Genomic DNA, 70,167 nt, shown 5'->3' with positions numbered 1-70,167 from the left:
CTCATTTTAAGACACAATGGCCTGGTTAGAAAAAAAAAATCCACATGAGGAAACAAAAGTCAGAGCGCTGGGTGCCGGGCTGGAAGCTGGTCCAGGGTCCAGCGGGACACGAGACAAGCAAGGTCAGCTGAACCTGAGAGTCTTCGCGGAGCAGGTGACACTGGCACTGGGCAGGACTTTCCAAGGTGAACCTGAAGAGCAGTTTGCCCCCATAAAGGGTTCCGTTTTCTCCACACCCCCTCCAGCATTTCACATACAAGTTTTTTGTTTGTTTCTTTTTTGTTTGTTTGTTTGTTTTGCGGTACACGGGCCTCTCACTGTTGTGGCCTCTCCCGTTGCGGAGCACAGGCTCCGGACGCGCAGGCTCAGCGGCCATGGCTCACGGGCCCAGCCGCTCCGCGGCATGTGGGATCTTCCCGGACCGGGGCACGAACCCGTGTCCCCTGCATCGGCAGGTGGACTCTCAACCACTGCGCCACCAGGGAAGCCCACACATACAAGTTTTAAGAGTGTCATAGAGACAGGGGCTGGTGGTACCCACACCACACTCTGCACTGGTTACCCTAGAATGTGAGATTCGAGTGGGGCAAAAAGAGCCTTCACTTTCTATTATTTGAAACCTCTTTTAAACAACAAGCATGCATTCTGTTATAATTAAGAGATAAGAAACAATAAAAATAGATAAGTTAGTTGGGGGATGAGGGTGGGGGAAGCTCCATATGGACTACAGTGGAGGAGAAAGGAGCTGCGTGCACGTGACCGTGCTTCAGAACTCGCGCCCATAAAGCAAGAAGACAGGACCCAAAGCAGCTGCAGCACATCCCACTGCTAAATCTGTCCACCTTCCTCCCTCCTGCAAGACACAGGTGACCAGACTCAGGAATTACATCCAGGATGTTCAAATTTGTGACCACAAACCCCAATCACTCAGGGTACCAGGAAATTCGGCCAGTGCCACTGTTTATCAAGCATCTCAGACAGAGGAGTGTCAGGAAAGGGAGGAGACGTGAGGACTGCAGCCCTGGCCTCCAGGCCCAGAAGTGGGTTCACCCAGCAGGGTCTGAACCACTGATCTCCATGGAAGGATGTTGGGGGAAGCGGTATTTCTCCAAGTACATTTGCAAAGGACTTTGGTTAACCGAGGGCTTTGAAACCATCCTCTGTGAGATCCTCTCTGCAGCCCCCAATGAAGACCCTCAGTGGACAGACCAAGAAATGGGCTCTTGGAAAAGAAGGAAAAGACTCGCCAAGGTCACAGCTGGAAAGTAGAAGAGTCTGCATTCAAATTCCAGTCTGTCCACCCCAAAGCCATGCCATTGACACCACATAGAAGCAGAGATGGGATCCACCAGACCACGGAGAACCCATTCATTTATTCAGCACAAACGGAACCAGTTATTTTGCACCTGCGACGTGCCAGGCCCTGACTCCAAGAGCACGAAGATTCCTTCGCTATTTAACATAATTTACTTAATGCCCAGTCTGCTCCAGGAACTGGGCAAGGTGCTGGGGCTACAAAGGAAGACAAACAGGCATGGTCCCTGCTCTCAGGACCTCTGCAAGGGGAGACAGTTGCTTATCCAATCATGAAAGCAATGACTAGTCTAGGAAGGAGGGATCCTCAGAGCTGATAATGAGAATTTGACCTAATCCCTGGAGAAGTGAAGCTTGTGCTGAAATCTGAAGGATGAGTGGGCATGATCAAGGGAGGAGGGAAAGGAAGGGCAACCATTCAGAGAGAATGGCATGTGTCAAGGCCCTGTGGTAGGAAGCATAAAGGACCCGGAGGTGACCCTTGTGGCTGGAACAGAGGGAAAGGGCCGTGCGAGGTCATACAGAAGAGGGGGACAATGCAAACCCACGCAGGGATCTGAGGTCAGAGTAAGGATTTGATCTTCAAAGAGTTGGGAAGCGATGGGAAGTCTTCACAGAGTTCTGAGCAGGAACTGACGTGATCAGTTTGTACCCTCAAGGTGGTGGGACATGCCAATGAGAGTAAGAGACATGTAACAGGCAATCACAACCAAATAGAGATATGGATGGGAGGGTAATCCAGGTAGCTGGGCAGTCGCCTGATGTAATCTGAGGGGTCAGAGGCTACTGGAGGAGGTGATGCCCTGAATGGGATATTTCTTAAATCTATCACAGAATCCCAGTTTTGAAAGTTTCAAACCAACTCCTTCTAACAGGGATACAGGCCCATTTCAGAGACGAGGCCCAAGTACTCCAGGTGACTTTGGCAAAGCCACAGAGCTCCATGGTGGCAGACCACAGACCAAAAGCCCTCGGGGGCTCCCAGGCTCTCCTGGCTGGATTAACTTCCTAATTTGTCCGTAAGCCTCGGCAAAATCCATGATGTCACTGAGACCTGATGCAGGCAGAATTCTGGGCTGACCCCAGGGTCTGAGTCTCTAACCCACAAGGTGGGAGGTGAGACAGGAGCTGTACACCCACACTCCTCCCCAGAGAACCCCTTCCTCTTAGCTGGAGAGCTCCCCACAAAGCTGGCTGAGCAGTGCCCCAGGGAGGCATTTAGGTGAGAGGACCCCAAGGAACCTTCACAGTAAATTTCAATGAAGGCTGAGGCTGATGGGAGAAGGGATTATAGGCTCTGCTCTCTGGAGGGAAGTTGATGGAGATTAGTGAGCGAGTGGGCAGCTCAAGGAAAGGGACATTTCTACCCCTTTCCTATTAAGCAGAGGACACTCCTGCTGCCTGTGGATCCAGGCAGAGCCCTACTGGGAGCAGTGATAATAGCTCCATAAAAATAAATCTATATAGGGCTTCCCTGGTGGTGCAGTGGTTGAGAATCCACCTGCCAATGCAGGGGACACGGGTTCGAGCTCTGGTCCGGGAAGATCCCACATGCCGCAGAGCAACTAAGCCTGTGTGCCACAACTACTGAGCCTGTGCTCTAGAGCCCTCGAGCCACAACTACTGAGCCCGCATGCCACAACTACTGAAGCCTGTATGCCCTAGAGCCCTTGCTCCACAATGAGAAGCCACCGCAATGAGAAGCCCACGCACTGCAGCAAAGAGTAGCCCCCGTTCGCCACAACTAGAGAAAGCCTGCATGCAGCAACGAAGACCCAACGCAGCCAAAAAAACAAACAAAACCTATATAAAGAACTCCTACAATTCAACCACTAAAAGACAAACAACCCAATTTTTTAAAAATGAGCAAAGGAGCTGAACAGAGATTTTTCCAAAGAAGATATGCAAGTGACCCAAAGCACATGAAATGGTGCTCAGCATCAGCAGTCATCAGGGCAACGCAAATCAAAGGCGCAGGAAGATCCCACTTTGCACCCACATGGATGGCTAGAATCAAAAATATGGATAATAATAAGTGTTGACAAGGATGTGGAGAAACTGGAACACTCATACACTGCTGGTGGGGATGTAAAATGGTGTAGCCACTGTGGAAAGCAGTCTGGCACAAGTTAAACATACAGTAATCGTATGACCCAACAATTCAACTGCTATTTGTATAGGTGTATACCCAAAAGAACTGAAATCAGGTGTTCTGAAAGACACTTGTAAACCAATGTTCATAACAGCATTATTCATTATTCACGATGGCCAAAAGGTAGAAACAACCCAAATATCCATCAATGGATGAATGGATAAGCAAAATGTGGTATGTCCATACAGTGGAATATTATTCAGCCGTAAAAAAGGAATGAAAGTCATGATGCATGCTATGACGTGGATGAACGTTATGCTGAATGAAAAAATCCAGATACATATTACATGATTCCATTTATATGAGATACCCAGGATAGGTAAATTCACAGAGACAGAAAGCTGATTAGTTGGTTGCCAAGGGCTGGGAGGAGGAGAGAATGGGGAGTGTTTGCTAATGGGTAATGGGTAGTGGGTACAGGATTTCTTTTGGGGACGATGAAAATGTTCTGGAGCTAGATAATGGTCATGGTTTCACAACACTGAGAATGTACTAAATGCCACTGAATTGCACCCTTTAAAATGGTAAGTTTTATGTGATGTGTATTCTACTGCATTTTCTTAATTTAGGAAAAAATTAAGTTAATAAATCGGATCTTAGTATTCCCCTGACCAAAACTCTCCAGTGACTCCTTGTCACATTCAGAATAAAATCCAAAAGCCTTGCTCTGACCTGCCAGACCCACGTGATTTGACCCCCTCCCCACAACGCTTTCAACCTCTTTTCTCACCCTCCTTTCTTGCTGTTCTTTAAACCCACCAAGCAGGGTCCTGCCTCAGGGCCTTTGCTCTTGCCGTTTCCCTCTGGCAGACCAGATCTCCACTTGGTTGGCTCCATCCACTTCATATAAGCTGTGGCAGACAGATGCTAAGGTGACCCCCAATTATCCCCACCTCCCAGTGCTTACCCCCACATATAATCTCCTCCCCTTGCATGTGGTCAGTACTTGTGACTTCCTTCTAACCAATAAAGAGGATGGGAAATGTCCCCAGCATGTTCATAATAACATTATATAGGACTGTAATGCCCATCTTTACAGCAGAGTCTCCCTGCTGGCTTCCATGAAGCAAACAGCCATGCTGGGGAGGCCCATGGGACAAGGAATTGACGGTGGCCAACAGCCAACAACCAGCTAAGGCACTGGGGGCACCTTCCATCTGACAACCAGCAAGAAACTGAGGCCCTCTGTCCTACAGCCCGCAAGGCCCTGTATTCTGCCAACAACCACGTGTGCTTGGACGCGGGTCCTTCAGCTTCAACATTAGCAATCCGACTAGATTGTCTTCACTTTCGGCTGTGATCATGTATTGCTTTTCCATGTGTACCTGTAAGAGTTTTCTGTCATGTCTGAAAAGTAAAGGCTTTAAGGAAGAAAAAAATAAAAGAGAGAGACCACAATGAGACCTCAAATGAGACCACAGCCCCAGCAAACACCTTGATGGTAGCTTTCAGAAGAGATCCTGGAGCAGGGCACCCAGCAAAGCTGTGCCTGGACCCCTGACCAACAGAAACTGTGCAATAATAAATGTATGTTATTTTAAGTTTGTAGTGATTTGTTACACAGCTTTGATAACTAATACTCAGGCTTCTGTTTAAATGTCTCCTCCTCAGAGAGGCCATCCTTGACTGTCCCTTCGGTGATGGTTAATTTATGTGTCAACTTGAGTGGGTCACGGGGTTGCTCACTTATTTGGTTAAACATTATTTATTTCTCTGTGTGTGTGTGTGTGTGTGTGTGTGTGTGTGTGTGTGTGTGTGTGAAGGTGTTTCCAGGTGAAATTAGCATTTGAATCAGTAGGCTGAGTAATGCAGAGCACCCTCCCCAATGCAGGTAGGCATCATCTAATTCATTGAGGGCCTGCATAGAACAAAAAGGGCAGAGGAAGGGAGAATTTTCTCCCACTGTACGACTGTTGAACTGGGACCCTAGTCTTCTCCTGCCCCCCAGAAGACTTATACCATCTCCTGTAAGTCCTGGACTTATATCATCATTGCCCCTGGTTCTCAGATCTTCAGACTCAGACTGGAATTTATGCCATGGGCTCTCCAGTTCTCAGGCCTTTGGACTTGGACTAGAACTTATAGCACCAGTTCTGGTTCTCAAGCTGGAACTATACCATCCACTTTCCTGGGTCTCCGACTTGCAGATAGCACATCATGGGACTTCACGTGAGCCAATTCCTTATAATAATCTTATAGATCCTATTGGTTCTATTTCTCCAGAGAACCCTGATCAATACACCTTCTAAAATAGAACCTGCCCCACCATTAATTTCCAGTCTGTTCCCCTGATTATTTTTCTTCTGTGATTTTATGTTTTTGTTTTTTGGCCACACTGCATGGCTTACAGGATCTTAGCTCCCCGATCAGGGACCAAGCTTGGGCCCCGGCAGTGAAAGTGCTGAGTCCTAACCACTGGACTACCAGGGAATTCCCTGATTTTTTTTTTCCTCTGTAGCCCTTACCACAACCTGACTCATTATTTGTTTATGAAAATACAATATACTCCATGGGAGAAAGGACCTAGTCTGTCCTGGTCACCTCTGCATCCCCAGTGCCTCTCATGGAACCTGGCACATAGCAGACATCCAATAAATAAGGAATGAGTGATTATCCATCTTTTTACAGTGTTTACTAAGTGCATGTGCCTTGGTTGCCCTCACAATGACTCAGCAAGCTGGTATCATTCCCATTTTGCAGATGAGGAAACTGAGGCTCAATCGTAAAGAATGACATGTCCAAGATCACAGAATTGGTAAGTGGCAGAAATAAGACTTAAATTCAGGCAGCCCGACCCCAAAGCCATGTACTTAAGCACCATGCAGGGAGCCTAAGGGGGTCAGTAGCAACCTTCCTCCCATTTTCTTCCTTCTGGAAAAGGGGATGCTCTTATCCATCCTAGAGCACTAAGATGAGGGACTCTCCTAGTCCCTTCCCCTGGCCCTGCTGTTTATGGGCAGGAGCAGGTACAGATCTTCAGAAGCCCTAAGCTCAGAAAAGATTACGGATCCCCATGTGATCCCCTATGCAAATCAAAATTAAAACAATGTAAACCATAAAACACAAAATGTGTGCACATGCGGAGGGTAAATGAACTCCTTTCTAGATTTCCTGGTTCCATTGGCTGAAGTTATTTTTAATCCCTTTTGTGTCCTGATCTTTCTGACACCCTAAGCCCATGCTTAGGTCTCCATGGACCAGCTGTGCCCCTCAACTAGAGGTCCAGCTTCTGCTAGGTAGCCCTCCCCCACAGCCGTCCCTCTCTCCCAGCTCTATAACCACCCCCTTTTCTCATCTATTCATGACTAAGGATGGTCAGCAAGTCCCTCCATGACTAGCCCCAGGGAACCCACAAAGCCTGGTAGTTTCTGATCTCCTGCCTCTTGGTGGCAGAATACAAAGGTGCCCCCCGTGATTCCTGCTTCCTGGTGAACACACCCTATATAATCCCCTCCCCTTGAGTGGGGACTGGACTTGTGAATAGGATGAGATTTCACACTGTAACTCAGTGACTAGTCCATTGACTTTGAGTTCATCAAAAGAAAGATTATCCCAGGTGGGCCTGGCCTAATCAGGTGATCCTTTAAAAAACTCAAAGAGATTGGAAGTCTGAGACAGTGTCTCCTGCTGGCCTCAAAGGAGCAAACATCCATGCCATGAGCTGCCTATGGAGAGGGACACATGACAAGGGTCTGAGAGTGGTCTCTAGGAGCCAAGAGCAGTCCCTTGGCAAGCAGCTAGCAAGAAAATAGGGACTTCAGTCCTACAACTACAAGGAACTGAATTCTGCTGACACCCTGAATGAACTTGAAAGAGATCCCTGAGCCTCAGATGAGACCACAGCCCCAACGACACCTTGATTTCAACTTTGGGAGACCCTGAGCAGAAAATCTAAGTACACAATGTCTGAACTAGTGACTTACAGAACTGTGAGCTAACAGACGGATAAAATTTAAAGCCACGATGTTTGGGGCTATTTTTTAATGCAGCGATAGAAAACGAATACACTACCCTGACCTCTGTAAACGGTACCTTTATTAAACTAGGCTAATTTGAATGTACCATCTGTGGGGTACATTTCCTGTGGGGCTTTGAAGGGTGCATTATTTAACTTCTCTGGGCCTCGGTTTCCTCACCTGTAATAGGAGATAACGGTAACAAAGCTATGGCAAGGATGCAATGAAGCAGTGAATGTACGGCTGTTCTCTTGCTCTCTGTATGTCCCCTGCTGGACCAGCCCCTGCTTCACCTGCACCTGCTCACGGGACTGTACCTGCCCCCAGCCCCCAGCTAGTGATTGTCCTAATCCTTAGCCCAGAGCGGCTCCACCTGCTAGTTTATTAAAGGGAAACACCTGGCCTCGTGATGCTCATTAACCTGAGGGCCGTGAGGGGCGTGCCCAAGCTGCTGGTTTCCCTGGTAACTGATGAGCCCACGTGATGGCGGTTCCCCGTATAAATGGCAGCCTCCCTTCCCCCCCCCCCACCCGGGGTAAAGAGTGCCGCCATGTTCTGCTCGCTGTCTGCTGCGCCTGGCGGGGTGTCGCCCCAGGACCCTTTGCTTCGGACGTGTAAGGTCCCGTGTCCAGTGACCGTTGATGTACCAGGCTCAAGGCTGGGCAATTACAAGGCTCACAGACCCGCTGGTGCAGCCCAACAGTTGGCCGGCCAACCAGGAGGCCGAGGAAACTCCCGTGAGCGCCGAGCTGTCGGGAACGGAAAGTTGCGGGGGATGATCCCGAGGCGGCCGTCCACTAGCACGCAGGGCCCTGGGGCGGCTGGCCACCACCAGAGCCGCCTTCCTCTTCCTTACATTGAGGATGCCCTGTTCAACTCAGAGTCTCTTTCCAGTTTAGAAGTAGCAGCTCCACCCTCGGGGTTCATCTGACTGCACGGGGATGGCTGGTGAATACGGAGGAAACACAAGGACCTGGATTATCCATCAGATACTTGGGTGTTATCTGGACGGGTAAGACAAGCCTACCCCGAAACAGCACCCCTACACAATTACAGACACAGGCTTTAGGGATATTAACTCAGGGACAGCCTTGTGAATTGGACGCGGCCAGTTACCCAGAGGGGTTTGGTTAGGGGCTGTGGCAATGGCAGAATAATAAGAGAACCCTTGGGTTTCTGGGCCCAGCTATGGGAGGGGGCAGAGCAACGATATAGGGGGATGGGACCACAGCTACAGGCCGTCTACAACGCGTTACCACAGGTGGGAGCTGACCCAAGTCATCGAGCATCACAACCACTCTTCAGGGTCTAGAACAGCTGTGCGTGACCTACAGGACCCCCGTGGACACGGATAGCCACCAAGGACCATGCAGCCCAGGGATGGGCTGATAAGAATGCCCTACACTCGCTTTTCCACCTGCCTTGCTGCCCCACCACTGCGGGGCTATGACGGGACCACTTGAACGATTGAGAGGGGAGCTCGCTCTCAACACGTGGACCAGGAGGCTGACTCGAGCCCTGAGAAATATCCCTGAGCGCCCCCGGACCATCGTCCCGGCGCCTACGCCGTGTTAACCTAGAGGCAACTAGTCCACACTAGCTCAGCTGTTGACACCGAGGGACCAAAGGACCGTTGCCAAGCACCTGTCGGGACAGCATCTCACTTTTGGCCTTGCCGCAGGATCTACCCCCGGGGAACAGTTATAAAGTGGCCTGGGACTGGCAGGTAAGTCCAGGTGGTTTGTGTCTGCCGCTTCGTGGGGAACAGCATTAGAAAGGGGCTTACAGATTTCCTGTCTTCTCCCCGACCCCGCCTAAGGCCGCTACGGTAATTACCCTGGGCCCCTCCTGGAGAAAGGCGCCATTATATTAACCCGGTGGCCTGTTGTTTAACCGCCTCTTCAGTATTCAGCGCCGGCTGTGGGGACCGAGGGTGGACGGGGGTGTGGCCTGCAGGCAGGTGGGTTGTCTCAGTGCCGTGACTGTTTGTATTTTGCTCGATGGTCGTGATATTCCCTGTCTTGCGCCTGTTGAAGCTTACGTTTCGACCCTAGTCTGAGTGGAGGGAATCTGTTCTCAGACTGGGCGGCAGTGGTGGCCTCACTGCGAGATGAGTCTGGTTGCCGTTGTGGTCCTCCGCTGGACTTACGTGAAAAGCTGACCCGACAGCACCTGGCTTCCTTGTGATGCTCCTTAGCTGCTGGTGTCTAGATGGCATTTGTGGTGTTTGGTTGCAGTGCGCCCCGGCCTGACCCCAGGGATATCGGGGAAGTGGGGTGGACCCGGATTGCAAGGGTCCTGTGGGGTCTGTAGGGGTGGCGTGTATGGTCAGGCCCCTCAAGATGGATGTTCTCTTGCTCTGTGTCCGTCCCCTGCTCGACCAGCCCCTGCTTCACTCACATGACCACCCAGTCGTCTTCATTATAGGGCTTCCTTAGTCCCAGTTAACCGACCTGACGTCAATTCCCCCCTGTAAATGGCAGCCTCCTTCTCCCCCAAGTAGCTGGAGAAGATGCCATGTCCTGCCTGCCGTTGGCTGCACGTGGTGACGTGTTGCTCCAGGACCTTTTTTTAAGATCCCCCGTCCAACAAGTCATTTGACGTCTCTCTCGCTGTCCTGGCTTTCTTCGGTCTCGAGGCTGGGTAACTGCAAGCCTCACAGGCCTGCAGGTGCAACCCAATAGTGCATTTAAAGTGCCTTGCATATGCTAACCATTCCCTGCTCGGAGGGAGAGGTGGGTGGGCTGAGTGGACTTGACGCTGACCGGGCCCCCTTCCCGCAACACCCAGCAGAATCCTCTGGCTCTCCGGTGTCCTGCCCTGTCATTGCACCCCTCAAAAGGCGAAGCCCCAAAGGTGGGTGGTTCGGTCTCTCCCTAACTTCCAGATGCCCAAGTGCCTTTGGGATGAATACGCCACCTTTCATGGTCTGATTATTTTGATTGAAGATTAGTGGGATCTTAGTGCTCCTGGGGCGTAAAGTGCCGTTGTGAATGCTTTATCGGTGCTGAATTTTACCTGATTTCCAACACAAGAGCCCCCTCCACAGAGAAGCCCATTTCAATAGCCTTGGCACCGCTCTCTTCAGTCCCCTGGTGGCTTGAAAGCACAGGAAATGGAGCAACGGGAAACTTCTTGTCTTGACCGCTTCTCTCAGGAGGGCTCATACCTGGGAACCAGTTTGTTCAGAGGCAAATACCAGAGCAGTGGGAGAACACACCTCGGAGAATGAGGTGGGTGGCCAGCACCCAACACCCAACGCTGCCAGCTAACCAAAAGCGCTTTTATAGGCGTCCCAACTATGACCACCTGTAGGATGAAAATCAGATTCACATCTGGGAAGATCAAGGGGAAATCGTCATCCCTTTGCTCTAAATCTCTCCCCCAAAGATCAGTGTTGCCATTGATAGGAAGAGAGGAAGAGGAGAAGGGGGTCATGTCTCCTGTTCAGAGTTGATTTTGAGAGACATTAGTTTGCTCAGGCTCTGTTTGGGGGGGATGTTTTTACCAGCCAGAGCTGGAACCCAACTCAGCTTCACCTGCTCGTTGCTCAAAAGTCAATGTTTGAGAGACAAGGATTGGTGGAAAAAGATGCATCATTCAGGAAGCCGGTGACCTTGGGAGATGCCAGACTAGCATCCCCCCAAACCAGCTCCCCATTGTCAATCAGGGGGCAAGAGCTTTTAAAGGAAAGCTTCAGGGGTGTGCGGGCAGGGCTTACGTGCAGAACGGCACACTGGGCTCCGTCGATCATCTTGAAATTGGTCACATGGTGGTCTGGTCAGCGCCATCTTGATTGTCTTAAGAGCAGTTAATCTTCAGCTCCAGGGTCGGCTTGTTCCCATATCCTTGAGACCAGTTCCTGGAATTGTGCCAGGTGGAGCAGTTTATGTCATGGCTACAGTCTGGTCATCACGCAGTTAGCTTCTTCCCTCTGGAGGTGGTTTTATATCCATAAAACAACTCAGGAGTGGGCTTCAGACACTTATCTGTGTCCTTCAGGGAAGAACTAAAGATTCTGTGACTCTGTTTCCCTAATTATTAACTGCTTGAACTTGCTCTTTTGGGACTCAGGCGAGGTCCGGGAGACTACAGCTTTTCTACTAGTAAGAGAGGGGACTCAGAAGGGCTTTTGTACCTGGGAGGGCCCTGCAGGGTCCTTCTTGGTTTCACTGTAAGGCAGATACTATACTTACCCTTAGGGAGAGAACAGCCCAGTGGATTCAGTAAAAGGGTGGGATAGACATGAAAGAATCACTGGAGTTATGCGTATAGAATTATTAAGGAAAAATGTTGGTAGACTCTGAACGGTGGACCCGGTGGACCCGGTGGACCTCGTGCAAACAGGTGTTATGTATCCCTTTATATATTTTATTTATTTCACGTTAAGTAACTTTAATCAACCGGGTGCAGTGAAATTGACAGGTGTATCTATTGAAGGACTTATCAGTGCCTTTAATATAAGGATATGCCCTGGGCTTCTCTAAATCTGGCTGATTGTCAGAGTCCTCTGGGAAGCATCTCAGAAGGACAACTGCACCACAGACCTATGGAATCAGAATCCCCCAGAAGTGAGGCTGAGGAGACCGCAGTGTTACAAGGCCTCCAGTTTGGTTGGCTGGTTGGTTTTTGTAATGGTCAGCCAAAATGATTTGGAGATTAGAATTTGGGACTGTTAGGGACTGGAATGTCTGTGGTCCCTCCCCCCGCGCCCACCAATTCATGTGTTGAAATCTAGTCCCCACTGGGATGGTACTGGGATATGAGAGTTTGGAGAGGTAATTAAGTCATGATAGGGGAGCCCTCATGAATGGAGTTAATGCCTTTATAAGGGGGGTAAAAAAAAAAAAAAAAAAGCTAGCTCACTTTCCTCATGTGAAGATATGAGAAGTTGGCAATCTGCAACCCAGAACTTACCAGGATCCCACTATGCTAGCACCCTGATCTCTGACTTCTAGCCTCCAGAACTATGAGAAATTCCCATTTATATACCATCCAGTCTATGGTACCTTGTTCTAGCAGCCCAAGTTCAGACAGGAACTACAGGAATTTCCCAGTCTTCTTGGACTCCTGAATATATGTGCTGAAACACTTCAGTATACATTAGTCTGGATACCTGGTCCTAGCTGTGTTTGTTTCCCTATTGCCATCCATTCTCCATTAGGAAATCTGCTGTGGGAATCCCAGTCCAATCCAGATGTGCATATTAAAGAGAGCCTGGTACACACACAACCATAGCCCAGTGTCGGGGGACAAAAATCACTGAGAGCATCAGAGCAGGTCATGCACCTTGGTCCTCTGGATTTCCCCTTTGCAGAGCCTCTTTGGGAATATCTGGTTTTGCTTTTCCTAACACACAGGTGCAGATGCTGGCATGATCTCAGTGGCCACACTGAGACAACAGTGGCCGATGAGACATCCAGAGGCTGGAGGTGGGGCTGCCTGGGTGGTCCCTGACGGGGTCCTGAAGCGATCACAGCAATGAGTGGGTCCTATAGGGGATGGTCTTTAAAGATAGGGGACCTTGGGCATCCCTGGTGGCGCAGTGGTTGGGAATCCGCCTGCCAGTGCAGGGGACATGGGTTCGAGCCCTGGTCTGGGAAGATCCCACATGCCGCAGAGCAACTACGCCCGTGAGCCACAGCTACTGAGCCTGCGCTCTAGAGCCTGTGCACCACAACTACTGAGCCTGCGCGTCTGGAGCCTGTGCTCCGCAACAAGAGAGGCCCGCGCACCACGATGAAGAGTGGCCCCCGCTCGCCGCAACTGGAGAAAGCCCTCGCACAGAAACGAAGACCCAATGCAGCCAAAAATAAATATAAATAAATAACTAAATTTATATATATAAAAAAAAGATAGGGGGTCTTGGTCATGTCTGAACTCGTGGCCCTGTGTCTCCTCTGCAGGACTTCAAGGGGCTGACCTTGACTTTTGGCTGATTTCCTCCTGGAGTTCCCATGGGCAAACTATCTCCCAGCAAGCCTCACCCCGGTGTTTACAGCGAGGCAGCACACCTCTTTCAAAGAGGCAGCATAGGGTGCTGGACAGTCACAGAACTAGTCAAAACCATTAAATCCCCAGTTCTTCTCTGGACAAGTTGTTCCCTTCCAAGCCTCGGATTTCTCACCTGCAAACAGGATAAAATCTACCTCCCAGGATGGGAGAGATTAAGCAGAGTGTACAGAGTAGATCTTCAATAAGTGGGAGTTATTCCTTACTCCCTTCTTCCCCCAAAGGGCTCTTCATTAGAGAGTCAGGAGAAAGAGGATGGTTCTACCACCAGCCTGTGTATGACATTGGACATCTCTTGGGCTCTGAATTTTGGGGAATACGTTTGTTGGAAAGGAACTGACATTCAAATTAACAAGCAGGGGAGGTAGGGAGAAAGAATAATTATCATTAAATGCAGGGGTGACTCATAGAACCTGATCTGGAATGCAACTAGGTCTCAGAAAAGGGCTGGAAATAGGGATCAGGGTGTGCTAGGAAACCTGTATCCCTTCTCTGGGCCTTCTCTCACCCTTTCTCCTCTCTTGGCATTGCTTTCGTTTATAACTACTTCCCAGCCCACAGGACAGATGATGGCAGTCAGCACTCCCCCGAATACCCATGCTGGGCCTAGGGACCACTTCCCTTAAACCTACTTCCAAATTCCCAAAGGCTTTCATTGGCCCACCTTGGGCTGGGCCTTACCCCTGATCCAATCAACAGCGTCCAGGGGTGGGGCCATGTTGCATAAACATGGCGATTCCTATGGGAACAAGGTAGGTGTACAGAGGAAGGGACCCTCTCCAGAGCAGGAGAACTGGATATGCCAAACAATAAGTGACTTGCTGGGATGAACGAGGCATGATACCTGGCTTCAGGGAGCTCAGTTTCAAGAGGGAGGCAGACCCAGGGACAAACTCCATTCCTACTTAGAAAAGGCCATCCAGTGATAGGATTCAGAGGACCACATAACCAGCCTGTGATGGGAAAAGTTCTCAGAAGCTGCACCGACCACCGCCCCAAAGCCATCCTAGGACGTGATGAGCGAATTAATCACAATTGTTATTTATGGCAGTGCCAATCCACCTGCTCGTGTCTCAAGACATTAGTTACTGCCAGGAATGATGAATCCCAGGATGTAGAACATGCTAAAAATATTAATCTACAAGTGAAAATGATTTTAATTGGATTTTGCCCTCGGGGTCGTGTCAGGGTCCCGCTTTCAATCAGACTTGTCCAGTCAGCAAAGCGGAGCCCAGCCTTTCAAATTGAAACCGTGATTGGCTGGCAGAGGTTAATAGAAATGTTGGGAAATAAATAGGTTATTGATTGATCATAACAATCAGCTGGCTCCCGGCTTACTTTGCTGACCTCGCCCACCCAATTCTACGGGCAAACTCGGTTAGCATCTAATTATAGATCACTTCTACAATACTGTGTATTAATGAGCAGATTATACAGTGGGGGAGGTAGGGGAATTCTTACTGGAGAAGTTTCCCCCTGGCAGAAAAACATGATGAGACTGCCTGCTTACCTGGGGACTATGCGTGAGACAAGGGAGGGTCCTAAGAGGGATAGATAGTTGCTCTCCCCACATGCCTGCTGGAACCTCATTCCTTCACTCAACACACACTGAGTGGGGTGAGCTTTGTGCAGGGAGCCTGGGGACCGTATTCGATACAGCCCCTCTGCTCAGGACCTCGTTCTGGGATGCGTTGCTTCTACACTGCTGTATTTAAAACAGATAACCAACAAGGACCTACTGTATAGCACAGGGAACTCTGTTCAATGTCATGTAACAACCTAAATGGGAAAAGACTTTGAAAAAGAATAGATACATGTATATGTATAACTGAATCACTTCGCTGTCCACCTGAAACTAACACAACATTGTTAATCAACTATCCTCCAATGTAAAATAAAAAGTTAAAAAAAACAATTACTTGGCAGGCAGCTTGTTAGAAGGGCAGATTCTTGAGCCCACTCCGAGATGCTGATTCAGAGGGGTCTGCATTTTTAACAAGCCCACCCAGCCTCAGAAATTCAGAGGCAGTGGGGGAACCTCATTTTAAGACACAATGGCCTGGTTGGAAAAAAGATCCACACGAGGAAACAAAAGTCAGAGCGCTGGGTGCCGGGCTGGAAGCTGCTCCAGGGTCCAGCGGGGCACGAGGCAAGCAAGGGCAGCTGAACCTGGGAGTCTTTGCGGAGCAGGTGACACTGGCACTGAGTAGGAATTTCCGGGGTGAGCCTGAAGAGCAGTTTGCCCCCACAAAGTGTCACTTGTAACAGGCACCAGCAGCGGTATGGCTGGCTGTCCCCACCGGGAGACAATCAGCGTCTCTTTGCCCTCCAAGGGGCTAGTAACCTGGTTGGGAAAACAAGTGTATGAAATAACTTTGAATCACCTCCTCTATTCCACGTGATTCCCTGCTTGCCCCCTACCCCACCCTCATGACCTGAGCCCCAGCCTCTTGCACCCCAGCCTTGTCTCTTTCCCTCTAACATACCAACCCATCCCCACCTCGGGGCCTTTGCCCCTGCTTTTCCCCCTGCCTGACACTCCCTTCCTCCTGATGTCACATGGCTGACTCCTTCCCAGCAGCTCAGTGCCACCACCTGACCTTGTCCACCCCCTGGACACACTTCCCCATCGCTCTCCTTGACTTCTTCCATAGCAGTGAATGGCCGGAAGTACCTCACGTGTTAGTTTCCATGTCTGTTTCCCCCGCTGACCTTTGAGGGTGCTGTGCGCAGACAGGACATGGTGGCCGGAGTGGCCTCCTCCTGGGCCTTGGGGAACAAAGAAGACAGGCCAGGAAAAGACAGATGAAGGTTGTAAGCTGAGACCCAGCACTCCAGGCAGATGAAGTTGTAAGCCTGTGATTTACCCACTCTGCCTATCATTTATCTATCAGATTCCTGTTCTGTGTAAGAAAATGGGAGTCAGGCAAGGAAGCTGCCCCGGCTGCCCAAGACAGAAGTGCTGGAGGCGTGGGTGAGGGGAATGGCAGAGGGATGGAGGAAAACGGACAGAATCAGGAGCTATCCGTGACTTCTCCCAGATTTCGTCTTTGGGCAACCAGAGATGAGATGTGGGGCTCTTCACTGAGGTGGGAGATGCTGGCAGAGGACCAGGATGAGGGAGGAAACATCCTGAGTCCAGGCAAGAGAGGAGCAAAGACATTTCTTAAAAGGAACTGTATCTATTGTCTGTTTCTGCATAAGGATCCACTCCAAGACCTAGCGGCTTAAAACTAGAATCATTTCTTTTGCTCCTGAACCTGCAACTTTGGAAAGGCTCAGTGGGGACCGTTTGTCTCTGCTTCGTGCAGCATCAGCTGGGTCAGCCCAGCTAGAGCTAAAGGATCCGCCTTTGAGATGGCCCAGTTGATGGGTCTGGGGGCTCAGCCAGGGCTGTGGATGGGGAAAGGGGTTGGGGGCTTAGGTCCTCAACACGCCTCTTCACAGCTGCTTGGGCTTCCTCACAGCATGGTGGCTAGGCTCCAAGTGAGCCGGACTCGGCCTTGGAAATCACATACCATCACTTCTGCCATGGTCACAAACCCACTGAGCTTCAAGAGAATGGAAGGGGATGGGAGAGATTGGAAAATACAACCAACCACAGTGACAATAATAACGAACATTTGCTGCACACTTACTCTGCACCAGGACCTGCCCAAGGGGTCCTTTCACCCTCCTGATAATCCCAAGAAGGAGGTCCCATTATTAACCCCATCTTACACATGGGGACACACAGGCCTGGACAGGTGACGTGACTTGTCCCACATGACACAGTATCTGAGTTCAGATTTGAAACTGGATCTTTCCCACCCGCAGCTGGCTCAGAGCAGAGCTCAGTCTGATTTTTCCGTACCCCTCAGTGCCCAGCACAGGACCCGGCCCCAGACCCCAGGGGGCTGGCACTGGATGAGAGGCTGAAGTCAAGACAGTACAAGACCGGCAGGAGCTCCGTCGCTGCCAGACTGAGGACCTGGGAAAGCTTCGAGGCATTTGAGGCCTGACCCCAATGCCAAAAGGTGATGTCTGGTATGAGCTCCCCGGCGGCCCAGCGGCCCTGAGATAATCCCTGGGAAAGTGCCCCCACAGCCCTGTGCTTCCAAGGCGCTCCTGTCCTGGGGCCCAGGCTGGAGGCTCCAGAACATTCCTTGCATTCCAGGGCTTTTCTCTGGGAGGAGGCCTCCTTCCCACAGGAGAGGACTGGAAAGCTCGTTGTGTTTTAGGCTAAACAGCACCACCTCTCCACGGCGGCCTCTGTCTCCCCACCGACCCCAGCTGTGTGGCTTCGACCCTGTTGTGACCACTTGGCATTGGAGATTCTGTTTATCTGCCACGGGACCTGGTGAGAAATGCCCACAGGGAGTTGACCACCAGGACCGCGGCTCCTGGGTTGCCTGCATTCAGGTGGGCTCAGGAGCTGGGAGGACACGGCGGCCTGAGCCCCAGCTGGGCTGCCTGTCAGTTTGCTCAGTGACTTGGCCCAGTTGCTCCCCCGTCAGATTCTCAGGCTCAGTTCTACCTTCTGCCTGGATTCCATCGGCAAACCTTACCTACCCGGCGCCAGTAGAAACCACAGGTGTGGGGAAAAGGGACTGGGGACCCTTCACGTGCTGATACTTTGTATCTCCTCTTATCAAATCCTCACAACTTCTTAGAGGGACATGGTGTTATCCCCATTTTACAGATGAAGAAACTAAGGCGTAAAAATGGGAGATCACTAGCTGGGGGTCATGCAGCCAGCGAGGGGTGGAGCTGGCTGCTCCCGAGTCAGCTGGGGGCACCGCCCACTTTCAAGTTCCCACTGGCTCCCCATTTCATTCATTCAACAAAATCTTCCGGATTCCCAACTCTGTGCCAAGCACGATGCTGGGTGCAGCACAGGGTATAGCCATGAAGCAGGCAGGCATCATCCCCATCCTTATGGAATTCACAGACCGGAGGAGGCAGCACGTGAGCAAAACAAATATGAAAGCACAAACTAGGTTCAGTTCTCCAAGGACAGGGGACACCTCGCAGGGAGAAGGAGTAACAGGAGAGAGAAGCCGGTGTAGAGACAGTGACTCAGTCTTACTGGGAAGATGGACTCAGCATCTGGGGATGATGTATCCCTGTCGCCATGGTAACCATCTTGGACCTAGGATTCCCCATCCTCCAGCTGTGCATCTCTGGGCAACTCTCTTCACCTCTCTGAGCCTCAGTGCCCCCCTCCCTTAAAAATGGGGGTAGGGAAGCCCACCTCTCAAATACCGTGAGTGCTCCAGGAGCCAACACGTAGGAACCATTTAGCACAGAGCGTGGCACGCAGTAAGCACGTGGAAAATGGAAACGGCCATCTTACGTCAACCCGGGTGGGCCGAAGCCTGGGGTTTGGAGGCGGGATGAGGGGAGATGGTCTTGCCTGCAGGCAGAGCCCACAGCATCAGCTTGGTTCTCGGAATACTCTAGGGGGAGAAACTTAGGGGACCCTGAATTGTCAGAAACACCAGTGTCGTCAAAATAAAGTGACCCCTGCCGAGAGAACCATGGTGAAATGGAAGCCAAAATCATAGTTTGCCCATTTTGCAGAGAAGAAAACTGAGGCTTCAAGAGAAGTCACTTGGCTTGGCTTCTATTAAGAACAGAAGGGGCTTCCCTGGTGGCGCAGTGGTTGAGAGTCCGCCTGCCGATGCAGGGGACGCGGGTTCGTGCCCCGGTCTGGGAAGATCCCACATACCGCGGAGCGGCTGGGCCCGTGAGCCCGTGAGCCCGTGAGGCCACTGAGCCTGCGCGTCCGGAGCTTGTGCTCCGCAACGGGAGATGCCACAACAGTGAGAGGCCCGCGTACCGCAAAAAAAAAAAAAAAAAAAAAGAACAGAAGCCCTCAGCAGAAATGAGCAAAGCTTTTCCAAAGCTTCTGTCCAAAACTGCGTTCTCTCCCGCCTTTTCCCTTCCCCCACCCATACCAGGCCCACCCAATGCCCTGAAACTCTGGAATCCAAAAAGTATCCCCACAGAGCCTCCCCCAAAAGTCCCAGAGAGGAACCAGGTTTCCAGTAGAGAGTGCAGTGGTCTTGGTGCAATGCCGTCACCTGCTGGCCATGCCTGAGAACTGCAGCTCTGGTTCAGCCACTTTGAGCACCTCCAATGGGCTCTGGGACCCTGCCTTCTAGGAACGTACAATAAACAAGACCGGAGACAGACAGTAAACAAGGAATCAGAGGAGTAAGCAAGGTCATGTCAGATGGGCACAAGTTTTCTGCAAGAAATAAACAGGTTTCTGTGACAGAGCAGCGGTTCTCAAGGTGCAGTCCTGAGGTCTGGGGACCAGAGAGAAATTAATTTGTCCATTTCATCTCCTTCCCTCACAAGTGCACGGTGGAGTTTTGCAGGGGCTACATGGACATATGATATTGCAGCAGATTGAATGCAGAAGCAGATATCAGAATCCAACAGACTCTATCTTCTATTAAGCCAGACATTAAAGAGATTTACCAAAAAACAGAGTCTTTGTTGTAGAAACAGTTGTTTTTCATAAAGTGTTATTTGTGCTTGCATGCAATGTTTATTTTTATTGTCTTTTTTTAGTGAATAAACAAGTCTTCTAAAAGTCTCAGTTTTCATTTCTATTATGGTAATGAATGGATAAACCAGTCTTTCTAAAACATCTCAGTTCTAATTTATAATATGGTAGACTTTCTCTATGCCGATTTCTCTCTCCTCTTTTTCTCCCTGTGAGGTGTTCCCTGTCCTTGAAGAGCTGAGCGCAGCTGCCTCCCCTGGGCTGTGAGTTCCACAAAGGCAGGGGTGATACCTGTCTGCTTCTGCCTGTGCCCTGGGCACCCAAGGTGGTGCTTCACACACAGTAGGGATAAGAAGATCTTTTTAAAATTTTTTATTGGAGTATAGTTGATTTACAATGTTGTGTTAGTTTCTGCTGTACAGCAAAGTGAATCTGTTATACATATGCATATATCCACACTCTTTTTTGGATTCTCTTCCCATATAGGTCACTACAGAGTATTGAGTAGAGTTCCCTGTGCTATACAGTAGGTCCTTATTACCTATTCTATATATAGTAGTGTGCATATGTCAATCCCAACCTCCCAATTTATGCCTCCCCCCTTCCCCCTTGGTAACCATAGTTTGTTTTCTACATCTGGAACTCTATTTTTGTTTTGTAAATAAGTTCATTTGTACCACTTTTTTAGATTCCTCATATAATATTCCTCATATGATATTTGTCTTTCTCTGTCTGACTTACTTCACTCAGTGAGACAATCTCTAGCTCCATCCATGTTGCTGCAAGTGGCATTATTGCATTTTTTATGGCTGAGTATTATTCCATTGTATATACATTGCCACATCTTCTTTATCCACTCCTCTGTCAGTAGACATTTAGGTTGCTTCCATGTCTTGGCAATTATAAGTAGTGCCGCTATGAACATTGGGGTGCATGTATCTTTCTGAATTAGAGTTTTCATTTTTTCCAGATATACACCCAGGAGTGGGATTGCTGGGTCATACGGTAGCTCTATTTTTAGCTTTTTAAGGAACCTCCACACTGTTCTCCATAGTGGCTGCACCAACTATTACCCTCCCACCAACAGTGCAAGAGGGTTCCCTTTTCTCCACACCCTCTCCAGCATTTATTGTTTGTAGATTTTTTGATGATGGCCATTCTGACTAGTGTGAGGTGATACCTCACTGTAGTTTTGATTTGCATTTCTCTAATAATTAATAATGTTGAGCATCTTTTCATGTGCTTTTTGGCCATTAGAAGGTTTTGTTGAATGAATGAAATGGGAAACCAATTGAGCCTTGTGAGTGGGCAGAGCCCAAGAGGACTCGGGGGGTGACCACTTACTATATGGTAGGAGTATAAAGGGGTCCTACGACCAAAATATTTGAGAACAAAAACGATAGAACCACTATGGATGGGGTGGTCAGGGGAGATGTCTGTGAGGAGGTGACATTCGGCTGAGACCTCAGGGCCACAAAGAAGCCAGCCATGGGAAAAGGGAACAGCCAGTGCAAAGATCCTGGAGTGAGAAAAAGATGGTTGCCTTAGAGAAACAGAAAAGCAGGCAGCCTGGCATCCCAGAGAGTAGGGCAGTGCCCGATATACAGGATGGACTCAGTGGATGGTTTCTAGGTGAATAAAGGGAGAGAAGGAAAGAGAGAGAAGGTGAGAAGAGAGATGGATTTTCTCTGAGGCACTGTCCTAGGCACAAAGTAGTGCTATTTAAAAAATACATTGATAGTGATGACGGTTGCACAACAGTGTTACCATTGTAACTTTGTAATTCAGTACCACTGAATTGTATACTTAAAAATGATTAAGATGGTAGGGCTTCCGTGGTGGCGCAGCGGTTAAAAATCCGCCTGCCAGTGCAGGAGACGCGGGTTCAAGCCCTGGTCCGGGGAGGTCCCACATGCTGCAGAGCAACTAGGCCCGTGCGCCAGAACTACTGAGCCTGCGCTCTAGAGCCTGCGAGCCGCAACTACTGAAGCCCATGTGCCTAGAGCCCGTGCTCCGCAACAAGAGAAGCCACCGCAATGAGAAGCCCGTGCACCGCAACGAAGAGTAGCCCCCACTCGCCGCAACTAGAGAAAAGCCCGCGCGCAGCAACGAAGACCCGATGCAGCCACAAATAAATAAAATTAAATAACCATTTTTAAAATAAATTTATTTAAGATGGTAACTTTTGTGTGTTTTCCCACAAACTACAAATGAAATCTGTACCCTATTGTGTTGACTTTTAAGGTCATGGTCTTGAGAAAAGGCTGGCAGAGCCCACTCCTATTCCTTGAAAATGCCACTGGCTCTCCCCTCCCCACCCACCCTGCCTCCAAGCCTCTTAAGTCACAGTCATCCTTTGGGTGTGAGTTAGTTTTAATATCAAAATGGTATTTTCAACAAAAGAAACTACATTCGTGGGTGAAAACAAAATGCCAAGTTCAAACTCCGTTGCTGGATCCACGTAAAAATACTGTTTTTCATCAACAGCAGAATTTCTGTCCCCACCTTCAGCGTCCCCGGAGGCAATGACGTGGAAAATGTCGTCTCTGGTCTATTCAAGTAAAACAGTGGGTCCCTGGGTAGATTCTCAAGAGGGCCTTTGGGGTCTTCTGTAGGGATGGGACCAGCCCCATCCCCTGCAGCATATCCCTCCAGCTCAATATGTACACTATGAATAGCTACGCAAGCACAGCCCCCCGGCAGGGACCACAGTCACCAGTCCCTCCACACTGCCTATTAAAGGATTCAGCCTCCCCTTCCAGCTGGGAGGCCAGCTCCCCAGCTCCGCAGCTCCCGAGGTCCTGCTCCTAACGAGCTGGCTGTTCAGTGGAGTCAAGGCCAGGGTGAGCATCAGCACGGCCGGGTCAGGGGCTGGAGGACAGAGTTGCCTTCTTGGGCTCAGCTTCCTCTAGTATGAAGTCGAGGACACACGCACTCACACAGGATCCTAGAATCCCACCACCATCGTCAGTCTCAAAGGTGGCCTGGTCCCAATCCTTCTGCCTCCAGAAGGTTCGTTACCCACCAAGACACGTTTTTCCCTCCCCGGGACCAGCCTCTCGGAAGCTTCCTCCACGCCTGCCTGCCCCCGCTTTGCCTGCCCCCGCTTTGCAGCCTGACAGGACTAACAGGGTCCCTCTCCAGTGAGATTCTCCCAGCCAGTGACCACATGCCCTCGGATGAAGAGTGGCATGGAGTGGCGTGACACCAGGGGCTGGGGATGACGTGCCTTTAAGGCTGTTCTCCTTCCAAGCCGTCCGTGCTCCCTCCACCAGGCCCCCGCCAGGCAGGAGCATGGCCCACCTTATTTATCTTAAGGTGGATTTGAGGGTCCTCCTCCTTTCAAGCACTTCGAACCAGTTTTCTGAAATTTGGCCAGAACGTATTAGAAGCTCCCCAGAATTCCACCTGGGCTGAAACGGTCACACGGTCAGCCTAGAACCCAAATCTAACCTCTCACCTCCTCAGCTCACATGCACAGCGCACTGCCACTGCCCCGGGGATAAACTCTCTGGCAGCACCATCTGGTATTTGTCCATTTCCCACCTGCCTCCTGCTGCGCTCTCCACGACCTTTCCAGAATTTCTTCGATCCTCTCTGATCCCCAGAACTTTGTGTCCGCCATTCCCGCTTCCTGGAACTCATCCCCACTACAGTCTGCCCAGCCAGGGCTCGGCTTAGATGTCTTCCTCTTAGAAAATTTACCCTGACTGCCCACACCTCACGCTACCCCGCCCCCACTAAATACGCTAGCATTAAAGTTCCTGACGATTGTGTGATGTTTAATCAGCAGTCATCCCCAACGCCTAGCACCGTGCCTGGCACACAGGAGGTGCATCTCATCCTTGTCTGTCTCCTGGGTGCTTTCACAGCCCCACCATCCCTATCATGGCACCCATCTTACTGCATTACCTGTTTATTTTCTCCATCTCCCCCATTGAGCTAGACGAGCACTTTGGAAAAGCCCGTGCGTGGGTCCCAGACCCAGAGCAGTGCTGGGCACATAGTAGGTCCTCAGCAGCATCAAGTGTTTGTGGTTGAATAAAAAGGCCCCCGGAATGGGAAATGCTTCGAGTGAAATGGGGCAAGGCAGCCACTAGAGGGCAGCAGGCACGTGCTTTCCCCAGTGCAGGCTCCACCCCAGCCCCGGTTCTGCAGGCTCCTTCCGATGCATTCTCCTCTCCTTCCCTTTGCAGCTCAGGCCTCTGGATCGCCCTTCAGGCCTCACCACCAGCTCCGCTAAATTAGCTCTGAGTCCCTGCCTATCAGAGAAGCTTTCAGCCCCAGAGCAGTATTCAGTGACCCAAGCAACTTGCCTGCAAGGCCTCCAGGCAGGCCTCTGACCCTGCCCCTGAGCTGATCCAGTCCTCCAGGCCCTGCCTTGAGCTGTCGTCTCCCACAGACCCTGACTACCAGACTGAGCCAGCAAAACTGCCCCATCTTCCCATCCCCCCCCACCTGGTGCCCCCTCTTACTCCCACCCAAGAACCCCTGGACTCGTTGCTTCTCCTCTCTGCGCCCAGAGGACCCTCCCCCAGCACTGAAGAGATCCAAACTCCCTCCCAGCCAAACTCTCATCATCTCAGGGCAGCTAAATTGCACAGCAGTTAGAGGAGAAAGCTGAGCTAATTTACACCAGGGTGTAAATGGGTGATAGATTTACAACCGGTCTGACTATTCCAATCTAAAGTTTTATGTCCTAAAGCTTCCAAAGCTCTAAAGTCCCCAAATCAAGGAGTCTAGGCCCTCACCTGATGACTGATAATTCCATACACAATGGCATATCCTCTGTATACACCAGACGGGCATTTTTAGGGCCACAAACGCTGCATCCACTATTGCAACTATCAGGCTATTGTTTAAAAGAATCAGAGCCCAAATGCAGGTTATAAGGGGTTGATAGCATATGTCCAGTGGCCAAAATCTTGGGAGGCTGACTTTGTTTCTGACGCCACCTCAGCAGACACCACTCCTCCATCAGGCCGGAGCCACAGCCCAGCCCCTCCTTTAGAGCACTGAGAACTTTCCTGACTTCCGATAGCTCTTCCCCAGAGCAGTGACCACGTCCAACACGACTAGCTCCGCCTCTCCCTGTGTTAGTCAAGTCCCAAACCTGTGTTAGCCCAGTCCCAGCCATGCCGACATCCAAGCTGTTAATAGTAATAGTGACTGAGGAGGGTTAGACCTGTTGTTAGTCAGAAAGAAATCCACAAGCCGTTAGTTTCCGCTGAAAGGAACAGATCAGGAGGGTAGGAGTTAGTCAGGTGAAGGAGGGGTTAATTCAGAGCAGGTCAGAGCCAGGCCAGGAGGCTGGAGCCCCCAGATGGGTAGGGTTGGCTGTTAGTGGTCAGCCCTCTGGGGCAGCCAGGGCGAGACAGGGATTAGCTGGGTGAGAGCAAGAGTTAGTGCAAAGGAGCCAGAGATTAGCCCAAAGAGACCAAGGTGCCCACTGGAGGTGAGGCATAAAATCACCCCCAGGTGTGGCCCTGGCTTAGCAGCTGGCGGGCTCTGGGGAGGCAGGCTGGTGTAGGGACATGGGTGTGAACAGGACGCGGAGCCAGGGATGAACTTCTGGCTGGCCCGACAGTCTGCAGGGCTCTGTGGGTGCCTGGGGTTCATTTGTGGCTTCCCGCTTTCTCCTGCAAACCCCGAACCCAAGATCTGCTTTCTTGCCTGGTTTCTCAAACTTCCCCCTGTGGACTGCCCTTCTCAATGACTTCAGTAGGAAAAAAGGCCCACATCTACTTCCAGTGTGGGAAACCCGGGTCTCCCAGCTCCAGGGATGAGAAGGGCCCCTATAGCCAAGTTCTCGTTCTAGGAAAGGCCCCTCTCACTGATCTCTTGGCCATTCCTTCTCAGCACCTTGTGATAAGGCCAAAAGTCCCCTCTCCCTGACTTCTGGTGTAAAAGATACCCCTCTTCCCATCCTTCAAATGTGGGAAATGCCCCCTCTGGCTGACTTTCCTGTACTAAATGTTCCACTCATTGATTTCCACTGCGGTTTAAGACCCTTTCAGCGACTTCCAATGTGGGGAAGTCTTCACTTACTGACTTCCGGTGTAGGACACGCCCCTTTACTAACTTCCTGTGTGAGACACGCCCCTTTGCTGACTTCCTGTGCAGGATGCGCCTTTCATTAATTGCACCGCGCCTCTACCGGCCACTCGCCAATGTAGAAGATTCTACCCTCGCTTCCCTCCAGAGAAGGACACACAGGCGCCTTCTTTCTGCTCCCTTGGCTGGGAGGAGCCCAGAGCTCTGCATTCTAGACCCACAGGCCTCCACACTCACACCCCAGAAGTTGCCCTGCTCCCGTGCACTCCCAGTGGCAACCAGCCTTGTGCACAGAGGAGGGATGCTGTGCTCAGAGGTCGGCCTTCCTCCCACACCCGCAGGACCACCTCTTCCTCTGGGCCACTGGTGTGGTTAGTAGAACCGGCCCAGTGGACTCTGAACTCACAGCCGATCGGGGCAGCAAAGTGGGGCATCTGTCTGCAAGGCCAGCCCCAGGACATCTGCTTGCCAAAAGGAGGGGGACCAGCCCCGAGGGGGGGCCCAGAGCTCGGCAGGGCTGGGGTTAGTAAGAAGAGAAAACAGAGTTAGTAGGGGCTGGGTTAGTAAGTCAGAGCACAGCACCAGCGGACAGGGGCACCTCAGCAGACACACACTGGGAGTCGCTAGGAGAAAAGGAAGAACACACGCAGGTCCATTAGTTTGTTAAGGGGTGGTCGGGGTGCAGTTGAGGCCCCCCGGGGTTAGACGGGTTAGTAATTGAAAAAAAGAGCTGTCTACGGAAAGAAAGCTGAAGAGGAGGGAGAGTGTGGGGAAGAGACGGTTAGGGGTTCAAAGCAAGTGTCCAGCCCCAGGCAGAGGGGTCTGTGTGCAGACCACCCAGAGCGATCAGGGTCTGCCAGGGTACATGATGGGTCGGGTTTTCTGGGTCTCCCACCCCTGCCCTCATATATATGTTTTAAGCACCTGCCATGTGTCAAGAGCTTCATATTCCTGGGACTCCTCACTGCCACCGGTGAGGTGAGGAACGGGCCTCCCACTCTACTGCCGAGGAAACGGGTTCAGAGAGGTGAGGGGACTTGCTCAGAGTCACCCAGCAGGAAGCAGCAGAGTTGGCGAGTCCTGTTTGCGCGCCCTGTCCTGGAATGTGGGTCTGCACAGAGATCCCAGGCCCTGGGCAGGGGCTTCCGGAGCCTCGTCTGCCCCACATCCTTGCCCCGGGAAAGGCCCACGAGCTGCAAGGTTAGTAGGGTCTGGCTGCAGGGGGTTAGTAGGGCATGCTCGGGCCTGGTTAGTGGGTTAGTCGGTTGGCAGAAGGCCAGGCACCTTGTCACACGCCACAGCGTCCCCCGGCCGAGCCCTGTGTTAGTAGGTTAATCACACCATGCAACACTGCCCCAGCCCCTCCAGCTGCAGCTCCAGAGGCCTCCCGCCCCCACCAGCCAGGGAGCCGGGTCTGACCAGGGCAGGGGGTCTGCCTCCCAGCTCCTCAGCCCCACCAGAATCAAGGCTAGCCACGTAGACCCTGCCCAGAAGAATTTGGCTTCCCTACTTCTCAGCTCTGGGCCTCAGGGGCCCTCCCACACACTTCAGTTCCCCTGAAAATGGGCCCTGCTGCTCTGGCGGGAAACCCCCTGCCCGGTTCTGGCCATCCCCTTCCCAGAAGGCTGGGTCCTGTCACACTCAGGCACACGCACACACACACGCACGCGCGCGCACACCAGCATCTTCCCACAGAAGGTCTGTTGCCCTAGAGCCGCCGGGTCCAGTGGACAGCTTCTCCGTCCCCTACTGCCAGGCCTCTGGCTACTCCAACCAATGGCCTGCCCTCCCCCAAATACTAAAACTGCATAGAGCTCACCTGGCTCCTGGAACCAAGTTCAGACTTCCCAGCCCCAGGGAAAGGGCTGCCTTTCCAGCCGCTGCTACAGAGCACCTGAGTGTGCCCTCGTTTCGTCATCTCTTTTCACAGTTGTGATTTTCCCACATAAACCCCCTTGTAGACTCTCCACGGTTCTAACTGATGCTCTGTAGGAAAAGGGTTCTGTTGCCAGTAAAGTCTGGGGGGAAACACTTAATCTTCTGTCTATCCTTGAGTATTCACAATTCCCATCAGCACTTTCAGAGGCTCTGATAAGCCCTGCACTACAGAAACCTACTGAATTTGAACTTTTTTTTTTTTTTTTTTAAGAGCAATGACGTCTCCTAGAACTTACTTCGGGCATGTCTGCTCTAATTTTCCCTTGGAAACTCTCAGCTAAACCATACCTTTCTCATCCTCCAAGGTCCTGATTAGTTCAGCCTCGCTGGGAAGCCTTTTCAGCCTACTCTGGGGTCTTACTCCCACCCACTCAAGCACCGAGAACCTGTGCCTCAGTAAACTGTTTTCTGCCCCATCCCCTAATTCTCTGTGTGAGATGGTTTTCTCCCACTTGGCATGGCTGTGAAATCCTGCAGGCTTGCATCAGGGCCATATCTTCACTTATATTCCCCCCAAGCGAGTAGTACAGGGAAGGGCTCACAGTAGGTGCTCAATTCTGATGAGAGGGGTGGATATTAAATTCCCCAGGAAGCATCTGGAGCTACTATGGAGGCCATGCAATGCAGCCAATTCCTCAATCTGATTAGAGAGGGATATTAAAAATACAAGAGTCAGAAATGCCTCTGGATCAAAGATGAGGAGTTTAAAGTCCAGAGTACCAAAAAGAGAGAAGCCCTAAATCTAAACTCCAAGATGGATAGGAGTGTTTATTGAGCACCTACTAAGAGTCAGGCGCTGTGCCAGGTGCATGATCTCACTGACTTCTCCCTGTGCCCCCCACACACACGCCCAGGTGAGCAGATGGCTCCAGTTTCAGGGTGGAAATTGGACTCGCAGGGGTGAGGTGAGTTGCCCAAGGTTGTACGGCAGACTGCACACCCTCAGACTCCAAAGCCCAAGCTCTTCCCATAACAACCCTCTGCTGGGGGCGCCTCCTCGCTGCACTGGGTCCGGTGTCTCCCCGAGGCCTCCAGGGCCACCCTCGCACACAATCTCCCAATGTTTCTACTTCCCAGGCCTCTATTCCTCCTCTTCCTCCCTACTGGGGGTGGGAATTCTAAAGGGGAGTTGGCTCCAGCTGTCCATGTTGTGGTGACCACCTGCTGTGGACTGAATTGTGTCTCTGCCCAAATTCATACGTTGAAGCTGTGACCCCCAATGTGACTATATTTGGAGACAGGGATTTTATGTAGGTAATTAAGGTTAAATGAGGTCATTAGGATGAGGCCCTAATCCCATAGGACTGGTGCCCTTATAAGAAGTGGAAGAGACACCAGATAACTATTTCTGTCTCTCTCTCTCTCTGTATGCACAGAGAAAAGGCCATGTGAGAACACAGCAATAAGTTCCTATCTGCAAGCCAAGGAGACAGGCCTCACCACAAACCATCCCTGCCACCTTGATCTCCGACTTCCAGCCTCCAGAACTATAAGAAAATGCATTTCTGTGGTTTCAGCCATCCCAGTGTGGTACTCTGTTATGGCAGCCCAAGCAAGCTGACTAAAACAGGTCCCCTCCCCACCCTGGGAAAAGGACGGTGGGGCTCTTAAACTTGCCTAAGGAAAGCCGAGGCAGCTCTTGTGCCAGCATTGGGACTGGCCCCGCTGCGGGGGCTGGAGGGAGTGGAGAACGAGGAGGGGGGCGTGCAAGTGAGTCTGCGCCGCGTGATGCGGCAGCTGCATGTGTGGGGAGCCTGCCCTGCCTGCCTTTGCTCCCCAGGGACAGGGGTGTGGCAAGGGGCAGGGTCTGAGACTGGGCTGGGGTGAGGCTGATTCCAGACCGTTCCCTTTGGATGTCGGGAGCAAGGCCCGGTGTCTGTCTCTTTCTGCTGAGTGCCACGACGACGCACACCCCTCCCCCACCTCCAGCGGGGTCTCTTGGAAACTCTCTCCTTTCAGGATAGCCCCTCCCAGAGCTCCGTAACACTAGGGAAAGGCCCAAGCTGCCCCCAGGCCCACCTGCCCCCTCCTGGTCACCATCAGGGAGAGAAGCAAGGAAAAGCCCCGTCCAAGAAGCTCCCACAAAAAATGAGAATCACTCACACAGCAAACGGCGCAAGACAGACTCCAGCCAGTGGCGCCCCGGGAGCTGCATCCACCCTCCATCCCACTGGGAGCTACTCCCCGACTCCCCCGTCCTGTAGGGTCCTTGGAGACCCAGCCATGGCGAGGGTGTGGTCAGCGGGGCCTTGGCTCAGGTCCAGCTCTGCCTGGTCGCTGGCAGGGATTCAAGGAGAAATCAAGTCCTCACGGGGTCAGGAAGGGCCTCCAGGCCTGGACCGTAGGGCCCAGCAGGCAGGTCCAGACAGAAGCGGGGGGACGGTGAGCTGCCAGCCTCCCTCACAGCCCTCGCGCTGTCCTCCAGAGCCAGGTCCTGTCCTCGGCGGAGCACCAACAAGGAGGGGGCCTTATCCCCGGGGTCTCCAGCCCAGGAGCTGGGAAGGATGAGGTCTCCGGGGAATTGTCCAGGGTTCCAGAAAACCAGCAAAGGCTGCTCCCTGTGTCACCGTGGCCAGAGTCCAGGGTCACCCGGGAGTCCTGGGGAGGCAGCCGGAGCAGGCACAGCACGTGAGGATGGGGGCCTAGCCTGCACCCCGGCTTCCCACAGCCGCACCTCTAAGGGGGCCCTTCAAAGACCCCCAGTCTCCCTCCTGTGCCACCGAGACTGAGACCGGGCGGCGTGAGGGCTTCGGATGCTCGTAACGCATGCAGAGGGTGCCCCGTCTTGGCAGGGCTCGCATAAGGGGTGTAAAAGCAATAAAGGGGCCCCGGAGCCGGCCCACAGGCTTCACGGGCGGACAAGAAGCAAGTGTCCAGGTGGGCAGAAAGGGCCTTCACAGTCCTCGGGAGGCTCGGCTTCCCTTTACAACAGTCCCGCTGAGGGGACCTCGGTACGCCTCTCCCCCAACACACACACGTACACACACACACCCCTCCCAGGACGGGGAGCTCATTCCCTCACAGAGACTGTGATAAAGCACGTTCTTACATGAAGCCCTGAGAGGGCGGGACCGCATCATGCTGACCTCCGGATCCTCAGCTTCTAGCCGGGAGAAGGCGCTTGGTCCGTGTTTGCGCTGGATAAAGGCATGTGCTGAAATCTCTGACGGGGACCCACCCGCAGTGCTCTTGATTCAGTCCCACCACCTCCACGAGACCACGCACAACGGCAGGAGTGTTTGGGCCAGACCTGGGTACCTGGGCCTGGATGGGGGGAGAATCAGCCTCCAAGAAACGAAGCGCAGCGGAACCCCTCCCTGACACCTACCCGGGCTTACCTGGCAGCGTGCAGCTCCCAGCTCCTACCCCACGCAGACCCTACAGGTCCATCCTGGAAGACAAAAGAGCCAACCACGACACGGGAGAAAAACGCCCCCAGGCCCCTCCCCAGCCCGGGCCGGGCCGCGAGTCTCTGCTAACAAGATGGCCCCGCCCCAGGAGCCAGGGAGGCCGGGCCCAGGCCCCGCGCCCCCTCCCTCCCTCCCTCCCTCCCAGCCCAGAACACCCCTGGCTCCCTTCAGCCGCCTCCCTGTTCCCTGCCGGCAGCGGAATGTGACCCCAGAGAAAGGGGAAACAGCTCGAGTGAGACAGGCAAACAGAGCCGGGAATCTGGACATGTGGTCCCAGCTCCGGCATCGCGTGTAGCCGTGGGAAGTCTGTCCCCCCTCTCTCTGAGTTGTGGAGCCCAGCCCGTCTGGACACTCACCCAAAGCACACAGTAATAACCCGTAGTTTGAAGCAGTGGATGGGACGTAGGAAGTGCCCTTCGGCTCAGCCTCAGTTATCTTTATGGCCCCTCCCTCATCTCCCATTCTCTCTTCTGATGCCCCAGAAAAAGAAAAGCTTGGGGAGTCAGATGGTGGGCTGGGGCTCTTTGATGACTACCCCAGGTCTCCAGTCCACTAGCAGACCTGCGCCAGGAGAGTCAGGGGCCCTCTTGGCATATTTTCAGAGCTTGCTGTCAGCACCTGGACTTAGGGCATGGGTCCAGACCTGGAGATGTACTCAGACACTTACATGGCGAAGCACATGCCATAGGGTCACAGTGCCAAGGTCCCCACTTGACTGCCAGGCAAAGGGGTCCTAGCCAAGTTCTATAAACATGATGACAGAGGGTCAGAACTGAGAAGGGAAGGGCCAGCCCAAATCACCAGGAGTCCCCAGTCTCCTTCTGACACCAGATCTACAGGTGCTCAAGATGAAGTCATTAAACTCGGTTCCTCAGAAGTTCCCGATGGTGGAGTTTGTAAAATTCTAGCCTTGATGCCAAAAGTGGGGTAGGAAAATTACTTTCTGGGGCCCCATAAAGCGGGGACAAGCTCTTTCTTTGTGGTACAGAAGTGAATGAGCCGCAGCACTGATTTCTCCCCCGACTTGGGGATTCGGGGATGCTGTACTTTCCTGTACGGACCAGGAGAGGGCAGGCTGGTAGGCTGTGGGCTGCTAAGTTTGAATACTTATCTGCAAGGCTGCTTCCCCGTGTGGTCCCGAAGAAAGCGGAAATCCCTTTCTTTCTCCTCTATCCCAGGAACCTGCTGCACTCTGTAAAGAGACCCTGCATTGCTCAGAGGAACATTGTTTAAACACAAAAACCCTTTCCCCTCACCCTGTGGACCCAGAATCCCTGTTATGAATAAGGCAATAGGGGTTTCAAGGGGCACTTTAGCTCCTGCATCAAGCTGACAGCTGTCTAGGAGGGTATAAAGGGCTCTGAGGTCAAACAAAACATGGGTGAGATTCTGGCTTCCAAACCCCACGTACCCGATGTATGACTCAAAGTTAATTATTCTCAAAGGCTTAGCCAGTGCCTGGCACACAGTGCATGTTCCAAAAATTATTTCCCCCAGTTAATGATTTAAACTTGGAGTAAATCTTTGTGTAACACTGATGTCCCAGAAATATGGGCCATGTTTATCCTTCAGGATTATATGTCTCCAGGGGCGGGGGGTGTATACACCCCACTTAGGAGGCACGGATTAAATTTAAATCCCCTGTCTTGGTGAATGGATAAATAAACTGTAGTACACTCATATAATGAAATCTACTCACCAGTAAAAAGGAACAAACTATTGCTACCCACTATGACAAGGATAAACTTCGAAAATATTATACAGGGTGAAGGAAGCCCGGCCCAAGAGATCACATGCTGTACGAGTCCATTTATATGAAATGTCCAGAAAAGGCAAACCTGTACAGACAGAAAGCAGATTACCAGCTGCCAGGGGTTAGGAGTTGGCTGGGTTTAACAGTAAGTGGGGGTGAGGGATCTTACTGGGCCAGTGGAAATGTTCTAAAACTGATGTGTAGTGATGGGTACAGAACTTGGTAAATTTACGAAAAAGAAACGTTGAATTGCGCACTTGAAATGGGTAAGTTACATGATATGCCTCCATGAAGTTAGACAAAAAAAGGGTGAATTACTGACACAGGTGATAACAGTATGAACCTCAAAAACATTATGCTGAGCAAAAAAAGCCAAGAACAAAAGATTCCCTAACAATGAAACGTTAGGGAAAATGTCAAATCTATAGGCATAGAAAGCAGGTCAGTGGTTTCCTGGGGCAGGGGCTGGGAGGGGATTGGCAGGGGGACATTTTAGGGTGATGAAAATGTTCCATATCTTGATTGTCGTGGTGGCTACACAGGTGTATACAGTTATCGAAACACATTGATGCTTTAAATGGGTGTATTTTTACTGCACGTAAATTATACCTCAATATAGTTCGCTTTTCAAAACTCACTTAGATGTGATGACAGAGGGCAAGAATCAAGAAGGGTCAGATCGAAGGCCACACAGGGGCCTGGTGGTGGGCTCCCGGGTCCCAGCATCTCAGCTCCCACTAGCCCAGACAGACTCCACCCCACCCCTACTTCAAGCCAAGGTCGGGGGCCCCATCAGGAAAGCTTCGATCCAGGGATTGGACACCAGAGAATCCTAGAGGTCCCTCCTACTGCTGAAATCCACAGGGTCTCCTGTGTGTGTGGATTTCGTGGTGGACGTGACCACACAGCATGAGGCTGGTCTCCATCACCCCCAGGGGTGCACAGAAGGAGAGGAAGGGTCACCTTGGTTACTCCTTTGATGCTGTTAGGGTCCTGGTGGCCACGTGAATGTGTCTGGTACCACATGGGTGGACAGGGAGATGCCTCCATCTGTCATTGAGAGAGAAAGAAAGAGGGATGGGGGGATAAAGATGTAGCCATGGGCACATCGGACAATAGATGCCAGGGTCCTATTCTGAAATCACAGCATTTGCCAAAACTGATCTCCTCGGGTGCAGATCAGAAGTGAAATGAGAAACCAGGAGGTGTCTTGGTGGGGCCAAGGCCAACCAAAACATCCAAATGTGTTGGAAAGGACTTAGGCTTTGCGGTGTGGCTTCCCATCCTGCTCTGCCACCTCTAGCAAATCCGCTGCTTCCCTGGGCTGGTCTTCTTATCCACGCAATGGGGATAATGATGGTGCCCACCACACAGGGCTGTTGTGAGGATTACATGAGATGATGACTATTATTTATTAGCTTGCATTCTCTTATGATCTCATATTATTATGACTACCGTTGTCCACAGTGCTCATTAATACCATCCATGGATACTCATTTTTTTCCCCTAAAATCTGTGCTGTTCCTGGTAACAGACGACCAGCTGCCAGGGAAACATGCATTTGGTTGCATTTTAGGATCCCTCTGGGTTTGGGGTTGTTTTTTATTTCCCTGACTCTGGAATAAAATAGCTGCTCAGAGAGCTGAGGCGTAGGAAGGACGTTGGCCTAAATTGCTTTGGACGAGTGAGTGCTGAGACATAACGGAAGTTCCTGGGAATAAGCGGATGTGCAGGGCGCCTTGCAGGAGACTCGCACAGGAACAGGCTTCTGCGCATGCGCAGAACGCAGTTTCACAAAGTATTCAAATACAGCCTACACAAAAGAGGAGCTTCAGTATTCACCTCTTCCTCAAACAAGGGAACCCCCGAACTGCGGGTGGGGGATGCCTTTACCTGACAAAACAAGGAGTGGGGTTTTTATTCCCATTTTACAGATGAGGAAACTGAGGTTCAGAGTCCAGTGCCTTGCTCCACGATTACCCAGCTAGAAAATGATGCCTCTGGATTCTAACCAGGCCTGTTGAACCCCTAAGGGGCAGAAGGCTCCTGTTCAGATATGGGGGTGGGGGTTAAAGGAGAAGAGACCTGAGGAAGGGATGTGTCAAATGCAAACAATAGGCATCAGGGTTAGTGTTACTGTGAGGGAATCCGTGATGATTGCTAAACCATCTGGGTCAGTTTATTCCAGTGGCTTCTGTAGTCTTGAGGCAACTGATTATGTTCACTTTTAGGAGAGGAGGTGGCGTAGCGTAATAGGTGCACAGACACTTTTCACAGCCATACTAGTTCCAGGTTCAAATCCTGACTCTACAACTAACATGCTGTGTGACCCTGAGTTGGTCACTTCACCTCTCTGAGTCTCAGTTTCCCATCCGTAATGCCCAATTCCCAGCCTTATTGTGGGGTCTCCAAGAGGCAGCACCCAGCAAGAACCTTGGTAAATGGTTAATAAATGGTAGCTGGAGTCAGTTACCATTAATCATCTACTCCACACCCCTGAGTACAGGATAGCTCAGCCCCTCCCTCCCCTCCATGACTCACCTGGTAGCTTCCAGAGGGGCCCACCTGGCACAACAAGGGAGCAAGGGACACCTGCCTCATCTGATCCAATCAGCCTGGAGAGGGATGAGGAGACATGTCACCCTCAGCCGGCCTTTGCCTCTGCCCCTGAGTATCGCTGGCTATTGTTCCACGGAGCTCCAGCTGACAGATGAGCCAGGCCTCAGAGACACAGGGAAGGATCCTTTCCAAACAAAGGACTAGCCTTTAAGTTATTCACCAGCCCATTGAACCTGCACTACGGCCTCAATGCCCCAGAAACGTTGCTGCTCGAACAGCCTGAGTTTCACCCAGGAGAGGAACCGACAGCCCCGTACAAATAAAAGCAAATAACGAAGTTTTCTCTACAAGATTCAGGGGCGGTAGAAGTGACCTGAGCTGATAGTTGATGCACTAAAGCAGCAATGTCTTTACTGGGTGTCGGGCACTTTACACACGCTGGTTCAGAGCCTCACAACAGCCTTTTAAAGCAGAGATTATGATTCTCACTTGACAGATGCGGAGGCTGAGGCTCAGAGAAAGGCAATTACTTCCTCCTGAAATTGACACCGTGTAGGTGGGGAGGAGGATTCACGCAGAGATCCGTGTAACTCGATGCCTTCTCTTTCTACCACACTGCAATGCATCCAGGAGGGACCAATTCAAAGAGCAGAATCCTGCCCTGGGTGGAAGCAGGGATCAGGTCCAGAGAAAGGATCTTAAACGCAGAGATGTTAAAAACAACTGGCAGGGGGCTTCCCTGGTGGCGCAGTGGTTGAGAGCCCGCCTGCCGATGCAGGGGACACGGGTTCGTGCCCTGTTACGGGAAGATCCCACATGCCGCGGAGCGGCTGGGCCCGTGAGCCATGGCCGCTGAGCCTGCGCGTCCGGAGCCCGTGCTCCGCAGCGGGAGAGGCCACAGCAGTGAGAGGCCCGCGTACCAAAAAAAAAAAAAAAACACAAACTGGCAGGACCAATAATAAGGAAACACCAACCCGCTTACAATGATTTCTGCCAAGGGCATAAAAACAGAGAAACACACCTCTGATGTAACGTTTTAAAAGCAGTATACATAGAGCACAATTTCAATTAGTATCTTCAGGAATAGAAAATATACTGCAGGGGAATATGTGAAAATAGTAAATACAGTAGTTATTCTTGGGTAACGACATTATGGAGTTTTCATCTCTTTTTTTTTTCAGTCGTTTGCAAATCTTCTACAGTTATCATGCATCCTATTAAACTCACTATGGTCATTTTAAAGATCACCAAAAAATTACATTTTTGAATTCATTTTGAATGCCAGCATAGAGAGTGTTTCTTCTAAAGTTCGTGGTACGAAGTCATGCTTCCTTTTGGGGGGCTCCGAAGACTTCACCGCTCTCCTCCCTGAAGGAGTGGAGAGATGGGCCAAAAATGCAGCAAGAAGGATATAGGGTAGATTTCAGAAACTTACTCAGTGGCAACGGTCATTAAATAATAAAATAGGTGGGCAAGGAAGGCATAGGAGATGTTACCCTTAAAATGCTTTCATCGTGAAATTAACCAAACTCAAAGCTAACCACTGCTCAAGTGTCCCCGAGGACACCTTTTTGCCCAGAGTGCTACATGGCTCTGGGCTGGGGTGAGGGGAGAGGTCTGATCCTCTGCATGATGGAGGAGAGGAGGGGATCTGAGTAAACATGCAGATGCCCAGCCCCACCCCAGTCCTGCTGACTCATCCCCCTGGCCACGTGGCCTGGACATCTGCGTATCCGAAGCAACGCCCCTAAAGTCTGAGAACCACTGTCCTCAGGTTTCCCAGTCTGTCAAGAGGAATTACTCATCCCTCCCCTCCCCCACCAGCCCAGGCAATCGCGAAGCTCCCAGGCGCTCCCAAATGGCACTGCGCTTTGGAAGGTAGAGCACCGTAGCCTGAATGAGCGTTTGGCTCTGGGCCTCACTCAGACTGAGGCTGGCACCAAGAAAAACAAAGCCGTTCTCTCCCCACCTCTCCCCGCACTACCACCTTCCCCCTCCCCGCCCCCGCTTCCCGCCGCGGCACTGCAGTGGGGTGTGCGCCCCAGCGATCCCGGAGCAGGGCAGCCACTAGTCTGGAGTCTGGGATGACGGTGAGGAATCTAGGCCCCTGGCCTCCCCTTTCGCTGCAGAGAAGCAATTTCTCTAGCCGAGCCTCCGGTGGGGGAGAGGAGAGATCTGACCCCCTCACTCCTAAATTCCCAGCCTCTCCAGAGAGTGTATTGGGGAGGAATAGGTGGGCAGCTGGTGGGTTCTGAGGTCTCCCCAGACCGTTTTAAGGATGTAACATAGGCTTTAGAGTTGGACATATCTAGATTCAAAATCACTGTCTGTGTGACCTTGGACGTGTAGCTAACCTTCTCCGGAGCTCAATTTCCTCATCTTTAAAATGGGGTTCTTACCATCTCCTGGGACTGTTGAGACAATGCATGCAACCAGCGTGTTGCTGGCATACAGAAAGCGCTCCATAAACTGATGTATTATTATTATCATTGTCAATATCATTATTCTGCTCAATGAAGAGGTTTTCCGACCCTCTCCATCCTTTTGGAAGCTGGACATCTGGAATTTGAGTCCCAGAAGTGGAGCATGGGCAGGTGCTGGGCGGGGGGTCGGGGTGGGGGGTTTGGTGTGAAACAACAGGGACTCAAGAACCCTGCTCCACCATCCCATCCCCCATCTCCAGTTCTGAGACCATTGAGGGTCCCTCCAAGGCTTGGCCAGTTCCGGTGGGTGGAAAAGGTCTAGGGGGACCCCTCCTGTTCTGTCTGGTAGCGGGGGGAGGGGAGGGTCTTTGTTCCCCCTCAGATCATGACTGCAAGACTCCCATGGGCCCTAGACTCCATTGCGAACCTCCCCACCTCTTCCCCTATGCCCCACCCAGGCCGGAGTCCTGGCTTCATTTGACAACTGCGGGCTGGAGAGGTTCTTCGTCCAACAAATGAGGGGCACTTCAGGCAGTGTTTGCCACCCCTGCACCCTGCCCGGGACCCCAAGCTCGGGGAAGTAGGCTGTTCCCAGCGTGCAGACAAGGACGCTTGGGAAGGGAGGGCTGTTAGAATGGGGCGGCGGCTTACCTCGGGTCCGCGGTCCTGCGGCGCCAGTGCAGAGGGCTCTTTGTGCCCCAGCTCACAGCGCAGAACTGGGGGAGCCCCTGCAAGCGCCTCCCATCGCAAACTCCTCCCCGCACTCGTCCGCAGCCTCCCTCCCTCTGGTCCCCCGAGCGCAGCCGGCGTCGTCTTTGTAGCTGCTGCAGCGCCCATGAAATTTTAATGCGGGAGCGGCTGGCGGGCGGAGGCGCCCTACCCCCGGCCCTCGCCTCTGCCCTCCTCCCGCCTCACCGCGCCTCTGCAACCCCCCACCCTACCCTTTACCCCCTCCCGGGGGTCGGGGCCGGGGAGGCGGGGTGCGGCCGGGCGTGGGGGGAGCGCACAGCCACCCCCGCGGCCCAAAGGGGCGAGCCGGGCAGCGCGCTCTGCCTCCAGCGTCCCAGCCAGCCACGGTGCCATGGCAACGCTCGCCAGGCTGGACTCGACCGCGGAGCGCGAGCGCGCAGGGATGGAGAGACGAGAGGCGAGCGGCGCACGACTGCGGACACGGGGAGCAAAAGCCTGGAGCCGCGCATAGGAGGACGAAGAGGCTGGTGCCGGAGTACCAGGTGCTTAACCAGCACGACTTGGGTGTGTGCCTCTCAATTAACCCTGCACGTGGTTATGGTGGAGTCAAGATCCGAACCCATGTCTGAGACCTCATGGCCCGTGTTCGTGCCACTATCCCGCTTGGCCTAACAGCTCTTATAGGTGTGGCTTTTTTTTTCCCCCCAAACTGCCCACTCCTTTGTACCTACTATTTTTCTAGAGTAGCAATGTTAGAAAATGGTCCTAGAGCAGTCGTTCTAGACCGGGTCCTAGACAGGCACCATTACATCACTAGGAATGGAGACACTCAGGCCTCTCCGCAGAGCGACTGGATCAAAAACGCTGGCGTGGCGGGCCCAGAGATCTGTGTTTTAACAAGCCCTCCGGGGGATGCCGATGCTTGAGAACTACTGTGGCTAGACAATTCCAGTGGCCTCTACAACCAGGCTATCCTGGGTTTAGATTTCAGCTCTGTCCATGCCCCTTAGCGGATGACCCTAGGCAAGCTTCACTCCCTTTCTGAGACTCAGTTTCCTAGTCCACAAAGTAGGGATAATAATGGAGTCCTCCTCATCGGGTTGTGTGGGTTACATGCAGGAATACATGGTGGGAGGGATGCTGAGCACAGAGCCTGGCACTTAGCAAGGGCTCAGAACATATTTTTATTCCTATAATACGATGACATCTCCTTTCATTTTCACCCCTCTGTGTATATTATTTATCATCTCCTCTGCTCCGGAAAGGATATTAAGGCTCAGAGAGGCAACCGGAGCTGCCCAGGTCCCTGGTAAGGGATTCAGGTGGGATTTGAAGCCACCATTTCAGGTTCCAGGTTTACTAGCTATTCACTCTACTACACACCTCTTGCTGGGACCCCCAGCTTTGCTCTTCAGAAAATCCAGACCCAATTCAACAAACCTATAGCACATTTCCAGTGTGCACAGCCCAAGGCCATTGCAGGAACCACGAAGATCCCAGGGAGGCCAGAGATACTGCCTCCACCCGGACAGACCTGGCAGTCCTGCCAGAGAAGTAAGACTCACGTGGAACAGTAAGAGAACAGGCAAGATGGGGTCTGGTCACAGCATAGCCCGGAGTCCACAGCCAAACTGCTGTCATTACAGGTCTACGACTTTCCCCTCTATCACCAGACCACAAACAAAAAAGGAAATGGGGTTCAGCGTGACAGGTTCTGAATTAACACAAGGGATGCATAGGGGTCACTCCTTTCTTTGTGAAGTATCCCCAAACCACCTAGTTCATAATCAGTTCCCAAATCCTCCTGAGGATCCACCCATCATTTCCAACATCCATTTGGGGGAAAAAAACCAAGGCACTTGCCGCTCACAAATTTTCAACGCTTCTCCTGTTCTCTGGGGCTTCTCAGAGAGGAACAATAATGATCCTGTGATCCTATTCCCAAGCATCTTTGGTTCTAGGGATATCTTGTCAAGGAGCGCAGTGGGAAGAAGAGAGGGGCAAGATAATCATCAGAAGCTACTGTGGATTTGCTGCGAAGACACCGTGTCTAATACAGGTGGATTCAGCATGAATCATACACTGAATGATGCAAGGAGAGGGCGGACCCCATGTCCAGCGGGTACCGAAAGCAGTGAGGTGTGGTCCTGCCTGCTGCCCTCTGTCCCTGATTCTCTAATTTCTTTATCACGGCTAGCTCAAACTGGTTCTCCTGAGGGATTCGGTTGGTCCGTTGCCTTTCCTCTGTCCACCTGCTGAGTACTTTTGCAGTGAACAAAACCTTCCCTTGAATTCTCCATTATCTTGGGAAGGGGAGGGACCCACGGTGGTCTCCGTCATCTCCTTTATGCTCCAGGCACGGCTGCCGCCTCCTCTGGGATCCACGCCTCGTCTGATATCGAGAGCTGGCATCCTTCTTGTCTCTAACCCTCATCTTATCCTGCGGGTAGACCCATGACACGGCAGAGTACATCCCCAACATGGTAGATGTCATTCTCACCACAACTCACCAAGAGCCCCAACCTCCAGGGGACATTTACGGGGCTAACCTGGGCCCCGGGCAACCCACAAGTGGATAAGAGCCTCAGACCGCACCCCAAAGGGAAGTGGCAATGTCTTCTCTTCTGCCTCTCTTGCAAGTGGCTTGAGCGGCTTATAATGGAGTGCCGGTTGCCATGGCAACAGGAAGAGGCGCCATCGTTCTGGAGATCCATTTCAAAATAAAGTTTCCTCCTGTAAGCTGGACCGGGTGGTTACCTCACCTATTCCCATAAGGCTCTGCAAGCCTGGGTAATCTTGGACTGATTCATTATACCTGCACCCCCCACCCCGCAGCCCAAGATTTCCAAGGGAATTCTGACGCTGGTAACATGTCGAGGAGAGGGGACTCTGGTTTCTCTTTATCCCTAGAACAGCCCCTGGAGACATTCAGGTGGTCCAGGAGTCCAGGGTTCCAATTACAACTCTGTCATCAGCCTGCCCGGTGCCTCTGAGTAGTCACTTACCCCACTGTGCCTCCTTTCAAAAAAGTTTTTTAATTTTTTGATTTTATTGAAGTATAGTCGATTTACAATGTTGTGTTAATTTTTGCTATACAGTAAAGTGACTCAGTTATAGATCTATATATTCTTTTTCATATTCTTTTCTGTTTTGGATCATCACAGGATACTGAATATAGTTCCCTGTGCTATACAGTAGGACCTTGTTGTTTATAATAGTTTGCATCTGCTAATCCCAAACTCCCAATCCATCCCTCCCCCACACCCACCTTGGCAACCACAGTCTGTTCTCTACGTCTGTGAGTCTGTTTCTGTTTCGTAGATAGGTTCATTTGTGTCGTAATTTAGATTCCACACATAAGTGATATCATATGGTATTTGGCTTCCTCTTTCTGGCTTACTTCGCTTAGTATAATAATCTCTAGGTCCATCCACGTTGCTGCAAATGGCATTATTTCGTTCATTTTAATGGCTGAGTAGTATTCAACTGTATATATGTACCACCTCTTCTTTATCCATTCATCTGTCAATGGATATTTAGGTTGTTTCTATGCCTTGGCTATTGGGAATAGTGCTGCTATGAACATAGGGGTGCATGTATCTTTTCGAATTAGAGTTTTTTCCGGGTATATGCCCAGGAGTGGGATTGCTGTATCATGTGGCAACTCTATTTTTAGTTTTTTGAGTAACCTCCATACTGTTTTCCACAGCGGCTGCACCTAAAAAAAAATTAGGTGACTTTCACATAATGTAAAACCAACCACTTGAAAACAAGCAGTTCAGTGGCATTTAGCACATTCCCAGCGTTGTGCAGCCACCACCTCGATCTAGTTCCAAACCATGTTCATCCCCTCCCAATACTACCCCACACCCGCTAAGCAGTCATTCCCCATGCTCCCCTCCCGCCAGGCCCTGGCAACCCTGAATCTGCTTTCCGTCTCTCATGGCTTTACCTATTCTGGTTATTTTCTATAAATGGAATCATATAACATGTGTTCTTTTGATTCCGGCTTATTTCACCAAGCATAAGATTTTTGAGGTTTAGCCACATTGTCGCACATACCAGCACTGTGTTCCTTGTTATGGATGAATCGTATTCCATCATATGCACACAGGATATCTGTGTGTCCACCCATCCGTTGATGAACACGTGGGTTATTTCCACCTTTTGGCAGCTGTGAACGTGTGCGGACAAGGATTTGTCTGAGTCCCTCTTTTCAAGTCTTTGGGGTACATGCCTCTCTGTGCTTCGTTTCCTTTTATACCCCCCTGACCCTGCACCTGGTCAGGGCATTCTGGAAAGGTGACAAGATGGGCTTCATCACCTTGTTACCTAAACGAATCACACAGACCCCCTCCGCCTCCCCAGCACCACCTCTCTTCCTGGCCACACCGGCCGTACCCTCTAAGGAAGGGCTCTGAGAAAAGGCAGTGCCCTCCAGCCAAGATATTAACCAAGCCTGTGTGCATCGTCGGGGCCTCAGGGGAGCTTCTCTCTGAGGGCTCTTCCCCGAGCCAGCAGCTTCCAGCTCACTCAGATAGAAATTTCACTGTGACTCATCCTCGCTGGGGGGAGGGTGGAGCTCCCTAAATTCAGGGGAAGGTGCTTGTACAGCAGAGGAGAGGCGCCTTTGGTGTGGCCCCGAATAGCATATGCTTTCAACAGTTCCCCCCGTGACCTCTGCCTTCCCTTGTCATCACCTTCAGAAGCAATGAACTTAACCCCTGGCCCACTTACTTGACACTATTCAGAGGGCTTTACCCACATCCCCTGCCCCGGGCATTGTCTGAGGAAATGTCAACATCATCTCCATCTGATAAGGAAAGAGAGGCTCAGAGAGGGGGAGTGATTTACCCAAGGTCAGCCAGCTAGAAAGTGTTGAAGCTGAAATTCAAACTCACCATTGTTTCCAAAAGCTGCGCTCAGATCTCTGAAAAAACCATCTGCATTCACGCTCACCCGATCCTTCCCCTAGGAAGGATGCAATGGCCCAGTCAGCTCAGCCCCACCGCCTTGCTGGGGTCTGTTTATTGTCCTGCCCTGGGCATGCACAGCAGCGGTTAATATCCGTCCAAGAAGCACATCATTGGTTCAGGATCATTGCCATGGGCGAGTAGAGTTCATGTTTTCCAGTTTTATCTCTGTCCTGCCCCCAGTGGCTGCCTTCCTGTGCAAAGGCCAGCAGTCCCACTAGATAAGGCATGGACAGGAGCATGAGCCTGGACTACCGTAGATACAGACTCCAAGACAAGGATTCAAGTGCGTGTAGTTTATTTGGAAGGTGATCCCAGGAAACACTGAGAGTGGAGTAAAGTAGTGAGACAAGGAAGAGAAAAAAGCCAGACGAGGTGGATTAGCGAGTGCATCACTCTGCTAGGGCTGTAACAGAACGCCACAGGTTAGGGGGCTTCAGCCACAGCCACTATTTTCTCACAGTTCTGGAGGCTGGAAGTCCAAGATCAAGGTGCCAGCAGGGCTGGTTTCTCCTGAGGCCTCTCTCCTGGGCTTGCAGACAGCCAGCTTCTCCCTGTGTCCTCACCTGGCCGTTCCTCTGTGTGTACACCCCTGGTGTCTCTTCCTCATCTTATAAGAACCCCAGTCCTGTTGGACTAGGTCCCCACCCTCTGACCTCATTTAACCTTCATGACCTCCATAAAGGCCCTGTCTCCAAATACAGTCACATTGGGGTCACATTCAATCCATCCTATGAATTTAGGGAGGCATAATTCAGTCCATAACAAGAACCAAGTTGTTGTGGCAACTAGGACACAGTCCTGCTGGGGTCCCTCTAGGAGACTGGGTGGGACATGCCTGAGTTGTCCCACCTGAGGTCCAGGAAACCAGGGTACTTACTCACCAACTCTTATCTGTCATGGCTGAAGGATGCTCCCCAGGCATCAACCCCTTGCCACCTCCAGGCTGCCCTTGGTGCAGACCAAACACATGCCCTTGGCCCAAGAAAACCGTCAGCAGGGAGTCACAGGGGCCTGCAGTACGAAGCCACTGGTGTGCCTGGGCACAGTGAGTGCCCAGGGGACATCCCATGGGGTCAATGGATCATGCAGACTCCCATCACCCACCACGGCCCAATGCCACTCAGCAGAGCCCACCCTGGGCTCCGTGAATCCAAGGTCTCCCCAGTTTGAGAAGCTTCCACCCCCTATGTGCCAACCTGGCATAGGATGGTGAGTAACGCAGAGTCCTGCCCTCTAGAAGCTCGCAGCCTAGTCAAGGAGAGGGCAGAAGTCACTGTGAGCAAACCATCACGGAAGAAGTTCAGGGAGCTTGTGGGAATATACATTAGTGACCCAACTTGTCTTTGAAGTCAAAAGGCCTACTGAGTGCCAGACGCTGTACCAGGGACTGAGAATTGAAAGTCACAAGAAGTATAACTATTCTTTTTCAGGACCTTTTCAGTTTCGAGTGGCAGAAATAAGTCCACCACTATAATGGTTTCAGGCACAGCTGGATCCAGGTGTCCAAACAACATTACCAGGCATCCATCTTTCTCCAGCAGTGGGGAGGCACTCACTAAAGACTGCCAGGCTCTCTGCCACTCGGGTCTTTGTCTTATTTCCTTTCTCTGCCTTCCTCTCAGCTCGGTTGGCAGCTAAGACATAGACGCGGGAGTCAGGCAGACTTGAGTTTGAATCTGCCCTTTACTCAGTATGCGACGTCCCTCTGGGTCTCAGTTTCCTCTTCTGTAAAATGGGCATAACACAACCTGTCTTGCAGGGCTTTCCAAAGAATAAGTGATTTGATTGCAGAAAACACATGGCATGGTTATGGGATTAGTAAACATCCTCTCTCTCTGTCTCTCTCTCTCTCCCCTTCTCAGTTGGAAGGACCATTACAGACTATACAAAACTTGGAGTTCTTAGCCCTGGGAAATTATTATAAGTGGGTCTTACAAACACCACAGACACCAACCCTGTCTGCAGAGCGTATAAGTAGCAAGTCCTATCCACAAATCACTTGCTCTTTCATGTGTGTGTGTCCAAGCTGTTGGTTTAACTAAATGCAGGTTGACGTGGACCCCACACCACATTCACGGTCACTTTCTTTATCACCACCAACCACAGGACCTGAAAGTGTACTCTCAAATTTATGGAGTCCACGATCAGTTTTCCTTTGAGGAAGAGACCATCGGACTGGCGAGGTCCGGGGCCTACTGGTGTCCCGCAGCCTCTTTGTCTACGGTGCCCAGAGCAAGGCTCAGACACCAGGCGGCCTTGCCCGAGGTCACGCGAGCCTTCCCCCCTCCCTCGCTCCTTGTTCTGCACAGACCTGCCTCTGTCCTCCTCTCCTTTGTCCCCGGTGTGTACGTGCTGTGTGGGCCTGCCTCCTTGCGGGGCTGTGCCCTGTGTCCCTGCTGCTCCTTTGTCTGGGTTTTTGTGTCCAGACAACAGAGAAGGAGGACAGCGTGTGTGCCATTCTCATCCATCCCATCTCGTGATCCATCTGCAAACAGAGCCCCTCCAGACGCCCCGCACCTGCTCCACAGCCGCTCCAGCAGGGGCTGCAGCCAGCCTCTCCTGCTGCTGTGGAGAGCAAGGCGCCGCCTGCAGCCTCCAGCACAGCCGCTGCCGCCCCATCCGCCCCGCCCCTCCCGCCTCAGCTCTTTTGCGGTAAGGGCAGACGCTGGCAGAGCCAGAGATGGGGCCCAGAGGGAACTGGAAAGGGGGAGATGAGCCCGGCAGAGCCTCGCTCCCAGATGCAGTGCGCCCGCGCCCTATCAGTGCATCCTCTTGTCATTTCACCAAGTCCTCTTCACCCCACCAATTGCCACCAGGGTCTCTCCCTCCATCGTCCCCAGCTGGGACCTCCAGCTTCCAGGCCAGCGTCCTCCAATCTGTTCCCCCCACTCCAGCCGGAAGACTCTCGAAATGCCAAGCTGACGTCATCACTCCCCCTGCCCACAGCCCTTCAGGGTCTCAGGATGAAGAGGAAGCTCTTTCCCTTTCCCAGCAAGGCCCTGCCTTAGCCGGTTCCTGATCATGGCTCCGTGTCCATCCCTCACCAAGCTCCTCCTCCAGCCATGCACCACCCGGCTGCCCCTAGCCCTGCCCGAGCATCCTTGTCTCCAGTGAAACCTTCTCCAGCTTCCTGGTCAAAGTCAAGGCCATTAGTTGCACACACTCCATGATTGACCCACGTCCCGCTCCTTCAGGGCTGATTTCAGTTTGAGATTATACATTCATTTGCTTGTCTGTTGTGTACACGCGCACGCACACACACACACACACACACACACACACACACCACGCACACACCAGCTCTCAAGACCCTTCATGGGAGGAACCTGCTGTTTTTCCACCATCGCATCACCAGAGCTTGGCCCAGGGTCTGACTCACAGGTGGCCCTCCATGTATGTTTGTCGGAAGTACATCTGTGAACCTTGAAGTGGAAATGCTACACTTCTGGAATGCCTCTCAGAAACCATTTTATAGATGAACAAACAGAGACCCAGAGAAGGAAAGTGACTTACCCAAGGCCTCTCTTCCAGTGCAGCCGTGCTAACGGTGTAATCTATGTCCCCAGGGTCCCCAGCTCCTTCTGTCTTCCAAAGATCACACTCTCCTTTAGAAGCCAGTCAAGCAGTTCAAGCACCTACGCAGAAATGGCTGCAGAAATGCTGTCCCCTTTCCGGAACTGGTCTGGCTCTTGTGCGTTGGTGGTTGTGTCTTCATCTCTTGTTCCAAACACCTGCTCTTGTCGCCTTGAGCCTCTCTTCCCGTTTCCTACCCTTCCTGTAGCCTGTAATCCTCTCCCCACACTCAGGCGCAGTGTGAACCCCATCCTCATTGCTCCCCAGAGCAGAAGCAATGCAAAGCTCTTGGGGAAGAGACTAAGGAAATTCAGGGCAAATATAACAGTTACTGAGCATTTACTGTGTTCCAGCTCGTGAGTTAAATGCTTTAAGTGCAATGGCTATAGCAGCCCAATGGCACCGGTACTGATATTATCCCCATTTTACAGATAAGGAAATTGAAGCTAAGGGACACAGTTAGAAGGTGTCTGAACCAAGATTCAGCCTCAACAGGCTGCATCCAGCTCCTGCCCTCATGGAGCCTCTTCCCCACCCTGGCCCCATTACACCTTCCTAGGCTCTCAGCGTTCCCCCCACCCCCAAGCCGCCGCTGGTATGGGACCAGAAGCACATACAGTCCTCCCCACCTCCCGTGGCTCCTTCTAACCCAGGCTTCTCACCCCCGCGCAGCCACGCTGCAGCCTTTCTGCAGGAAGAGTACATACTTTATTTATGAGATGTACCTGGACTCTCTGCAAATCAGCTGGGAATGCTGCAGCGTCTTCAGGCAGGAGGCAGAAGGTTCTGGAGGCCAAAAGTCTTCCAGGAGGTAGACAGGAACTGGGCTCAGGGCGCCAGGCTCAGGCAGGGGCACCCAGTAGGTCTACAGAGCACAGAGTGGGTCTGCAGGCAAAGTGATCTGTGCTTTGGATCCCCTTTGCATCCCGGCCTGCCCTAGGCAAGCAGCAGAGAGCCCAGGGCAGGGGGTTGGAGAGATGGGAAATAAGGCAGGCACTAATATTTACCTGGCATCTCCCCAAACCCACACAAAACCCTACAGGGCCGGGATTCTTGTACCCACTTTACAGGGGAGGAAACTGAGGCTTGCAGAAGGTAGGAAGTGCTTTCTGAATTTTTAATCCTGCTTTTTCTTCCCTCTTCCCCACAAAGAGGGAAATTAAGGTGGTTTATAAGGATGCCCTCAGCCCAAGCAGAAAACTAAATATAAAATAAGATAGAAAAATGAGGCTCAGAGAAAGGAATATGGAGTCAGGGATTAAGCTTCTCTTCCAGATGCCTGCCACATGGTAATTTAGTTGCCAGTAGTGGATTGTACATTGGTCTGAGCATCCTGGCAGCCAAGGAAAAGAGGGAATGCAATTCGTTTCAAAGGTGTCCAAGGACTACAAGGAGAAAAAAAGAGTATAGAGACACAGGTGTGGCAGAGAAACAGAGAAGGAATCTCAGGCCCCTAATCAAATCTCAGATTCCAAAATTCCTAGAAATTGCCCCATCGATCCCTATCCCACCACCCCTTTCCCTATCCCATCCGCCCCAGGGCAGAACAATCTCCTGACAGCCCCTTGGAGCGTGTGTTTTTATATGTGACCACCAGGTGGCGGTGCGGCGCAGGTCTTGGGTGGACGTTTGTTAGATCCGGAGGCAGCCTGGTGGGCTGAAGAGGCCGGGAGGTGCCTGCGGGACCTCCACGAGTTGGTGCCCAGACTTTGGTTGAACCTCAACGAAGAAATCGGTTTCATACTCGGCAGAGCTAGGCTGCACTGCTTCCCCACAGGGGGAAGGAGGAAGAACCCTGGCCAGAGTGTCAGTCCCCAGTTCGAGTCCCAGCTCTGCTTCCGGTGCTCTGTGCAAAGGAGCACATTAGCTTGCACGTCTCAGCCTCAGTCTTCTCACCGGAGCAAGGGTGTGAATAGTGCCTGTTGGGGGAAGAGGAGACTGAGACCGGGATGGAGAATGATCGTGGTCACTAAGGTCGAGAAAGGCCAGAGGGTAAAAGACCGAAAGCTTCTGAGCTACGCGCGAGAAAAAAAGGGGGCCCACATTCCCCGAAAGAAAAGCCACCAGGGCCCCTTGCTGGGAAAAGGAGAGGAAGTGGTCAACTCCTCTCTGTTTCCCCTCTGGTGGGTTTGGAAGAGCCAGGACTTTTTCAAGTGTAAATTACAGAAACCCATCTTAAAATGTCTTAAGAAAAAAAAAACAAATAAAACAAAAAACGGGGAGAAGGTGTTTTTTGGTTCATGTGATGAAGAGCACAGGTGACATTTGCATAACAGGAGGGTTGGACTCATTCTCTGGCCTCTAGGGTTTTCCCCACCTTGGTTTTGCTTTCAGGGCTGCCTTCAAAGGCAGGTCACAAGCTTACACCTGTAAACTTCACAAGCCCAGAACGTAGAAAGCGTCTCTTTCCGAACGGTTCCAACCAAACTTCCAGAGCAAACTGTCATTGGCTCCCACTGGGTCACGTGCCCATCCCTTGGCCCAATCACGGTGACTGTTACCTGGGTCGCTGGTGTCTTCACCTCTGGAATCAGGTGAGTCAACCTCATTGGATGCGTTGATTCGCAGAGGAGAATGGGCAATTCTCTAAACCGAAACTGGGGTGAAAAGGGCAGACTGCCACCTCAGGGAGGAAAAGGTCATGACCTGCTGGCTTGCCTCCCCGAGGTTTTGTGTCAAGAGAAGAAAGAGCCTCTGCACCTTGAGATATTTCATCTCCATTAGTCTTGTAATTAGGCGACAGGTAAACAGCCCCAGGAAGTAGGGATGGGGGGCGGTCATCACCCACCGAGTGGGCTTGTGCCAGACTCCGCCCCCCACCCCGGGTGCTGTGGCTGGGTGGCGGCTTCCCGAACTCAAGTCCCTCAGCTGGTGAGCTGGGGGCGATGGCCTGCTTGGGGGTTGAGTGGGGGAGGAAATGGTTGAATGCCTGGCCCTGTGCCCAGCTTGATACAAACCTCAATAGATGCTGTTTCTTTACAAAGGGCTGCGGTGATGAGCTTTGTTACTGTAATCATCATTGCTTTGGTTCTTGTTAGTGATGAATAGGTGTTCCACGCAGCTGCTTATGGCGGGATTTGCAGGAAAAAGCCCAATATCTCCCTCCCTCCCTCCCTCTCTCTCTCTCTCTCTCTCTCTAGCTATCTATCTTCCACTTTCATTCCAGGTGGTTTCTTTGCTTTCTATCTGACCGTTCCCACCATCACCTTTGTCACAGCCTCTTTGCTCGGTAAGACAGTAGTGTGAGGACCCTGTAGACCAGAGAAAGAACCAGAAGGGCGGGGGCGGCTGTGCAGAGCAAGTGAAGAATAAGAAAGAGAAACGGCACACAATGTCCCATCTCATTTTTTACAGCACTTTTTTTTTTCTGGTATTGTCACTTTTTTTTTTAATTGAAGTATAGTTGATTTACAATGTTGTGTTAGTTTCAGGTGTACCGCAAAGTGATTTAGTTATACATATATACATATATATGTGTGTGTGTATATATATATTCTTTTTTTACATTCTTTTTCATTATAGGTTATTACGAGATATTGGCTATAGTTACCTGTGCTATACAGTAGGTCCTCGCTGTTTATCTGTTTTATATAAGTAGTGTGTACCTGTTCATCCCAAACTTCTAATTTATCCCTCCCCTTTCCCCTTTGGTAACCATAGTTTGCTTTCTATGTCTCACAGCACTTTCTCAAGTATCAGTTTCCCCTTTATGAGATAAGGAAATTGAGGCTCAGTGAGGCAAAGCACCCTCCCCCCGACACACACACACAGAAAAGGTCATCCTGTCTGGAAAACTCAGGATCCAGGATTCAGACTTAGGTGTGTGCAGTCCCAGATGTGTTGCCGTCCTTTGTGCCATGCCACCCACTTGGGGTGGGAGTATCTGGGTGATGAGGCTTTGGACCAGCCACGTGGACAGTGCTTGCTGTGTGGTCTTAGACAAGTCCCTTTCCCTATCTGGGCTAAGAGGACGCTGGTTTGAGATCCGCAGTCCCAGACCCTTTGGTCGGTCATGTTCTCCAAGCGTGGAATGCTGGATGGTGGGTGTTCTGTGCTTGCCACTTACTTCTGAACAAATAGCATCAATAATTCAAATTCCCCTTCCTCTATAACCTAGGAGAATTTGTCTCCCAGCAAGATATGAAAAATAATTTCACGCTCTCTTTCCTTCCCTCCCAAGATCATCCCTGAAAAATTGTCTCTTTATTGCCTGTCTCTCCAGCCGTCATCTCGCATCTGGGGTCCCATTTTTTGTAGTTGCCAGTCTCACTCTTGGCTCTGACTGGGGCTGACTCTTAATAGGGCCGCCATCAAATGCCAATGAGGCTCCCCCTATTCATTCATTCCTTAAGCAAATATTGCCTGCTTTGACCCCAGGAATCCACAGCTTTCCTGTGGTAGATGAGAAGTCCCCTGGTTATTCATACTGAAGTGTGAGGGGCTACTTTCTTAACTATTTTAAAGGAGGACATGAACCTAGCAATTTACTGTTTATAAGTCCCATTCGTGCCTAGTATCTCTTTAATACTTCATGAAACCTTATACAACCCGTAGTGAGCTCAATGCTCATACAGGCTGGGTGGCCTCAGGCAAGTTGCTTGACCTCTCTGAGCCTCAAGTTCTTGATGAGTTTTATAGGGATAATAATAATGTCAAGGAGTTATTGTGAGGTTTAAATTATATCCCATGTGAAAGGAACCAACGCAATATGTATCATCAGTGTCACCATCATCATCATTATTACGAGGAAGGCATACCCCAGGTAAGGGGGTTGAGGTGGAGATGGGGGGCTATGAAAGCAAAAAGACAGAGAAAGGTAGACTAATACTAATAACAATACTGAGAATGATACCAACAACTTCCACCAACTTTTCCTGAGAGCTTACCAAGTACCTTGTATATGTTCTGGGCACAGGCATGTGTAATATGTCATTTAACTTTTCACAAACAAAGAGGTGGGTATCGTGTTTCCCCCGGTAACAGAGAAGGAAACTGAGGTGACAAGCTGGTAAGCCCAGGATGCAAATCCAGGGCTGTGATGGCCTCTGCCTCAGAGGGTGGTACCAACTCAGAGCTGTCAGGGTCAGAAAGCTGCCCCTGTATGGTGGGTAGAGCTTTAGGGGTACAACCTCCCTACATCCAGTGCCTTCTAGGGGCTCAGGGGCTCAGGGTGAAGACACTTCTGTTTGGAAGATGGTGACCAGGCCCAACCTCCATCCTAGGCCTCAGCAAAACCTCAGAATCCACAGTGATTGACTTCAGAACCCTCTCTCTAAATTGTCCTCATCCCTGTGTCTTTCTAATGCCCATTCCCGAGGACTGACCATGAAACCACTTCCTGGATAGTATCCCTGCTCCCACAGCAGCACTTAGCACTTCCACAGTGCCTTTCCTAAAGCCCTGGTGAGTGCCGGGACCTAAACGCCCCCCAAACTAAATCATACTAGGCTGTGAATGACTATCACAGCTAACTGCCGGTTTTCCCACCTATATTCCTCAGGTCACTCATGATGCAAGATGCTCCGCCAGAAAAATAAAAGATAATAATAGTCGTGTGGTCAAATAAGTTTGGGAAACTCGGAACACTCTATTCTCTCTTCCAGAGAGTCAAAATACACATGAAACTCTTGCAAGCTGTGAGAACTCCTGCAGTGTCGACACCAATGGTACCCAAAGCTATAGGACATAATTTTTTTTCAAGGAACAAAGTAACAATATCCCCAAATGACCACTGATAAATCCTAACTGAGGAGCCCTGGAGTGTGGGGATAACATCAGTGTCCCTCCAACTAGAATGTAACTCCTTCAAGGGAAGGGATTTGTATCTGATTTGTTCCCTTTTAGATCCTCAGTGCCTGTAATAGTGTTTGGTACATAGTAGATGTTTGATAAAAGTTTGTTGAATGAATAAATGAATGAATGAATGGAGGTGAGTTGGAGAATGTCAGGAGGTCTGTGTTCTAATCCCGACTTTGCCTCTAACTCACTGTATGTCCTTGGGCAAGTCCCCATCCCTCCCTGGTTTCCACTTCCCTACATGTAAGAAAGGGATGAGGCTACATTACACATTTACAGTGGGGGCAACAGTGCCCCCAAAGAGGTGAAAATTGGTTCTTGAGGAGCAAACAAACCAAAGAAACCCCCTAAACTTTATTCTTTTTATGTATAAAGCACAGATATACATATTGGACATACACAGATATACATTATATCTGTGGTATTAAGATTCCGCAGAGGAGAGGGGTGGCAGTTTGGAAGACAATGTCTAAAAAGACCCCGGAGGGTGGCAATAATGAAAAAAAGCTTGAGAAACACTAGACTTGATCTAGAAGTTTCCTTCTAGGTCTGACAGTCTGTGAATCCCTGATTCTAAGTGAAAGGATTGGTGGGAAATGTCTGAGGGAACAGGGAACAGCAAGAATCAAAAACCTCAGGCAGGAATAAACCTGGTGTTATGGACTGAAGTGTTTCCTCCCAAAATTCACAAGTTGAAGTCCAACAACCCCCAATACCTCAGAATATAAGGGTATTTGGAGAAAAGGTCTTTTAAGAGGTAGTTAAGTTAGGCTTTTAGGGTGGGGCCCTAATCCAAGAGGACGGGGGTCCTTATAAGAAGAGAAAGAAGCACCAGGGGTTGACGCACAGAGGCAAGGCCACGGGAGGACACGGGGAGAAGGTGGCCGTCTGCAAGCCAAGGAGAGAGCTCTTACCAGAAACCAACCCTGATGGCACGTTGGTCTTGAACTTCTAGCCTCCAGAACTGTGAGAAAGTAAATTTCTGTGGTTGAAGCCATCCAATCTGTGCTATTTGGTCTTGGCAAACATAGCGAACGAATACACCTTGGATGTTTAAGGAAGCATCGCTATAGGGACATGAGGTCAGAGAGATCACAGGGGAGGCAAATGATGGCCAGCCTTGTAGGACTAGGAAATGTTTTGTTTTGTTCTTGGAGTGGAATGGGAAGAGTGGGAGGGTTTCGAGCAGGGGAGTGAAGATCTGCCTTACATTTTTAACAGGACCACTCTGGCTGCTGGGCGGAGAACAGGTTGTTCAGAGGCAAAGGTGGGACTAGGGAGACCGAGGAGAGAGGGGAGGATGGCTTGGACCAGGGTGGGAACAATGGGGATGGTGATAAGGGACTGGGTTCTGTTCCATTTTGAAGGTGCAGACATCAGCATTTGCCAGTGGATTGGATTGTGGGTGTGAGAGATTTTGGATTATTCCAAAGGTTTGGCCCAGACAGCTGGAAAAGTGTAGCTTTGGTTTTGGATGGGTTCTGTTTGAGATGTGCATTAGACATCCACTCGGAGGCATCCAGGAGGCAGCTGGTATTCAGGGATGGAGTTCAGAGGAGAGGTCTGAGTAGAGACAAGCTCCAAGGAAGAACTGCCTCCCCATCGCTCTCCCATCATCTGCCCCAGGCCCATTCTTATCTACCCTACACACCTGTGCTTCCCCATCACAGCACGTATCACAGGATACTATAGTCCACTGTAGACTTGTCTGTCTTGCCCATCCAGCTGGATGAGAGAAAGGACTTTGTGTATCTTGTTTACCATTTCCCAGGGCACAGTAGGTCCCAAGCAAATGATTGTTTGAATGAATGGGATGCCACAAAGAGGGGTTAAAAATTACTGAAGTGCAAATGTTCCCAAACACTTCCCTCCCCTTCCTGAGCCAGAGAATGTTATCTTTTCCAGCAGGCTGTTCAGAACCCCACCCCTTCCTGATTCTGTCAGACTTACTTATGACAGAGGAAGATTGTCTAGAAGAACAGCCAAATGGCTTATGATTGTTGAGACAATCTATATGTACAGAACCAGGAGAGAGAGTAAGCAGGGGTGGGGGTGGGGAACGTATGCGTAGATCTTGCCACTCAGGCTGCAAATGGAATAGGAGTTTATTTCTTTGTTTTAAAAACTTTTCAGGTGGAAGATGTTAAATGAGACTCCAGGGTAGTATGTGTGAGAAAGAACTGGGGAGAGAGAAAAGGAATGTGAGAAGCTTTAGGGGAGAGAACTGGCTCCCTCCATGCGTGGCTTTAAAAAACACAAGCTTGGGGCTTCCCTGGTGGCGCAGTGATTGAGAGTCCGCCTGCCGATGCAGAGGACACGGGTTCGTGCCCCAGTCCGGGAAGATCCCACATGCCGCGGAGGGGCTGGGCCCGTGAGCCATGGCCGCTGAGCCTGCGCGTCTGGAGCCTGTGCTCCGCAATGGGAGAGGCCACAACAGTTAGAGGCCCGCGTACCGCAAAAAAAACCCAAAAAAACAAAACAAAACAAAAAAAAACACAAGCTTGGGACAATTTATCAGGAAGACAGCAATCATAAATATATGTGCACCTAATAACAGAGCATCAAGATTCTTGAAGAAAAAAAGAACAAATCAGGAAGCAAAATTGGACAAAACTAAAGGGAGAGGGGGATAGAGCCAAATCACAGTAGGAGTTACTAACAGCCCTCTCTGAGGGATTGATGAAAAACTGATTTTTTTAAAAATTTGGCAAAAGGATATAGAAAAATTTAACCAACATTGTGAACCAGCTCAACCTAATCAACATTTATAGAACACGATATAGTAAGCCCCCTACATACGAACGAGTTCCGTTCCAAGAGTGTGTTCGTAAGTCCAATTTGTTCGTTAAGTCCAACAAAGTTAGCCTAGGTACCCAGCTGATACAGCCAGCTATATACTGCTGCTTTTACGCTTTCTTCTGGACATCCTAGGCTTAAAATAAAGATACTGCACTACTGTACTCTATACAGTACTGTACTGTAAAGTACACAGAAACACAACCGCTCGTAGAGGATGCACGCACGTGACAACGTACGCCAGACACGCGAACTAACTGACGTGACTCGACGTATGAACGCACGTTCGCATCTTTGAAAGTTTGCAACTTGAAGGTTTGTATGTAGAGGACTTACTGTAGCTAACAACTGCAGGATTTAAACAGTTTTCAAGTCTATCAAGAATAGACCATAAGCTGGGCCATAAAATAAGTTTCCGTTCATTAGAATATTGAAATCTTGAGTATGTTCTCTGACCACAATGGACTTGAATAACAAATCAATGACAGTAAACTATCTAGAAAATCCCAATAAAATATCTAGAAAATAAATATTTATATACCACACCTTTAACCCATGGGTCAGAGAAAAAAATCAAGGGAGACTAGAAAATATCAAACTGAATGATCATGGAAACACATCAAATCAAAATTTCTGGGAAGCAGCTAATGTAGTACTTGCAGGGAAATTTATAGCTCTCAACGGCTCTATTGGGGGGAAAGAAAAGAGGGGCCCAAATTAATGACCCAAGAGTCTACCTTTAAAAGCTGGACAAAAGAAGAATAAAGTAAACCCAAAGTAAATAGAAGAAAGGAAATGTTAAGGATGAGAGCAAAGCTCAGTAAAATAAAACACAAATGATAGAGAAGAATCAACAAAGTTAAAGTTGGTTCTTTGAAGGGATTAATAAAATTGAAAACCACAGGCTAACCCTAGACTTTTTTTTTTTAATTACTTTTAGTTTTTCGTGCTGACTGTGCATGGACTTGCCCACATGGGTGCTGGGGTCGTACGGGTTACAGGGGGAGGCAGAGGAGAGAGCATGGAACAGCCTTCAAAGCTCCTGTGTTCCAGACAAGCACATGCTCACTGCTCAGCGCTGGACCCCCTGCTCACTGCTGGATCCTTCGGATGCTCTGCACCTGGAAGGTCTGGGCATGAGAGCCCCACTCCCGGAAATGCTTGTAGTCGCCTGAGTGGTGATCACACTCCAGCACATACTGAAAACCTCGGTAGCCAGGAAACTGGGAGCCAACCCAGCTGGAAAAGGGAAGAGGCAGACTGTTACCCTGAAGAGGCACCAGCATAGTGATTAAGACAGGGACAAGGGGACCCCATGCTGCAAACACACGCCAGCCATCCTGGACTTCCTTCCCTGGCATTCCTGCCCAGAATGTGCCCTGCTCTCCCCACCACTGGGTCCTTTTGATCACGCTGTTCCCTCTGCCAGTAACACCATTCCAACCCTTCTTTGCCTGGTTAAGTTGGATTTATCCTTCAGGTCTCAGCTCAGTCATCACTTCATCAGGGCGGTCTGACAGTCCCCTATTGAACCTTTGTAGCACTCATGTAATTAGGTAATTAACAGATGATTTGTAAAAATGTCAGGTTCCTCTGCCAACAGGAAGCTCCTGGGTGTAGGGGTGTGTGTGCTGGCTCATCATTATCTAGTGCCTAACATGATACCCAGCACAGAGGAGCTCAATAAATATTTGATGAAGAAAGGGAGGGAGGGAGGAAGGAAGGAAGGAAAGGACAGAGGGATGGATGGAGGGAGAACGAAGTGGGGAGTCTTATTTTTTCCCCCTCCTGCCTTATTCAGGGGTACCTCCAAGGAAAAGGCTATTCTTTCAATTCATCGACCCCTGCGTTGTTCAGGACTAGATAAGGATTGGTGTCTCCTTTTCTGAGCTTCCCTTTCCCTTTCTGTAAGAGGGAAGTGGACTCAAGAATCACAAGAGGTCCATCCTACTCTGAAACAAGATCCTCTGGTGCTTCCCAAGAAAACTAAAAAAATAAAGTAACCCTACCTCCCACCTTTGCCCCTGCCAGCCAGGAGCCAAGGGGTACCTCAGAAGGTGACTCTCATATCCTATATAACCGAGGATCTCACACCTCAGCCATCCCCTGGGTGAAAAGGGTGGGAAGGGTCAGTGAGTCCTGGGCTTGAAGCTGGATTCAGTTACCTACCTGCTGTTGGATAACTTGCTGTTGGAGCAAGTTGCTTAACCCACATCTGTTTGTTTACTCCTGGGCATCCATCCTCTCCTCTTCTGGTGACAGACCCTGTCACATCCACCCGCCTCAGTCAACGTGGGAAAATCCTCACTCTAGCAATAAGCACGTGACCAGGTCTAGCCAACCAGAGCACCCCATTCCTGTGGGCATGGTGATTGGTTTAGAGTTGAACCTGTGACCCAAGCTGGACCAATGAGAGCCTTTCCTGGAACCTTTCGTGGAATCACTGGGGCTGGCTGGAATATAAGGATGAAGCTGCCATCTTATCTTCACATGAGAGGAACTTGCCTAAGAATACAGCCACACTGAGGCAGGCAGAGCGAGAGGGGGAGAAAGACAGATCCCTACTGTCGCAGCTGGATCCAGCTGTGCCTGAAGCTAGTTATAGGGGCCAATAAATAACCTTTGAGCTCAATATCAGTGTGATCTGGGTGTCCACTACTTGCAATCCCAGAAATTTTGCCTGATAGCTCCCTGTGCCTCAGTATCTTCCCCTGGAATGTGGGCATCAGATCCCCAAAGTCCCCAGCATAGTTTTCACAGGAGGTGTCCCCATCCTTCTCAACATCCTCTGTCCCTGCCAAGCAGAGCCTTGCATCCACTTACGCCCCCGAGTTGACATGGAAGGAGCCCACTTCATTGCCATCCCAGCCCATGGCCTGGAGGGAGGGGTAGTCATCACTCAGCTCTCCTTTCTTGCCCAGGAAGTTCTCTTGCTCAAAGATGGTCAGCCTCGACTCGCGGTGGTTCTGCAGGTACAGGGAACAGAGTCAGAGCATCAGGTCCTCAGTCGGAAACCCAGGAGCCTCTGCTGGCCCCTACACCCCTGTTCTTGTCTCCAAAATCAGCCTTCCTTGAAACTTTCTGGAAGGACAGTAAGGCAACAGGCACCAGAAACCTTACAAGAGGTGTACTGCTTGTCCTTCCAGAAATTCCTGTTTCAGAAATTTACACAAAGAAGATAATCAAGGAGAAAAGAAGCCTTGTTGATAACAGGAGGGGGCAGGGGAGGGAAGGGAAGGGGGAAGGGAAGAGAAAAAACAACCTGAATGTCCGATAACAGAGGATCAGGTACACTGGGATATTGCACTACGGTTAAGAGAAGGGTGTGGAGATCTGGGGTCAAATCCTGACTCTCCACTTAGCAGCTGACTAAGCTTAATCATCTAAAGAAAAAAAGTATGGGGACTTCTCTGGTGGTGCAGTGGTTAAGAATCCTCCTGCCAATTCAGGGGACATGGGTTCGAGCCCTGGTCCGGGAGGATCCCACATGCCGCGGAGCAACTAAGCCCGTGCGCCACAACTACTGAGCCTGCGCTCTAGAGCCCGCGAGCCACAACTACTGAGCCCGCGTGCCACAACTACTGAAGCCCGCGCGCCTAGAGCCCGTGGTCTGCAACAAGAGAAGCCACCGCAATGAGAAGCCCGCGCACCGCAACGAAGAGCAGCCCCCGTTCGCCGCAACTAGGGAAAGCCCGAGCGCAGCGACAAAGACCCAACGCAACCAAAAATAAATAAATAAATTTATTTTAAAAAAACAAACAAATACACGTCACACAGCATTTCTGAGCCTGTTTCCGCATCTCTAAAATGAAACTAACCACATCTGCTTTTCAGGATTGTTTTGAGAACGAAATGAAACCAGAAGTTGTAAACTGGGTAAAGGTAGGGATTGCATCTGTGAGAGTCCTTCCGAGTCCCCGCATTGGCGCAACGCCTGGACCGTTTGTGAAACAAATGAACATTCACCAAATGATATACTAGGACACTATGGAAAATGATGCCACAGGTGAGATTTAATCATCTGGGACAGTGATTGTGATATACTTGCAGAGGGAGAAAAGCTGGTTTCCAAACTTTAGGTTCGTTATGATTCAACTTTTATAACTGAGTGATACGCGTGTATAGATATATAGATATAGATGGATATACAGATCTAGACATAGATACTGATATCAACACTGCGGATATAATCTGTGGGTAGCATATAAGACCAAGGAAATCTCCAGCACTGATAACAGTGAGCTTTTGTCTCAGAGGTGTGGGTATAAATGACTTTTATTTTCTTATTCGGCCATATCAGGTTTTCCCCTGAACCTTAAGTGATAAATGTGTGCCGTGTGGTTTAAAATCCATAAAAGTTGTTTTTGAAGGAAAAAAAAGTACACCTTTCCAAGCCTCAGTTTTTTCATCTGTAAGATGGGAGTAATAATGCCCACCTCCACCCATACTCTGTAAACAGTAGCAAAAATATAAAATCAAGAACACTGATAATGAATTAGGAACAAGAAAGAGAACGCTTCTTCCTCACTTGCCCTGCCACCTCTGGCACCCAGGCTCTCCCACTGTCCCTCAGTCATGAAAAGAAGGACGCAGAACACGGAGGAGCTCATATTATAACCAAAGTTGCAATGGGCAGAACGTTTGTGGAGGGCTCTGTCCAGATGCTATACGTACATCCTTTTACCCCACAACATAGGTACTATGGCCCCATTTCAAGATGAAGAGACTGAGGCCCAGGGGAGGGACTGCCACCTCACACAACTTGAAGCAGTGACATGAGAATTTGAACTCTGGGACATCTGGTTCCCAAACCCCCACTGGAGGGGCTCAGGCCACCCCAGGCTCAGGCAGTGGCAGGACTCACAGCGCAGGCCACGGGCCGGAAGGAGGTGAGCCTCTCGGCGGGGTAGGACGTGTTGCCACTCCAGGCATCCCAGGACGGGTACTCACCCCGCTCCAGCACATACTGCTGCCCTTGGAAACCGGCGTGCTCAAAACCCACCCACCTGCGGACAGAGGGTAGAGAGTGCAAGAGGTTAAGAGGCCCCCCACCCTGAGTTCTAGACCAGTGGTTGTCACGCAGGGGTGACTCTGTCCCCCAAGGAGGCATGTAACAATGTCTGCAGGCATTTTTGGTCCTCGTGCCGGGAGGAGGGAGCAGAGGGTTTTGCCGCTGGCGTTTAGTGAGTAGAGGCCAGGGATGCTGCTAAACGTCCTCCAAGGCACAGGACAGCCCCCAGCACAGAACTACCCGGCCCCAAACATCCAGCCTGTTGACATGGAGGCGTCCAATCTAGACCTAGTAGCCCACTGCCTCGCTGTGCGTACTGTAGGTAGGGGACCGGCTCCGTGCAGGTAGCTGGCACTCTTGCACGTGTCCCTCTAGGCCATGTAGATGAGGCTTGACCACATGCTGACTTAAGCCTTGTCCATCTCATGACTCTCTCTCTCTCTCTCTTAACAAAACATATCTCATGCTCAGAGCCTCAGTCAGGCAACAATGTTCAATTACAGAATGCTAGTAGTAGTATTATTTTTTTTTACTATATTTAGTTATAGTTACCTTCTACTTTTGGTGAGTGATATTGGCTTTTGATTTGTGCCTAAGAGGGACATTTCAGATGCAACACTGGGTTTTAAAGGTCTGCCCCCGCAGGGCTGCCTCATCCAGTGGGAAGGCTCTGTGTGAATGGTGCCCCTTACATTTGAGCAGTGCACAACCTGCGCGACCTTACACTGTCATGCTGCACACTCCCCAGCATCTCAGACCCAAGGAAGGCACACCGGTACAGTTAGAGCCTGGGAAGATAACACCTAGAACATCTAAAAGTCCCAGCACCCCTCTCTAGATCACCTCCTGTCTCCCCCACCCCGATTCCAATCCCCCTGGACTCACGCTCCACTCAGCACTTTCAAAGATCGCACAGTCTCAAAACCAAGCTCCAGCACACTGGGGCACTCAGCTGTGAACTCATGCCGCCGGCCTTGGAAGCCCTCCTCATCCCACACCACGATCTATGCCGGAGAGAAAAGGTGGAGACGCGCATCAGAGTCCCGTGAGCGGTTAGGGCTTCACCCCAGGACTCAGGGTGGGGCAGATCAGGTAAAGCAGGGATTGCAAACTCACATGCCTCTAGGGGCCAGGAAAGGAGCGTGAGGGCTGAGGACCCAGGAGCATAGGCCCTGTGGAAGTGGGTGGCATCTGCTCAGCGCCACCTACTGTTGCCACATGATAATGCAACCAACTGTTAAATTTCCCAAGACAACCCCTATATCTGACTTTTCTGTGGACCTTCCATGTTTTCAAAGGCTGATGACAAACTCAAAGGTTGGGTTTTTTTTTTTTTTTCTCTTTTTTAACACAGAGGAAGTCAAAGAAATCATGCCCAGAGACTATGTGCCATTACCAGTTTGCCACCTCTGCCAGAGAGACGGTTGAATTTGGGACCATAAGACACAAGTTCAAATCAAGACCCCAGTGTGTGAACTTGGGCAAGACCCTCTCCCTCTTGGAGCCTTGACTGCATCCTCTGTGAAATGGGCCCTCATTACCGCCCGCCAGGGGTGAGGTGGGGATTCAATGAAGGTGGGGGCGGTGGTCCCCAGGATCTGGGTTCGACCTGTGCCCTCCCACTTCCCAGACATCGCCCCCTTCCCATGCCTCTTCCTACCTTCCAGTGTCCCGCTGACTTGGTGCACTGCAGAGACATGTTGCTTGTTTCCTACACAAGAGGAGAACGTGATACGCTTCTGCCCTGACTCTGCTCCCCTCCTTGAGGCTGAAGTCTAGTTTGGGCTGATTGGGCTCCAGATGGGGTCCAGATGTGCCTGCGGTTGGGGGCAAAGTGTGGCTTCGGCCTGTCCCTCTCCTACCCTTTCCATCTGTGACCAATACCGTCTGCTTTGCTTCCATCCTACCGCTATCTCAGAATGTACCCATTCTGGGTCCCATTCCTCTAAGCCCTGCTCTGTATTGTTTTATCTGCTCACTATGGGAAATTTTCTGTAGCTGCTGGTGGGCGGATGTTTCACCCCAGGCAAGAACCAAGGTGCTCAGCTTAAGATAGCCTCCCAAAGACAGCATCTGACCCAAAAAGGGAACTCTAATAGTGGAAGCTGAGGCAACAGGATTGCAGGAGTAATTCTGGTTTTAAATGGGGGTTGCAGGTACTGGTCTTGATGTCTGGGTCCTAGTTAGGATGCCTCGGTTAGGATGAGGATGGCATTCAGGATGGCACAGTGATGTCCCCAGGATTGGGGACCTGGGCTCCCCTCCCTCCCAGGATGCTCACCCAGAGCTCAGATCCCACTCCTTCTCCGAGCCTGGGACTTACCGAGATGGACCCAGAGAACATGCCAGACCTGGCACCAGCGGAGGTCAGGCTCTTATAGGCAGGGAGGAGAGAGGGCCCCTGGGGGACAGAGCCCTGACTCAGCAAGCGAGCAACGGGAACAAAAGCCAGCCCTGGCTGGAACTCCAATAGAGAGGTGTCAGCAGCATTGGCTTCGGCTGGGAGGGAAAGGTCAGGTTGCTCCCACTCAGGGATTACCCATGAAGAAGGCAAGAGGAGGAAGGTCCGCCTTAATCAGCTCCATGGGACTCCTGACTGGAGAAGGATAACAAGCGGTAGACACAGAGTCTAAAAACCTCGTCCTTCCTAGCTGTGTGACCTGGGGCAGGTCGTTTCCCCTATTTCTTCCTGGAAAATGGGACAAGAATAAACTATATCACAGGACTGGTGTGAGATTATGTAACATGCCTGGAACAGACATTCAACAAATGCCTATACGTTTCCCCCTCCCAGGTCCCTTCCTCTTCCAGTGGGAGCAATCAGGGTAGGCTTCATGGTGGAGGTGGCATTGAAACTAGGCTCTGAAGGGTGAGGAGGATTTGTACAAAGTGAGATGGAAGGAAATGCTTTTGCTGGGCAAAGCTGTAGAGGTAGGAATATGGGGCTGGTGGCCTGATGGTGCTGGAGTTCAGGGACCCTGAAGGAGAGCAGAGGGACACAGGCAGGAAAGGTGGTTGGACCAGGGCCTCCAGGGCCCACAGAGCTCAGAGAGGAGTCCAGAGGGCTCTGTGGGCAGAATGAAGGAGCTGGTGGGTGTGAACATGCTTTGCAAACTGTACCACACCTGCTGAATATCCAGGGTTTGTAGAATTCGCTTTGTGCGCCCTCTCCCCACACTCCCACCCTCTGAGTTGGCCTAAGAGGGGGCTTTCACAGCATGGGAAAGAGCATGGCTGGAAACCAGATCGCTCTGGGTGACCTGGAGGATGTCCTAGGTCAGCTCATGGCATCTAAAATGGCAATATTAGTTCCCTCCTGAGAGGGTTAAAGGTAGCCCTATCAAACGCATAACTTTAGGGCTTCCCTGGTGGCGCAGTGGTTGAGAGTCCGCCTGCCGATGCAGGGGACACGGGTTCGTGGCCCGGTCCGGGAAGATCCCACATGCCGCAGAGTGAGCCATGGCTGCTGAACCTGCGCGTCCGGAGCCTGTGCTCTGCAATGGGAGAGGCCACAACAGTAGGAGGCCTGCATACCGCAAAAAAAAAAAAAAAGCATAACTTTAATATTAGTTTGCCATGAAGATTAAAGGCTAAGAATGTAGGCTCTGTAGCCAGACTGCTCAGGGTTGTGTCCCACTCTTGTTGGCTCGGTAACCTTGAGTATGTTACTTAATCTCTCTGAGCCTCAGTTTCCTCATATGTAAAATGGGTATAACAAAGTAAATTGGGTTTAACCTAAGAGATAGGGGTATTGTGAGGGTAAGTGTGAATTACACATGAACAGCACTTGCTGTTCCGGAACTTCGCCTGGGACATAACATTCGTCATGTGTCTCCATCATCATTGTCATCATCATTCCTAATAAAAAAAAATTACTATGGACACATCTGCACTCCCATATTTGTTACAGCATTATTCACAATAGTCAAGAAGTGAAAACAACCTAATTATCCATCAACGGATGAGTGGATAAAGAAGAGGTGGTATATAGATATAATGGAATATTAGTCAGCCTTGAAAAAGAAGGACATCCTGCCATTTGCGACAGCATGGATAGACCTTGAGGGCATTGTGCTAAGCGAAATAAATCAGACAGAGAAAGACAAATACTGTATGATTTCACTTACATATGGCATCTTAAAAAGACAAAATCAGAGAAGTGGAGAGTAAAATGGTGGCTGCCAGGGGCTAGGAGGTGGGGGAAACAGGGAGATGGTGCTCAAAGGGTATAAACTTCCAGTTATAAGAATAACAAGTTTGGGGACCTAATGTACAACATGGTGATTACAGCTAATACGTATCGTATACTTGAATGTTGCTTAGAGAGCAGATCTTACATGTTTCCCAACAACAAAGTAAATAGTAACTATGTGATGGGATGGAGGTAGCAATCATTTTGCAATTTGCAAATGTATCAGATCAACATGTGGCACACCTTACACTTACACTATGTTGTGTGTCATTTATATTTCACTAAAGCTGGGGAACATGATTACCCTTAAATACAGGAGGGCGTCGTTTTTAAGAGCTTGGGTTCAGGAGTTAAAAGGATGTGGCTGGGACTTCCCTGGTGGTCCCGAGGTTCAGGCTTCGCCTTCCAATGCAGGGGGTGTGGGTTCGATCCCTGATTGGGGAACTAAGATCCCACATGCCTCGTGGCCAAAAACCAAAATAAATAAATAAATAAATAAAACAGAAGCAATATTGTAACAAATTCAATAAAGACTTTTAAAAAATGGTCCACATCAAAAAAAAAACTTAAAAAAAAAAGATATGAGTCCTAATTCCATTTTACAGATGAGGAAACAGGCTGAGAGAGGGGAAAGGGACTTGCCTCGGTTTCCTCATCTGCAAAGAGGATTGGTCTCAGAGTCCCCACCATCATAATCAGGATTATAGGAGCCAAGTCAGTCAGATGCTCCCAGTGGAGCCATCCAGCATGGGGCCGTGCACCCCCTACCTCTGCCCTCACTGGTTGGCTGGCAGCCCATTACCACAGGGATCATGGAACTGCCCCAGACATCTTGACCCTGAAACCCAGACCTGTGGGTGGCCCCTACCACAGGCATCTTGGCCCCCATTACAGTGGCTGCCCCATCCTGCGGTCGCTGGCCCCCTCCCAGGCCTTGGCCCAGGATGAAAGGCTGAGGGGGAGGCCAGGAAGTGAGGCGGGGGTGGAAGGGCACAAGGCAGAGCTGGCCCCAGGCCACAGTGACCTCCAGGCGCAGCTGGGCTCCGCGGGGAATCTGGGCTCCTGGACCCCCATAGAAGAAGCAAAAACCTATGCAGAATCCCCTCTCCCCGCCCCCCCCCAACCTGGGGCCGGGGAGTCAGACTGCAGGCTGGTCTGGCCCAGCAGCGCCCCTGGCTCCCTCCAGCCCTGGCTCTACTATGAGTTCGCCCTGTGTGACCTTGTTGAAGTCCATTGTTCTACCCGGGCCTCAACCTGACGTCCGTCTCTCTCTGTCTGTCTCTCTCCCCATCACCGTCCATCTGCCCCTCTGTAGGTCCATCTCCATCATCTCTCTTTCTGTGTCGCTCTCCACTTCTCCCAATCTGTCTCCCTCGCAACCTGGTTTCCCTAGCTCCCCCTTACCCGGGCCAGTTCCTGACTCTGACCTCTCTGGACCCTAGTTTTGGTCATCTGCCAAATGGGTACAATGAAAGTGCCAAATAAGGTGGGTTGTCCTGGGACCTGACCAGAGGCGGCGGTGATGCATTTAGCGCTACTCACGGCCCCTTCTTTCCTGTGCAGCACCCCACAGGGACACCTGCGCCACTGATAACTGCAGACACGGAGGCCCTGAGGGATAGAGACTTGCCAAATGCCACACAGTGCAGAGTGGCTGAGCCTGGACTCAAACCCAGGTCCCCTACCTTCTGGGGGCTCCCCTTTTCCCTGCCCCAGGATTGGCAGCCAGCGGGGACCCTGTGGGCCCAGCCCCGGCTGGGGTTTGTGAGAGCGGCACCCGGGCAGGGGCTGGGCAGAGGCGAAGCGATGTGGCTACTGGCCAGGGTTTCTGCTGTGCCTGCTGGGCTCACAATGGGAAGTGCTGCCCTTTGCAGGAACCCGACAGGGTCAGGCCTCTGAGGCCCCTGACTCTCTGCCTGGGGCCTGCTGAGCCAGCTCCCCCTTTGTGCCACAGACCACAGGGTCTGGTGTCTGCCAGACTATAAAATGGGGGGTCGGCCCCTTGTCACCCACTGCACCAGCCTGCCCTCCTGCCTGCCCTCCAGCAGGAAGTAGCAGGGCCCCAGGTAAGAGGGGACCCACCGCAGCTAAAAGCCCCAGGGGAGGGGAGGGGACAGAACAGAGGCAGAGAGAGGGGGAGGCAGAGAGATCAGGGACAGAAAAGAGTCAGGGAGATGGGGTAATCAGGAGAAAGGCAGAGAGAGAGAGAAAGAGAGAGAGAAAAGATAAAAATAGAGACAGGCAGAGAGAGGAGGAGAGGGAGGGAGGAAAAGAAAGAGAAGAAAGACAAAGAACAGATAGAGAGAGAGATGCAGAGGTATAAAGAGAGCAAGATACTGGGGAGAGAAACAGAAAGACAGAAGCATAGGCAGAGAGAGAAGTAAAAACAGAAATAAACAGGAAGGCAGCAAGAGGGAGGGGGAGGGGAAAGGGAGGGGGCGGGGGTGGGGGGGGAGAGGAGAGAGAGAATATTGAAGGGATGAGCACATGTCCAGAAAGCAAGGAACCCAGCTACCATACGAGGGGAATGTTGATTCATAGACTGACTTGGCCGGGGTCAGGGTGGGGGTAAGCAAGCGCCTGGAAGCCACAGATGTGGCCCAGATATGTGGCCTTGCCCATCGTGGGCAGAGCACCCCAGAGTCACCGCAGTCTTTCTCAGGGGGAGACGCAGGGAGGGATCTGCTTGCCCCAACCAGCTCTTTCTTACAGAAAGTGTTCAGGAATCCACTGCCAGAGGGTCTTGATGATCTGCGCCCTCAGGGGGTCCTGGAGCCCCCTGGAAATTGTCTCCAAAATTAAAGGGGGCATTTTTTTCCCTGGGGACAAGGACAAGGCGTTCTTCAAACACTCAAAGGCATCCATGACCCCAAAGTAATGAGGAACCACTGGAATTGACCAAAGTCCTCTCCACCCAACGCCTACACAGCCACAGCCTCCTTTTAGAACCCTGCCATGGGCCAAACACGTCCTCCTGGAGCCTCCTTTACGCCCCAGTCCCAGGCCTGTGTCTGCACCCACACACCCGTTCCCAGGCAGTACCAGAGGCAGCAGTTTGACTGGGAAAAGAGAGAGGAACATGCATTCATGCAATCTCTGAACAGATGTTAATTGAGCATCTACTGTGGGCCAGGCGCTGAGCCAGGTGCAGGGGATGGAAGGGTGAATCAATCCCAATAAGTAAATGGCAAAGCCCAGTTGCTGGGTGCTTGCCCTGAAATTGGAGTCCTACCACTTAGTAGCTATGTGGCCTTGGGCAGGTCATCCCACCACCCCCACCCGCCTCAGATTGCTCAGAGGAGATAAGAGGTTACGGTGAGGGACGGATGTGTTCATTCATGAATGTAGCAGAGCCTGGCCTCCCTTAGGCTTTCCCAAACGGGACTTCTTGTTATGAATCTGCTGAGGCAAGTTGAGGTTGTCCAAGCCAAGAAGCATGATAAGTGGTGAGAAGCATGATAAGTGACTCCGGGGGGGCAGAGGAAGGACACAGCAGGGGGACAGCGAGGACACGGCTTGGTGGAGGTACCGGCAGGGTCTGAGGCCTGGAGAAAAGCATAACAGGGATGAGTGGTCCCCAGACAGGAAATCCTTGACGGCAAAGGGAGATGGGGACAGAAAACATTCAGGCTTCTGTTTTAGAAGGAGAAAGACTAGATGAATTCAGAGAAGCCTGAGCACACAGGGTGATGGGGGATGAGAGCCAGGGAGGCAGCTTGGGGGCGCCACCCCTGACTGAACCCAGGCCGAAGGGTTCTTTACAGACTTTTGCAGCTGGGAACCATGTCTCAGCCAGCGGCCAAGGCCTCGGCAACAGCTGCGGTGAACCCAGGGACTGATGGGAAGGGCTCAGCCCCGGGCTCCGGCCCCGCCCAGGCCCCAGCCCAGCGGGTGCCCGCTGCCAAAGGGGACCTGCCTCCCGGGAGCTACAAGGTGAGGACCTGGGGGCGGGGTGGCTGGGCTCCACCCCGCGCTTCCTCTCCCTCCTCCCCTTACCCTTCCCCTCCCTCTTCCTCCCCCTCCTCCGCTCCCCTCCCCGCCAGTCTGCGCAACCGGCTTGCACCTGCTTACAGTTTGTCGCATGCAAGAAACAGATGGAGAAGGAGAGAAAGCGGGCTGGCTTAGCAGCAGGAAACGGCTGTCCCAGGAGGTCCTCCAGGGCAGAAGGCCGGCCTCAGACCCTCTTGAAAAGTGTTCCAAGTGGTCGGTCAAGCTGAAAGGGCTCCTGGAAAGCGAGGCATCCGGTCCCTTCGGATTGGGTTGGGTTGGGTTTCAACCTCGGGTGCACAGAACTGGGTCATTTCACCACCCTTGGTTCATGACAGGCTGTCATGCAGTCCACCCCTGGCCAGATTTTATTTATGTAGTCGCTTATTTAATGGTTAATTTCAATTTAATTTTTAATAATACAACACGCACCAGCAAACCCACCACTTGTGTGAAAAGCCAGGACTTGGTAAACATCCTCAATCTAACTTCAAAGTGTTCCCGCCCCCCTCCGTTCCCACCTCTCCAGCCGCCTACCCGCCCCCCACCGTCCCGCGAGCCCACCTCCTTCCTCCCCTACGCGAGGCTCCTGCCATCCCCACCGCGTCCGTCATCTGCTTGCTTGCTTTTTTATGTACTTTGATGCATTGTTCCTTTAAAAGTATATATGTGTGTTTTATTTGTTTTTAACTTACTGAAATGTACCATATGTAATCTTTCTGGATTTTTCTTTTTTCTTCCTATGAGATTTCTAATAGTCACTGATACTGTTGTGCATTGCTGTGGGTGATTCGTTTTGGTTGCTGTGTGATGTTTCAGAGTGTGACCGTCACTCCTGGGTGATTGGTAGCTTTGCTGTCGTGAACGGCTTGGTCAAGGTGTTTTCAGCCACGTCACCTGCAAGAGTTTCTCTTGGGCAGATAAGTGTAGGAGTGGAAGGGCTGGGTCAAGGGTATGTGAACCTCTTTCCCTTTTATAGCTGGAAACTGAGGCTCAAGAGAAGGCATCCACTTGCCTCGGTCCAAATGAATGGCAGCGTTTTCCCAACTTGGGACAACAAACAGATAAAAACCAAAATT

At 51.1% G+C, this 70,167-nt stretch overlaps 2 protein-coding genes and 3 long non-coding RNA genes across 6 annotated transcripts in view; 1 reads left to right on the top strand and 4 right to left on the bottom strand.

Moving 5' to 3' along the window:
- Positions 1–22,260: 22,260 nt before the first annotated feature.
- LOC132435973 (uncharacterized) lies at positions 22,261–31,397 on the bottom strand. Its single transcript, XR_009521690.1, has 4 exons — positions 31,261–31,397; positions 30,972–31,059; positions 30,026–30,520; positions 22,261–22,877 (listed from the first exon to the last, which is right to left on the bottom strand). It is a non-coding gene; the product is annotated as an uncharacterized lncRNA (long non-coding RNA).
- Positions 31,398–31,495: 98 nt separating this feature from the next.
- On the bottom strand, positions 31,496–38,848 carry LOC132436516 (uncharacterized). 2 transcript variants are annotated; one of them, XR_009521805.1, is made up of 5 exons: positions 38,719–38,848; positions 35,627–35,700; positions 34,049–34,135; positions 33,032–33,170; positions 31,496–32,524 (listed from the first exon to the last, which is right to left on the bottom strand). It is a non-coding gene; the product is annotated as an uncharacterized lncRNA (long non-coding RNA). The 2 variants fall into 2 exon arrangements; XR_009521804.1 differs by lacking the exon at positions 33,032–33,170.
- Positions 38,849–41,699: 2,851 nt separating this feature from the next.
- Positions 41,700–43,777, bottom strand: LOC132436515 (uncharacterized). The gene is made up of 3 exons (XR_009521803.1): positions 43,659–43,777; positions 42,820–42,931; positions 41,700–42,475 (listed from the first exon to the last, which is right to left on the bottom strand). It is a non-coding gene; the product is annotated as an uncharacterized lncRNA (long non-coding RNA).
- A 13,200-nt stretch (positions 43,778–56,977) lies between these two features.
- CRYBA4 (crystallin beta A4) lies at positions 56,978–69,505 on the bottom strand. Its single transcript, XM_060029422.2, has 6 exons — positions 69,173–69,505; positions 62,570–62,620; positions 61,795–61,913; positions 60,763–60,904; positions 58,722–58,864; positions 56,978–57,137 (listed from the first exon to the last, which is right to left on the bottom strand). Exons 1-6 carry the CDS (start codon positions 69,182–69,184, stop codon positions 56,990–56,992), a joined length of 615 nt encoding a protein of 204 aa, XP_059885405.1. The 5' UTR covers positions 69,185–69,505; the 3' UTR covers positions 56,978–56,989.
- The window catches only part of CRYBB1 (crystallin beta B1), an 11,773-nt gene continuing 10,210 nt past the window's right edge, over positions 68,605–70,167 (top strand). Inside the window, exons 1-2 of the mRNA XM_060029421.1 lie at positions 68,605–68,626; positions 68,866–69,034. Coding sequence (XP_059885404.1) covers positions 68,885–69,034 — 150 coding nt within the window. The 5' untranslated portion in view covers positions 68,605–68,626; positions 68,866–68,884. The remainder of the gene's footprint in view (positions 68,627–68,865; positions 69,035–70,167) is intronic.

The sequence above is a fragment of the Delphinus delphis genome, chromosome 13, assembly GCF_949987515.2.
Source record: "Delphinus delphis chromosome 13, mDelDel1.2, whole genome shotgun sequence".
Taxonomy (NCBI): Eukaryota; Metazoa; Chordata; class Mammalia; order Artiodactyla; family Delphinidae; genus Delphinus; species Delphinus delphis.
This window is presented reverse-complemented; position numbering and strand designations above follow the sequence as displayed.

What these genes read in the sequence shown, in the direction of transcription:
- CRYBA4 (XM_060029422.2), bottom strand. An exon ending in AGTCAGCGGGACACTGGAAG is followed by an intron (nt 61,914 to 62,569) that starts GTAGGAAGAGGC and finishes TCTCCGGCATAG; the next exon opens with ATCGTGGTGTGGGATGAGGA. An exon ending in TTCCATGTCAACTCGGGGGC is followed by an intron (nt 57,138 to 58,721) that starts GTAAGTGGATGC and finishes TCCCTTTTCCAG; the next exon opens with CTGGGTTGGCTCCCAGTTTC.